This window comes from Callorhinus ursinus, unplaced genomic scaffold (assembly GCF_003265705.2).
Source record: "Callorhinus ursinus isolate GAN/ISIS: 27379988/994484 unplaced genomic scaffold, GSC_fseal_2.0 scaffold5, whole genome shotgun sequence".
Classification (NCBI taxonomy): Eukaryota; Metazoa; Chordata; class Mammalia; order Carnivora; family Otariidae; genus Callorhinus; species Callorhinus ursinus.
This window is the reverse complement of record NW_027397067.1, coordinates 76,740,705-76,812,793: the sequence shown is the minus strand read 5'-3', so window position 1 is coordinate 76,812,793 and position 72,089 is coordinate 76,740,705. Positions and strand designations below refer to the sequence as shown.

Sequence of the window (72,089 nt, the reverse complement as noted above, 5' to 3'; positions counted from 1 at the left end):
CTTGCACATATATCTTTGTAAATGGCTCTCAAAATAAACACTGAGATAAATAATAAGATGCAAGCCTAGGGATGGAGCAGCGATGTTCCCTTTATTCAATATTATATGCCCATCATCTGGAAGAATTTCAGACCTAGTGTTCATCTTCAATAAATACTTGTGGAATTAATGTCTTGTTTTCCCTTTTCTAGACAAGATGATGTGTTTTTCTCAGCTCATGCGGTTTGTATACAGAAGAATCATTGCTTTAACACAGGTTTTCAAGGTATGTCCTAGACATTGTACCTGTATGCAATCACACCTAATGTTCAGACCCATCAGAAATCACATCAGTTTTTGTTTAGCTCCTCAATTAGACTGTAAGCTCTTATCTCTGTCTCTCACAGCGGAGCCTCAGGACGTAGCTCAGTGCCTTAGACATAGCAGCTGATCAAAACCTAATTGTTGTAAGAATTTCCATTTTAACAGTAAAAAAACTTAGGCAAAAAATTAAGGGACTAAATCAAAGTCATTTAGAGAATGAATGACAGAGGCTTGCCTAGAATCCAATGCTTTCCCCTAAGTCCTGGTAGAACTAACAAAGAGGAAAATTTTAGGAAAAATTAACTGCTAAACATTATGTCAACATGCCCAGTGTTTCAGTTCTGTCTGATGTGGATATTAAGAGAATAGTCCCCAAAGTCACCAGCTGCAAAGTAGTTGCGGGGGAAAAAACTTGAAACAAAGTGCCCAGACAGGCATCATGAGTCAAAACACTATCAATCTGGGGAGATCTATGTTGCCTTTTACAGTGATCTCTGGCCTTATTGAGCCTAATGGATAGTGATTCCAAATGTCAGATTTTCCCTTTTTTCATTTGACCCTTGGATTTCAGAGTGAATTACATTTATCACAGAAAGGTCAGCAAATTCCTTGAAGTGAAATGTGTGCTGAGAATAAGGGAAATTTAATGGTTAATGGGCATTGGCTTTTCAGCATCCTTACCAGTGAGAAGCATGTTGTCAAACTTCTAGCTTTATAAAAGGAAGATAGAGCTAAATTCCTACTAAATAACTATCTGAATCAATGGTGCATTTGTATCTAAGCCTAATCTATCCCATGAATAACCATAAATTCAGCTTCTTCTGGATTTAAACTATGCAACTTTACCCAAGGCACCAGTAGCAGATACTTCCAGTGCTCATACCCTCTTGGCCCCCTTTTGGTTTCAGTCCTGGTGGTTGTAGATGATTCAGGTTCACCTCCAACTGACAGGTCCTACCTCAAACTGGCTCTGCCTGTCTCTCTCTATCATGCCCTGAGGTCTTCTACTACAAGAGCCCACTTAGTCCTCTCAAATACAGCCTGGAAATGAGCAGGAGTGGGGACGTGCATGTCTTTAGTTTAATGAACAGATGTTACACCCTCCCCTCTTCCAGAGGGACCAATCTATGATATGCATGTGTGTGCATGTCATTCAGTTACCAGAATGGGGGTACAAAGCAAATTTCCAGGAACAGTTTTAAAGTCATTAAAGATTAAATCTCTGCAATAACTAGGTCCTGGGTTTACAAAGATGACTGAAGATGGCCCTTGAATTGTCAGAGTTCAGGAATCAACAGGTGAGAGATATCTGGAAATGTGTTTCTCCCTCTGTCATCTTGGCAGACTATTCCTCTATGAAAACTCAGGTCAGAAGTCACCTCTTTCAGAAAGCTTCTGACATTTTCCTTCAGAATTTTCCTCTACAAATGTCCTTACCAGTTGTTTTTGGATATATGTGCTGATATCTGTTCCTCTTGTTAATAGGTGAGCTCCCTTGAGGGCAAGACCCTGTTTTCTTCAGCTCTGTCTTCACAGAATGTCCAACAGTGTATACAGTGGGTCTTCAATAGAGGTTTAACTTAAGGAACCAAATTAAATTATCGATCCTTGGAAAATTTAGCCAAGTGTCTTGTACATAAGTTTGTGATTCTTTCCTTCCTCCCTCCCTTCCTTCCAGTGGATTATCCCTATTGCTATTCCTATGGACAAATTTTGTATCTCTATAATTCTATGAGTGAGCAAAATCTCTAGTCATTTAAAACCAAATGGATTTCCAATGGTCTTGGAGAAGAGTGGGTCAAATTTCTGACTACAGTATCTTGGGTACCTTAGAATTTAAAGCTCCTGTAAAACTGATTTCAGTGCCTGCCATTTTCAGGATAAACCAACTCTCAAAGAAAATATTAACTAGTGGCAGCTATAAAAGAAGAGGATAACAGGTTGATGACCAAATGCTTCTGAGAAGTAAGAGAGAAGAAAGAACAAATAGCTAGCCCCCAGGCTTGTTAGAAAGGTGGAGTGGTATGGTCTGATGGCATTCATTTTGTATTTTTTCTCTCATCTAGAAACATCAGTGCCCTCTTGTCCTAGGCCTGAATCTTCTGGCACCACTAATTTCCTCCTTAACAACCCCCCCCCCGCACCACATACACATACATACCAAATAAATGCATGTAATCAAACACAAACGCAAGCCACCTGGCTCACCAAACATTTGGTATGCACTTCAACTATATTTTTCCCCCATTTTAATGTTGTCACTCAAGCATGGCTGTAAAATGTAGGGGCAAAATCATATTTCCCTTCAGCAACTGGATGTATATGCCATGTTGTGGTGGGCTGGCTGTGGAGTATTTTCTTTTTGAATGAAGGAAGTCATCCTGAACATATACTCATTTCCAGTAATTGCTTTTTCCTCTATATCACAATATGCTGGAGGACATATTTTTTGTTGTTTCCTTTCTGTTGGTTCCATTGCTTATTAATGGGTTTTGAATTCTGTATCTTTAGGTTTATTTCCTGATTTTGGTCAAGGAACTTTATAAAGAGCTCTGCTATGAGAAAAACTATAAGAAGGCAAAGATGGACACCTGGTCAGGACAAAAAAAAAAAAAAAGAACCTAACTTTGCAAAATGCCTTCACAGACAAGATCTAGGTTGCTTCTTTCAAAGACTAGAAGACTGGAAGGTCAGGTTTTATTCTACTGTTTTACAGATTAAGTACTAACTCTGGGAGGTGAAAAAGACTTGGCCAAAGTCATTCATATGGAAGGTTGTGGAGCCTACTTGCAACAAAATCAAGTCTTGGCTCCTGTCAGTTCTTTTTAGTGGACCAATATAAAAGTTACTATAATAAGAATAAATCAGTTATCTAAAAATAATGATATATGAGCCATTAAATAATTAGTGCCACTCACTATATAGTCAATTTCTATTATTTCTGGTACTCATTTTAGTATGGTTTACAAAGGAAGAGAAGCACTTATAAGCAACTTGTTCATGACCCCATTGTTTTTAAATAGTTGTGCTTAAATCATACTTTAGTGCAACAACATTCAAAGCCCGTGTCCTCTCACTCCATCACCTGACTTATAGTCTGAGAGCTAATGGCCAAGTTCAGTGAGGGTATTTGTAGTAAATAGAAACTGGTAATCCTAAAGCCAAGAGGACACAGAAATTAACAAGGGTTGTTTGTTTTAGTTAGTAAATCCCATGGTCAAAACTCAAGCTAGAGGGGTGTCTGGGTGGCTCAGTTGGTTAAGCGGTTGCCTTCGGCTCAGGTCATGATCCCGGGGTCCTGGGATCGAGCCCCACATCTGGCTCCCTGCTCAGTGGAGAGCCTGCTTCTCCTTCTCCCTCTGCCTGCCACTCTGCCTACTTGTGCTATCTCTCTGTGAAATAAATAAAATCTTAAAAAAAAAACTCAAGCTAGAGAAATAGAAGACAGGGAGAAGATTAGTAGAGAGTTAGCAATTAGAAAATAATTTTAAATTGGGACACCACTGTCAACAGGATGTGAATAAGTAGATAGAGGATATTTTAGTAAGCTTGAGCTGCTTTGACAAATACCATAGACTGGGTGGCTTAAAGAACAGACATTTATTTCTCACAGTTCTGGAGGCTGGAAGGCCAAGATCAGGGTGCCAACATGGTTGGGTTCTGGTGAGAGCCCTCTTCCTGGCTTGCAGGTTGCTTCTGTGTGCTCACCTGACCTCCTCTTTGTGCACACATGTATAGCTAACTAGCTAGCTATCATCTATCTATCTATCTATCTATCTATCTATCTACCTACCTACCTACCTACATATATACATTCAGGGGCTCTAATCTCTTCAGGAGCACTTACCATGACCTAATTACCTCCCAAAGATTCATCTCCAAATAACATTACACTGGGAATTAGAGCTTTAACATATGAAGTCTGAGGGACACGATTCATTCCGCATTAAAGGAAATAATATAGAGACTTAGTGGAGATGCATTGTCTCTTAATGAAGAACTTGCTTCAGAAAGTACTGAATTCAGGCATTAAAGGCTGAGTGGAAAAAACTCACTCTCTTTCTCATCCTTCCTAAACTCCACCTCTTGGCTCTGCTTATCTTATTTGTGGCCTCATTGCCCCCAAGTACAACCAAGTTCTCACCTTATTCCAAAGAAAATGTACTTCCTCCTTTCATCTTTGTTACCTAAAGGGTAAATACTTCCTACCTCCAAACTGAAGAGCCCAAAGAAGAGCTCTCTTGGTTCACTTAGGCACTGCCCTGGACTATGTGCTAAGACAGGAGGACTGAGTGCCTCAGGTTCTGGGTTACACACCCTCTGGGGCCAGAGCATGGGGTCCTATGACTGGTCACCACACATAGGAGATGAGCAGTTGCCTAAGGAAATGGAGTAGTTGGCAGACAAAAATATCTAATGTGAAGTGCAGGAATGTCCTGGCATGGTAACTGGTGGGTGACGAGAAATGTAGTAAGTATGAAAATGTAACGGTATGGAAAAGGTTGGGTTGGGAATCAGGTAATCTGGACTCTGTTCTATTACTCTCTGCATGTGAACAATGAGTTTCACTTCTCTGGGCTTCAACTTAACTATCAGTAATATGAGGACTCCCCAAATTGGCTGTGTATAGGAACCATTTTAGAGAGTTTTGAACATATATTGCTAGAATGTCCTAACACGAGAAAACTATATATAAAGATAAAGGTTAGAAAAATAATTATCTCTTGGCCAGTGTTCAGGGACCACTGTACTGTGTGACCTCTCTGGACCTTTACTGTTCTAATATTGATGATTATAATTGAGAGGGAGAGACAGAGACAGAGAGAGACAGAGAGAGAGAGACAGAGAGAGAGAAATATCTTTGGATGAGGAATAAGAACATGCAGACTTTCATGGCTGACCCAAGATAGCTGTGTCATGTGTCACTCAATACTCCCATTACAGTATATGCTTGCTGATAAACAGTGAAAGCCTACCACATGCTTTCAAGCAAAGAAGATTCTCAAGACTTTCCAAATAAAGATCAACGGGCTCATTCTGCACGCAGACAATTTCATCAACGGAAACACACACCATAGAAATAGACTACTCCCCATGGTTTCCTGCCCTCCAGCTTTCGTAAAGTCGTAACAGATGTTCGACAGCTTTACAGAGCCCCAGACTGCTAGCAGCTGTGCATTGACTCCTGCTAATTAAGCCACCTATCACCTGACCAACAGTGCATTCCACATTGGGATTGCTCTAGGAGAGGCAACAGTCACACTAATCATTCACCTTGAGTGGAAAAGATTTCAGACACGAAACAAGCTTCTTCCAGCACTACCTGCTCCTACCGGGAAGACAATAAACTCCACACTGAAAGGGAGAACACAATTTACTGGGGATTAGCGTCACAGCTTCTTTTGAGTGTGAAAATAAATTGTTTAGGGATCATTTTGTTATGGAGTTCTTAACCAAGGTATAAATCTGGATCACTTCTGGGTCTTTTGGATTCCAGATCCCTGGACCCCAGCCTGGACATGTGTATCAGAATCTCAGATGGATGGAAATGCTGATGTCTAGCCCACCAAAGGGTTAATTTGAGACTAGAACTCAGGCTTTTTGAAAATTAAAAAAGAAAAATGAAGGATGAAGATTTAAGGGCTGAGGCTATCATCCTGCATTTATTTATTAATTAATTAATTTTTATTTAAATTCAGTCAGCCAACATATAGTACATCATTAGTTTCAGATGTAGTGTTCAGTAATTCATCAGTTGCGTATAACACCCAGTGTTCATCACATCATGTACCCTCCTTAATGCCCATATCACCCAATTACCCCATCCCCCACCCACCCTGCACCCCTCCCTCAACCCTCAGTTTGTTTCCTATAGTTAAGAGTCTCTCATGGTTTTTCTCCCTCTCTGATGACTTCCCATTCGGTTTTCCCTCCCTTCCCCTACGGTCCTCTGTGCTGTTTCTTATGTTCCATGTATGAGTAAAGCCATATGCTAATTGTCTTTCTCTGACTGACTTATTTCACTCAGCATAATACCCTCTAGTTCCATCTGCATCAATGTAAATGGTAAGTATTCATCCTTTCTGATGACTAATATTTCATTGTATATATATCACATCTTCTTTTTCCATTCATCTGTCAGTGGACATCTAGTCTCTTTCCACAGTTTGGTTCTTGTGCACATGGCTGCTATAAACACTGGGGTGCAGGTGACCCTTCAGATCACTATATTTGTATCTTTGGGGTAAATACCTAGTAGTGCAATTGCTGGGTCATTGGATAGCTCTATTTTTAACTTCTTGAGGAACCTCCATACTGTTTTCCAGAGTGGCTGCACCAGCTTGCATTCCCACCAACAGTGTAAGAGGGTTCCTCTTTCTCTGCATCCTTGCCACCATCTGTTGTTCCCTGTGTTAGTTTTAGCTATTGTGACTGGTGTAAAGTGGTATCTCATTGTGGTTTTGATTTGTATTTCCTTGATTCCGAGTAATGTTGAGCACTTCTTCATGTATCTGTTGGCCATTTGTATGTTTTCTTTGGAGAAATATCTGTTCATGTCTTCTGCCCATTTCATGACTGGATTATTTGTTTTGTGGGTGTTGAGTTTGATAAGTTCTTTATAGATCTTGGATATTAGCTCTTTATCTGATATGACATTTGCAAATATCTTTTCCAATTCTGTAGGCTGCCTTTTAGTTTGTTGACTGTTTCCCTTGTTGTGCAGAAGCTTTTTATCTTGATAAAAGTCCCAGTAGTTCATTTTTGCTTTTATTTCCCATGCCTTTGCAGACATGTGTAGCAAGAAGTTGCTGCGGCCTGGGTTGAAGAGGTTGCTCCCTATGTTCTCCTCTAGGATTTTGATGGATTCCTGGCTCACATTTAGGTCTTTCATCAATTTTGAGTTTATCTTTGTGTATGGTGTAAGAAAATGATCTGTACTCTAAAAACTACAGAACACTTATGAAAGAAATTGAGGAGGACACAAAGAAATTGGAACACATTCTATGCTCATGGATTGGAAGAATAAGTATTGTTAAAATGTCTATGCTACCCAGAGCAATCTATACATTCAAGCCTTATCAAAATACCATCAACATTTTTCACAGAGCTGGAACAATCCTAAAATTTGTATGGAACCAGAAAAGACCCTGAATAGCCAGAGAAATGTTGAAAAAGAAAACCAAAGCTGATGGCATCACAATACTGGACTTCAAGCTCTATTACAAAGCTGTAATCATTAAGACAGAATGGTACTGGCACAAAAACAGACACATACATCAATGGAACAGAATAGAGAACCCAGAAATAGACCCTCAACTCTATGGCCAACTAATCTTTGACAAAGCAGGAAAGAATATCCAGTGGAAAAAAGGCAGTCCCTACATTATTTTTTTAAAAGCTAATTTAAAAATATATATGTTTGTATACCTTCTTAGGGTAGGGATGCAGCAAAAGTAAAGAACATCAGTTTGGAGTCACATAAGTGATTTATATCCTGACCATGTCTACATATTTGGCACAATATTATGAAAACACAAACACACACACACACTTGATAGTTAAAAGTATTTGTCTGAGAAAACAATCTTGCTTTCTGGATTCAAATTTCAACCCCATGACTTTTTGTAAAACCTCATACGAGATAGTTAATGTCAGAGTCCTCAAATACGCATTGGGATAATAGTAGTGCCTACTTCATAGAATTGTTGGAAGATTTAATTTTTTAAAGATCATAAATGTAAAGCACTTTGTTCAATTTTTTGCATATAAATTCTTGGTAAGTATGAGTTATGATTATTATTCAAAGCCTGAGAAACCTGTTTCTACTTAGTGTGGATACCAAAGTCTGAGGTTAAATCTTGATCATAACATTTACTAACTGCCACGATCCACTTGCTGACTCTGGTCAAAGTGGGGAATGGACCAATGTGAGTCTGTAGGAGGTGAATAGAGTGGAAACAGGAAGCCAGGAGATAGCAGTTTTAATGCTTTCTACTCAATGTGGACCATGGAGTATCAGCAGCATTGACATCACCTGGGAGCTTGTTAAAAAACAAGAATCTCAAGCCCTACCCCAGACATACTGAATCTAAATATGCATTTTAACAAGATCTCTAGGTGATACATATTACATTAAATTTTAAGAAATACTGCTTTAGTGGGTCAGGTCCAGGCAAGGCAAATACTGGAACAAAAGCATAACTCAGCGCAAAACTACAAAACAAAAATAGAATTTCCCAACAGTGGGTAAAGACAGTTACAGAGTAAATCCATTGACAGGTAACTGACAGGTAATTTTACAGGGACAGAGCCAGTAAATGGAATTCTGGAATAGAAGGTTTTGCTATCTAGGACTGTTCTTTAGGGTCAGTTCACTTAAGGGGGTCTGTAATCCTGATGAGAGAGGTCAAAATACTGAGCAAATTTAGAAAACATAGCTGACTTCACACATCAGAGGCAAGATGAGAAGGTTGGGCAAGATTTTGGATCTGGAGGTGGGTCTGAGCAAGAGCAAAGCTGAGGGTTGAGAGGGGGAACAGTCAAGTGAGCTGGGGAAGGAGCGAGGAGCAAAAGTGAGGGGCTCCAGAGCAATGTGAGACCCCAGCTCTTCTGCAGACAGACTATGAAGCACTTATAATGTGAGAGCCAGCCCTTAAGATGGTAGCCACTCTGTGAGAAGCAGGAGTTGCGAAACAAACAAGAGAAATTCCATGCTTCTCAGCCCCAGAAGCAGGTCACCATTGTCAGAGGACATTTACAGAGGGAAAGTGTCTGCTCCCACGCTCTGAAATTGTGCTTAATGATCAATCGGGAGTGAGACGCTGGTATTTCTGCTTTCCTGAAGTTCCCCCAGATTTGCTGATGCCCAGCCAGAGCAAGAAAGCCACCACTGGGAGCAGGGGAAGCAAATTCCAAACAAATCCTGTGCAAACATGGATTGCAAACAAGCACCCCCCCCATGCCACAGTCATCCACAGAGATGGGTCAGAGAGAAGCCCATTAGAGAGACTAGTGGTGTGAAGAGCAAGCCTGTGGCAAAGGCTGGAGAAACTCCACGGGGTCATGTTCTCTTCTGAGGGGTTTCTTCTTTCCTGGACTTAAAAATAATAGTATGGGGGGGAGGGGTGAAAATTAAAATTGCCTCGAATTGTGCAAAATAAAAGTAAATACTCCACTCTTTCAGGCACCTCCTCAAAAATATTCACTGCTTACAGTTTCCTGTAATGGCCTTTAAAAAATATTTCAGTACTTTATTCCATGAGGAGATATATATATATATGTATATATATATATATGTGCATTTTGTATAGTGTCATCCACCTTGCTTTTTTTTCCCCATTTAATAACATACTGTGGTTATCTTTCCATATAAGCTCATACTTATTTATCTCAATCCTTCCAAATGTCACACAGTATTTCATCATTTGGATATGCCATAATTTATATAGCCAGCCCCGTCTTGAAGGACACTTTTTGCCAGGTCTTCTCTTTCCCTTATTACAAAGCTGAAATAAACATTATTATGTATCTTGCTTAACTTTTCCCAAAATATCTATACAGGGTGTCCATGTACCTGTAGCAAGATACCTCAATCACAGGATACGCATATCTTGATTTTTATAGACATTTTCTGTACACTTTCCACAAAAGTTGAGCATTCACACCTTTAATGACAGTGCTTATTTTCCCAACACCCTCCCTGGCAATGGGTATGATATTCTCAAAATTTAACATTTTTACCAATCTGCATGGTAAACTATGCCATCTCATTCTGGTTTGGATTTGCATTATTTAAAGATGAGTTGCCTTGGACTTTAAATCTATTAGGAAACTGTCCTGATACTTGGGTATGTGTCTGATTTCCCAGCTATATCATAAGTCATTCCTCATCTACCTTCTCCATTCTCACCCAGTCTCCCAGTGCCTAGCACAATGCTCTGGCACAAAGAGGTTATACATAGCTGCTGAACTGATTGATTGGAATGAATTACCAACTGTCCAGAAGTGGTTTCACTGCCATTGTTTTGTGTGTGTGATTGTTGGGGGTGGGTACTCAAACCCTAAGCCAATAGTAGCTAATATTTATTGAGCATATGGTGTATGCTGTTCCAAGTACCTCTCATATATTATCTCAATTAACCTTTATAATCACCTATAAGGTGAGTACTATGATTTTTTTCCATTTTATTCATCAAAATTGAGGCCAAGGGAGGTTAAATATCTTTTCTGGGTCCATGAGACTGCAGAGTTAAGATGCAACAAATCTAGGGTTCAGCTATCTTAGGCTTGTCATGTCTGTGCTACACAGCACCTCTCTATTAGTGAACAGCTCTTTTTCTTGTTTCCCAGGCAGGTAACACCAGAAACTCATACTGCTTTAGAATTCTAGGAAACACCCCTCAGAATCTCATGATAAGCTTGGTGTTGCATTACAGATGGGTGCACAGGAGCGAAGCCACAATATTTTGAAGCACCACAGATGCACTCCTCTGATCCCTATTGTGATCTGTTCACTCCTCTGACTTCTACTGTGAATCTGTTCACAGCAGGATATTAAATGTAACCCTTCCTGTAGACAGGATTCTACAAAAGTCACAAATGCAGAGAACAAAATAGTTGATTCTAAGTACACCACTGTACTGCAGATCTTGCGAATGAATGGCGCACAGGTGGTGGTTATATCAGAATTAGCCTATCATGTAGGCAGAGGAGGTCATAGGCTACAGGATGGAAGACCCACTTTGGTGAAGGTTGAAGATATGCAGTAAATTCTTTTTTGGGGGAAGATTTTACTTATTTATTTGAGAGAGAGAGAGTGAGAGAGATCACAGAGGGAGAGGGAGAGATATGCAGTAAATTCTTGCTTACCGGGGTGAGGAAGGCTTTCTGACCTTTCCTCTTTAAGCAAGTGAGGGGCTTCCAGGGAAATAATCAGAGATATGTGTTCCTTGCATGTCAGGAGACTTAAGGACTGATACCTGAGAAGCTTAAAACATCTGAAGGCAAAAGGTAGCTGCTGGGGTGAGCAGGGTAGCAACACAAAGAAGTGACAGGAGTAGACAGAGCAGCCAGGGGAGCACCCCCCATGCCCCAGGGAGGAACCAGAACTTCTTACCTGGGACATTCCCACTTGAAGAGGTTTCCACCTGTGGAGGCTCCAAGGAGCCCTCAAAGGCACTCCAAGGAGGAATAATTCAGCTCGTGAACATCTGCAGAGCACAACCCTATTGACCATGAAACATCATTTCCATGTCTCTGCCTGTTACCTCTCCTCTGTCCCTGCTCTGTCCCTAGAGGCTCAGGGACAGCACGGGGGAGAAGGATGAGGGTGAAGATGAAGAAAAATGTAATGAGCACACAGAGAGGCCCTTCTTGGCCTCTATCCAAATTCAGGTGTTCTGGTCTGAGGCAGAACAGGTTGGTGATAGAGAGAACCTTTAAATTGGAAGACAGATTGCACTGATGGCACTGGACATTTTCACACAGGAAGTTGACCAGAAACACTATGGGACCTAGCCCAGATTCCACCCACAAACTAGAAGAGGTTCAGCAGGATTTTACTAATGCGATGCTGTACAGTGGGTTTGCTTGTCTCCCTGTAAGTCCAGCTCACATTTGGCAATTTAAGAATTCGTCAGGACTCAGCTCAATTCCTGGCTCTGGGTTTTGTGAAGCCTCTATGAATCCCCAGCTCATTGAGGTGCCACCACGTGCTTGCCCGATCCTTTCAGATGGCACGCTGTGGCCACATGCCTCTGTTCTGTCCTTTCTCTTATTTTTCAGGTTATTGCAGAAAGAGATGAAAAAAAGAGTAGAAATAAGACAGCAACGTCCTGTTATTATATCCACAGCTCCATTTGAAGGCATGTAAACACGCACTAGTGTTCTGTATAATCACACATTTGTATGTATTATCATTTGCTATTAGTTTTATTTCTCCTATTTTAAACATTATTATCCAAACAGGCTGGGCACAAGCTTTCTGTACTTGTTCCACCATAAATAAACAAAAATGCCTAAACACAATTTGTAAAATGTCATCTCCAAACCACAGCTAGGATGCTGCATAAGTAGGAAACCAAAATTAAATCAAACTGGGCACAATGCCCAGACCACAGGCTTTGGGCAAACAGACGTGGAGGGAAAACACAAGAAAAGACACTAAATTGCAGAAAACTGGTAGAATAACAGGGAAACCACAGTAATTAACCCTAGGACCAGTTTGTCTGTTCCAGGACCCACCTTCTTGATAGCTTTGGAAAATGAATGTTGAAAATTAACCATCTTTATTTGAAGTGAATCTCCATTTTTGGCACTAATTTTCTTATAAGTCAAGCTAGGGGAAATGATAACAGTCTTTGTTATTCTTCAGGCATGGGTCATTTCCTTTATTCACTTAATTCTTGCTTAAGAAGTAAAATAGTGATGGGGTGCCTGGTGGCTCAGTCAGTTAAGCACCGACTTCATTTTGGCTCAGGTCATGATTTCAGGGTTGTGAGAGGGAGCCCTGCGTTGGGCTCCATACTGGGTGTGGAGCCCACTTAAGACTCTCTCTCTCCCCCTTTCCGTTTGTCCTCCCCTGATCCCTGTTCTCATGCTCTCTCTCACTCTTAAAAAAAAAAAAAAACAACTAAAATAGTGACAAAAGTAGTGCTAATAATTAAAAATCATGACAAAAACAGTTGTAGCAGTAACTACAGTAACAAGAGCTACTCTCTTTTCTTAGCCAATGTGACAGATGTCCCTCACCCATACCCCTCAGCACATCTGCATCTACCTAGAGCTTTGGTCCCTGTCAGGCTGTCACCTTCCAGCCTCAAGCATCTGCATCTTTCATCTCTCTTCTCTGCACAAGGTCTTTCTCCAAGCCCAATAAGAGCTGGCAGTTTCTCCACCACCACAAGTCACAAACCATGAAAGGGGTGGAGGTGACATCCCAGGGGACAGCCTTTAATTAGTGTGGAATGCTTCAATCTCATTGGTCTTTAAGTGGACAATTTGAAGTTTCTTAGCAGGTCTTGGTAGGTTTGAACCCTACTGGTCCAGAATGGAATCCCACTCACTGGTGTGCCTTGGCTTTTCTTCCTGTGTCATTTTCCCTACTTCTAAGATTACCTCCCCAAACTCTACTTGCATCAAAGTCCTCATTTCAGAGTCTTTGGACAATCCAAAATAACACAATCACCTATTATGAGTCAGTACTTTATTTTTTTTAATTTTTTAATTTTTTTGTTCTTTTTAATATATTTGTTTCTTTTTTTTATTATGTTAGTCACCATACAGCATATCATTAGTTTTTGATGTAGTGTTCCATGATTCATTGTTTGCATATAACACCCAGTGCTCCATGCCATACATGCCCTCCTTAATACCCATCACCAGGCTAACCCATTCCCCCACCCCTCTCCCCTCTAGAACCCTCAGTTTGTTTCTTGGAGTCCATAGTCTCTCATGGTTCATCTCCCCCCAACCCGATCGCTCCCCCTTCATTTTTCCCTTCCTTCTCCTAGTGTCCTCCATGTTATTCCTTATGTTCCACAAATAAGTGAAACCATATGATAATTGACTTTCTCTGCTTGACTTATTTCACTTAGCATCATCTCCTCCAGTCCCATCCATGTTGACGTAAAACCTGGGTATTCATCCTTTCTGATGGCTGAGTAATTTTCCATTGTATATATGGACCACATCTTCTTTATCCATTCATCTGTTGAAGGGCATCTCACCTCTTTCCACAGTTTGGCTATTGCGGACATTGCTGCTATGGACATTGGGGTGCATATGGCCCTTCTTTTCACTACATCTGTGTCTTTGGGGTAAATATCCACGAGGGCAATTGCTGGGTCATAGGGTAGCTCTATTTTTAACTTCTTGAGGAAACTCCACACTGTTTTCTAAAGTGGCTGTACCAACTTGCATTCCCACCAACAGTGTAAGAGGGTTACACTTTCTCCATAACCTCTCCAACATTTGTTGTTTCTTGCCTTTTCAATTTTTACCGTTCTAACTGGTATAAGGTGGTATCTCAATGTGGTTTTGATTTGAATTTCCTTGATGGCTAATGGTGATGAACATTTTTTCATGTGTCTGTTAGCCATTTGTGTGTCTTCTTTGGAGAAGTGTCTGTTCATGTCTTCTGCCCATGTTTTTGACTTGATTATTTGTTTTTTGGGTGTTGAGTTTGAGAAGTTTTTTATAGATCTTGGATATCAGTGCTTTGTCTATAGTGTTATTTGCAAAACTCTTCTCCCACTCTGTGGGTTGCCTCTTTGTTTTGTTGACTGTTTCCTTTGCTGTGCAGAGCTTTTATCTTGATTAAGTCCCAAAAGTTAATTTTTGCTTTTGTTTCCCTTGCCTTTGGGGACATGTCTTGAAAGAAGTTGCTCTTGCCGATGTCCAAGAGGTTACTGCCTATGTTCTCCTCCAGAATTTTGATGGATTCTTGTCTCACATTTAGATCTTTCATCCATTTTGAGTTTATCTTTGTGTATGGTGTTAGAGAATGGTTGAGTTTCATTCTTCCGTATATAGCTGTCCAATTTTCCCAGCACCATTTATTGAAGAGATCCTCTTTTTTCCATTGCATATTTTTTCCTGCTTTGTCGAAGATTATTTGACCATAGAGTTGAGGGTCCATATCTAGGCTTCCTATTCTATTCTTGTGGTCTATGTGTCTGTGTTTGTGTCAGTACCATGCTGTCTTGGTGATCACAGCTTTGTCATATAGCTTGAAATCAGGCAATGTGATGCCCCAGCTTTGTTTTTCTTTTTCAACATTTCCTTCGTGATTTGGGGTCTTTTCTGATGTCTGTCTGCCCAAAGCAATCTATAACTTCAACGCCATCCCGATCAAAATTCTAATGGCATTATTCAAAGTGCTGGAAGAAACAATCCTAAAATTTGTATGGAATCAGAAAAGTCAGTTACTTTAATTTGCTATCTGTAATGCTCAGAAAAGCTTCAGTATTTTATTTATAATATCTCTAATCCTCAGGATAAATATGCATATTAAAAATTATAATCCTTATTGAAGAAATGAAAAAAACTGAGAGTGAAGCTAAATAACTTCCCTGAAGTTTTGTAACTTGAAAATGGCAGACATGATATTACAATTGAGCTTCAAAACCAGTACCATAATTTTTAGGTCATCTTGTCATTCCTTCTTACCATAACTCCATTCTGATAAAAGCCATACTTAGCTTATCATTGCAATATTTACCACATCTAGTATTCTGCCTGACATAAATATTTTCTCCAGTAGATATTGGGGAATAAGTCTATGAATTTAATGTACTCAACAATCATGTATTGAGCAGCATCTAAACCAAACACTGTGGTTGGCTGGAAGATACAAAGGTGACTAAAATAAAAATTTTCCCTTCAAAAATATCATGGCATACCAAGAAAAACAAGATAGGTCAGCAGATGAAGCAGGGTGAGCATGACAACAAAGAATGAACAGAGTGCTTTTTGGTAGACATGAAGATGTGGAGATGTACCACTCAAACACTTCAAGAAGTGACTTGTTGCCCAACAGTGAAGAGTGACATCAGCAGAGATCTGGCTATCACCTCCTTGAGTGTGCCTCAGCTGCAGAGGGATGCCTTGTTCTTGCCCCCTCCAAGGCCAACCCATGTCCACCAACTAAATGGAGTGGGTAGTAAAGCCCAGCCCACCCTCACTTGTGGGATAACTTAGATGTAAAAATTCTCTTCAGAGTTCTGTTCTAGGCTAACTAAGGTTTTGTCAATCCTACACTGAAGCTGGACTTCTCCTCTGATTAATCTTGCTTCCTTTCTCCCTTTTCACAGGTACTGATCTCTAATAAACATTTTATACTCCAAACACCATCTCAGCATTTTCTTCCAGTGAACTCAACCTGTAACTGTTGGTACCAGTAGTGATCTAAGCAGGTGGTGAGGTAGAATTTTGAAGCAGGATCGTTCACTGTCTAAGGAGCAAAGAGAGCCCAACACTAGCAGAAGGTGAAGTACAAACAGTCCCTGACATAAGGTTGTGATCAAAGTGTTAACAATTTTACTGGTGAATCAAGTTGCATAAGAGAAAGAACTCAACTAAGGTGTATAATGTATTAGGCATTTGAGAAAGCCATATGGAAGAAGTAATACCTATCTCCTTTATTTAAAAATCAACCAATTATAGATATCAACCACATCTATAAGATATTTTCACAGCAGTACATAGATTAGTACCTGATTAAATAACTGGGTCCTATTGCCTAGTCAAACTGAAACATAAAACTATCACAATGGTCCCTTTGTTAGAGCAGGGTCACACAGGGGTCAGGTAATATCCTGAAGTACTGGCCAACACCAAGCTAACAGTGATTCAAGGTGTCCAGCAGACCTCCCAGTGGTCAACTCTCTGGTCCCAGAAATTGGGATAGACATATTTGGCAGTTGACACAATCTATAAACAGAGGACCTTGGTCTCTGAGGTAAAAGCTATAATCATAGGAAAAGCCAAGTGGAAATTTCTGAACCTACCAATGTCCTCTTTCTCCCATGCAAGATAGTTAATTAAAAACAGCATCATATCCTAGGAGGAAGGCAATACTATTACCACTCTTAAGAATTGAAAAGATGTGGGAGCAGGATGATTGCTATGATCTTTTCCTTTAATAAACCACAATGGGCAATATAGGAACTGGGAGAATCCTGGAGGATTACTGCAGACTACTGTAGCTCAACCAAGTTGTAGTCCCAAGTAGCACCACCATGAGAGATGTGGTATCTTTAACATGAAAACTCAATATCTCCTCAAGTACCTGGCATGCAGATTTTGATATTGTGTTCTTTCCTATCCTTATTAGAAAAGATATCAAAACAGCTTGCTTTTGCATAAAACAACAACAACAATACACACACACAACAGGGTTTTGCCTGGGACTATGTTAACTCTTCTACTTGCTGTCATAATAATAAAGTTCAAAGTGATCTGGACTTTCTGGATATTCTGACAAACATCACATTGATTGATTACATTGATGATGTCAGATTGATTGTGCTGGATGAACAAATGGTGGCTAACAAGCTGGAAGCCTGGGTAAGATGCTTGGGCTTCAGGGGGTGGGAACTAAACCCAGCAAATATTTGGAGGCTAGACATATTTGTACAATCTTAGGAGTCAAATCATCAGAAGGTCAGGAGGTCATATTCTAGGAACATGGTCTTCAAAGTAAAAGAATGTTACTGTGCTTCACATCTCTCACCATGAAAAAGAAATCTCCAAAGTGTAGTGGGCCTCTTTGGGTTCTGGAGATGACATGGTCCACAGGTAGGAATATTCCTTTGGTCCATCTTCTGGGTGACTCAGAAAACCCAGCTTTAAGATGGGACCTAGAGAAGGGAAGGGTGTGGCAGCAAGTCTAAGCTGCTAGATAAGTAATCCTGTTGCTTGGGTCCTATGAACTGGAATACCCTATGGCGTTGGAGATATCAGTGGTGGGAAAAAATGCCATGGAGTATTTTTGGGAAAAAATCCAATAAAAAAATACAACACAGCTATTGAAGTTCAGGAACAAATCCAAGCCACCTGCAGCAAATAATTATAAGCTTTTGGAAAACAACCCCATGTAGAGACAAAACATCTGACCATAGCACATTAAATGACAATGTGACCCAAACTGCCAATTATGAACTGGATTCTGTCAGATACACCAGAAAATTAAGTCAGGTAAGCTCAACAACCATTCATTATAGGATGCAAGTATCCTATTCAGGACTGAGCCTGAGTGAGTCACAGAGCACAACAAACTACATAAAAATTAGCCCAGACACCATGATATCCAACTCTCCTGAAAAGAGTGTCACTCCATAAGCTCACACTATGGCTGTATGGTGGAATCCTGTTCAGCCTCATAAAGGAGGAGTTAAAATCCAAAGCATGGTTTAGGGATTTGTTGGTGCAGAATGGAAACAGAACCTAAAATGAATGGAAATTTCACTGTAGTCTCATGCAAGGGTTTCAATGAAAACCCAGAGCAAGGAGTAATCCTCCCAATGAGCAAAGTTTTGAGCAGTGCACCCATCATTTACTGTGAGTAGAAGGACACATGGTTTGAAATTAGAATACATATAGTGAATTACCACAGTGGTAAATCTGATCAGAAATATATTAAAAGATCAGGGACAAGGAGGACTACAAAGTAAGCACAAAATTTGAAGACTTTTTATCACATGTTAACACCCACCAGAGAGCATCAACCACTAACAAAATACTAAATAAGCAAGGGCACAATAATTCCATCTTTGATAGAGTCTAGCCTCTGATGTCAGCACTTCATTGTTGTCACATTGGGTACATGAGTGAAGTGACCATAGTTAAAGAGATGAAGGCTATCCATGGGTTCAACATTATGGACTCCCACTTACCAAGGCTGAGCTAGCTGCTATCCCCATTGATTATCCAATGTGCCAGCAAGAGAGGCAAAATTTCAGCCAGTATAGGACAATTCCTTTAGGAGACCCCCTACTTGGTGAAAAATTGACTACATTGGACCCTTTCTCTCCTGGAAGGGCCAATAGTTTGTCCACATTAAGATATACACCTATTTTAGGTATTTTCAGGACCTTTCCTTTGCTTCCTGCAGGGCCTCCCACTACCTGAGAACTTGTGGTCCATCAGCATGAAATCCCACGTAACATTGCTAAGCAATTCATCTTACACAAAAGGAGTTAGGAAGTGGGAACATAACAGTAGAATCCACTGGTCACATCACATATTGTTCTACCCAGAAGATGCCAGCCTGGAAGAGGATTAAAATGTCCTGCTCAAGGCAAAGCTGAAGTGACAGCTTGAGGGCAATACACTGTGATGACTCGCATCCATCTTCTAGAAATCACTGCATCCACTGAATCAAAATTTTTATATGGTAGTGCATGTGTCTGGGAACCCAAGAGTGGAAGCAAGAGTGACTCCAGTTGCTATCATGCCAAATTATTCACTTGAGGATTTTTCTCACGTTCACAAGCTGGGGTATACAGAATAGGAAGTCTTGGTCTCCAGAAGGGGTACACTTTTGCCAGGAGACACCACAAAAATTTTGTTCAATTATGAGCTATAGCGGCTATCTGAGAAGTTTCAGTGGTTCCTTGTGTCCAGAGACCAGCAGGCAAGAGGTAATTGACCCTGATAATCAGGTGGATACTGGGTTTCTGTTACAGAATATGGACAAAGGAATATTCGTGGAACCCACATGATCTACTTGGATGCTTCTCGGCATTCCATTGCTAATTGTGATTCAAAATTGACGGGAATAGCAACTCTGGCCTCAGTGGGGCATTGTGACAGAAGTTCTGACCTTGGTGGTGAGATCTAGGTCATACCACCAGGTGGCCTTGATAATAGCGGAGGTGGAAAAGAATCTATAGTAGATCAAGGGCAAAGAAAGACACTACCATCTATCGTGAAATGGAAACTTATTGCAGTGTCAGGGGCTGTTATTTCATCTTATACAATTTTTCACAGAACTAGAACAAAAAAATCCTAAAATTTATATGGAAACACAAAAGACCCCAAACAGCCAAAGCAATTTTGAAAAAGAAAAGCAAAGCTGGAGGTATCATAATTCTAGGCTTTGAATTATATTACAAAGCTGTAGTAATCAAAACAGCATGGCAATACAGAGGGCACATACTACATGGAGCACTGGGTGTTATATGCAAACAATGAATCATGGAACACTACATCAAAAACTAATGATGTAATGTATGGTGATTAGCATAACATAATATAACGTAATAAAACAAAACAAAACGGCATGGTACTGGCACAAAAATAGGCACATAGATCAATGGAACAGAATAGAAAACCCAGAAATAAAACCACAATTATATGGCAAATTAACCTTAAACAAAGCAGAAAACAATATCCAATAGGGAAAAGACAGTCTTTTCAAAAAATGGTGTTGAGAAAACTGGTTAGCTACATGTAGAAGAATGAAACTGGACCACATTCTTACACCATACACAAAAATATAGTCAAAATGGATTAAAGACCTAAATGTGAGATATGAAACCATAAAAATTCTAGAAGAGAGCACAGGAGTGATTTCTCTGACATTGGCAGTAATAATATATATTTTTTTAAGTATGTTTCTTGAGGCAAGGGAAACAAAAGCAAAAATAAGCTTGGGACTACATCAAAATAAAAAGCTTCTGCACAGTGAAGTAAACAATCAACAAAACTAAACATCAGTCTACTGAGTGGGAGAAGGTATTTGCAAATGGCATATCCAATAAAGGGTTAGTATCCGAAATATATAAAGAACCTATACAACACACTCAGCAACCTTTTACATTTCCTGTTAGGAAGATTAGTCCACTGGAATTCGGGAGGAGTCATATCCTGATTATATTTGGACAAGTGAATTTGAACATCCCAATGGGTAGACTATGGGAGACCCAAAGATATGCTGTCAGCTCTCCCTTCAAGAAGACCTTCGTGCACAGCTTCAAGGAGCATGGGCAGCAGTCTCCAGCTGCAGACACCTTCAGAGCTACTTTGCCTGAGACCATGTCCTCTGGCAGCCCATGTCAGGGACTGAGTGAGGGAGGGATATAAAGATCTGACTATTTTGGTTCTACTTGAGATGATTCTGACTAGCATTTCACCATTTAGCCACCTCTGTCTGGCTGCATCACAGTTCAACTTCTTTCTCTGCACAGTCCTGCTTTCTCTCCCTTCCCTTTCAGGAAATTGAACCCTAATTAATATTTACCCCACCCAAATCCTATTTTAGCAACTGCTTCTAGAGAGTCTGGCCTGTGACATACTCCTAGAACTCAAATGTGTGAATGACTAACTTCACTTAAAGGAATTGGGAGAAGGCTTTGCAGAGGTTTTCCTGTGTCTGACATGCGGTAGTTATTCCATAAACACTAACTGGCTTGAACTGAACTGACACTGAAGTTGGGGGGTTTAAATAGGTGGGCATTTCCCAAGACTGAGGGTGTTCAGAGCTATAAGGGAAGCTGGCACATGTTGGGGGACAGGCACAGAAGGATGAACAGTCTGGATTTGTCACAGAAAACTTCTCCAAGTGGATGTCTTGACCTAAGCAATAGCAAAGGGCTGAGTGTGACTGTAAGGTGAAACAAGTATGCTGTCAGAGAAGTTCAATGTAAGAAGAGCAGCGATGATAAAAGTCAGTAAATGGTGTAGCCATTGAAGGCAAAGTCCAGTACAAAGCACTTGTCATATATTATCTTTTTATTTCTAATAACAATGCAATAAAAGAAGTACCATTATTTTAGTACTTTACATATGAGACTCTAACACTTGAAAAGAGTTAGCAACTTACTCTTTGTGAAACCACTTGAGAGGTGGAGCTATCAATCTAGAAAGTAGAGGAATGGACAGAAATAAAAATGTGAAATTTCCTTGACACCACTGTTAAATCACTGCTGGCAACTGACTCTCCCCAGACTTTTGTTCATATGGCTATTATAACCCCCATTTGTTCAAGGCATTTTAGTGAGCTTTTCGGTTACTTGCAACTGAAATCATTTATCACTGACTAATTAGGGGGTAATTGAAGCCTGGGTGGCTTAGTTGGTTAAGTGTCTGCCTTCAGCTTAGGTTATGATCTTACGGTCCTGGAATCAAGCCCCAAATTGGGCTCCCTCTCCCTCTGCCCCTTCTCCTGCTCGTGCTCTCTCTCTCTCTCACTCATTGTCTCTCTCAAATAAATAAAATCTTTTAAAAAATAATAATAATTAGGAGTAATTGCATATTTAATATAAATTGAAATCAAAGACGCTGTTAAAACCTCCTCTTTGAGCATAAGACTTTTGTAAACAAGATCATAAATTATTTCTAGAATTATCTTATGATTTGTATGTCTTTAGTGGAAAATAATAAAGTATGATTAACAAGTCTGCCTACTTTCTTGTCTTTGTCCCATAAAGCAGCATTTTATAGACAAAATGCCCCTTTAGAGTCATAGGTTCCACAAGTGAGAAAGTAAGATAGAAGCTGCCTTGGTACAACCACGTGCAGGATACAGGCACCCTTGTTACTTGAGGATGCATGTCTATCCCTTCCTTGAACATTTCACCAATCATTAACTAACCACTGTGTGGGATGGTCTGTTTGCTGCATGCAGAGTTGTGGTGCTTTATAAAGTTCTTTCTTTGGGGAGAATTAAATTCTATTACCTCTCTAGAACCTCATTCACCAAACCTGTTTCTGACCCTAGAGGGTAAGTATAAGTTTATTAATTCTCCTATATTTCACAAAGACAACTATTTGCCTTTTCCCCCTGTAGCAAATATATTTTTTTCATTCACACGGTAAATATTTGTCATCTCTTATGCACTGGGTATTGTGCAGATACTGAGGATATGATAGTGTATAAAATGGGCAATGTGCCTGCTCTCCTGGAATGAGATTCTGGCAGGGAAAGGCAGACCACAAATGAATAAACAGGATAGAAATGTGTGTTCTGAAGACCAAAACCAAAAAGAGAGAGTGTTATAATATGCACTGGTGTCCAGGGGGAGGGTCTTTAGATGAGGTGGGCAAGCAAGTCCGGTCCAAGGAGGTAATGTGTAAGCTGAGCTCTGAGAATGGTAAGAAGTAGCCAAACACATGGGGATCTTAAGGAAGAATTTTTCAGGGAGAGGAAAAATAAAGTGTTAATTTCTTGAGGCACTTTGGTCTCTGTAGAAACTGCAATAAAACTAATGTGTCCAGTGAGTAGGGAATGAGAAAGAAGTGAAAAGAGATGTTACTGAAAGAAACAGAAGAGCTTGATCAGGAAGTAGTTATGAGTCAAGGTGAGTTCTGATTTGATGAATACGGGCAATGGTATGATCTAACAACTAACACTAGATTATCAAATACCTGTGTCAAGACACTGGCTTTCCTAATTTCCTGGGCCTATCACTGTGCAGATGTCACCAAGCTCAAGTTTCAGTTTTCTCATTTGTAAAAATAGGAGACTTGATTAAATTATAAATTCTTTAGAAGGGTAAATGAGGAGATGGGGGTGTGTGATTTGTAAATTTCAGGGTGTTATTTACACGGGTACTATTTCTAGAATTACATTTTCCTTTTCCAAACTAAATGTTCTCAATTCCTCTACTGTCTCCATATTACATGTTACATGGTTTGCTGTTTCCTCTTCATCCTGGTGCCCTACTCTAAAACCTAAATTTTTTAGGGTAACTACCTAATAGTGTAATCCCAAGTAATCACTTTGTGTTGTTTCAAATTTCTCTCAGACTTCTACAAAGAGCATGGTGGGACAGCCTATGGTGCCAGAGACAAAAGTTAAAGTCACCTGGATCCCATATAGGGTAGCAACATCACCTGTTAGTGGGACCTGACACATTCTCCTGATCTTATAGGCTAGTTTATCTGCTTGTATAATGGAAAGAATAGCTATCTAGATTAATTGGATGAAATGCATGTGAGGAGAATTCCTGAGCTCCAGGTATACAAGGTAATGCCAATGTTATCCTTGACCCATCTTCCTGTAGAGTTACTAAATTGTCTCTTAATGGATTTGAAGCTACTATGATGCCATTCAGTGTACCCTTGGCAGTAATTTATTAAATGGAAGCTGGCATAGTGACCATGACATTTGAATGAGGCACCTGACCCACAGGAAAGCTTGCTCTCCTCTCTCACCAGTTAATCTCAGGAACATGGTATGAGGCAAATGAAATGGAAAACAAACTCCAAATGCACATATGCCTTATAAAAAAGAACTTCCCTTCTAATAAGGTAGGGTTCTTTTTTTCAGGGGCATAATTATGACAGCTTCAGAGGGCTCTTCTCAGCTGTGTCTTTTCCTGGTTCTCTCTGTTTGTCTTCAACTGATCAATAATTTCTTTGTTGCTATGAGATTTTGTAAACCAGTCTCTTCCCAATTGCTTATTACCAAGATCTCCATTGCTTTTGGCAATGCCCTTAGGTGTGATCTTCCCTACACTGTTTCAAAGAAAGTCCGCATCACTAGGCAGAGGTGTCTATCTTAGTTTCTATTGCCACTATAGCAAGTTACCACAAACTCAGTAGCTAAAAGCAACACAGATTTATTCTATTATAGTCTGGAGATAAGTCTAAAACCCAGGTGTTGGCAGGGCTGCATTCCTATGGAGGCTTCATGGGATAAATTGCTTGTTTTTCAGTTTCTAGAGGCTGCCTGCATTCCTTGGCTTGGAGGTCCTTCTAATCATTCCAACCTCTTGTTTCCCTCCTTACATCTGCTTCTGTCTCTCCCTCTGATCTTCATGCCTCCATCTTATGAAGACCATTAGGTTTTTTAATTTAAATTCAATTAGTCAACTTATACTACTACATCATTAGTTTCAGATATAGCGTCAATAATTTATCAGTTTCATAGAACACCCAGTGCTCCCATTTGATTTTTTTTTTTGGACCCACCCAGATAACCCAGGATAATGTTCCCATCTCAAAATCCTTCATCACATTTGCAAAACTCTTTTTTCTGTGTAACATAACATATTCACAGGTTCTAGGGATTAGGATGTGGACATCTTTGGAGAGCCACTATTCAGTCTACCACAGTGGTGGAACCCTTTACTCTTAAGGCATGCTTCTCCTCATGGGAAGAAGCTCCGTGCTATTCTATCAGACAGCAACCCACTTCTCCCAGAGTGGCAATGCTGCTCTGCGTAGGGATGACAGACCCTGATCTTCTATGCTTGCACCTGCTGGTATGGAAACTTAGCTTTATGGGTTAGTGGAGGCAGGTGCACTCAGAGCCTAATATATTCTTAGCATGTTTCACTTTGAGCAGAGCCTTCATCCTACAAGCAGATGCTGTATCAGGGAAGGGTCCAGGAGTATAGTTTCTGCAATACGGAGCTGAGGGGGTGAGATATGCTAGAAGCCCCCCCTCCCTGGTAAAGCCACAGTCCTAGATGGTGTTAGGTGGAAAGGAAAACCCATCCCCTTGCTATACATACCTGGAATAGAGCTTCCATCACATTAAGCTGGGGCAAAGGAGGAGTTATGAGTGGGTCATGGCTCAGTGCCACAAACTGCCACAGTTCTTACTGAGATTTAGCAGATTTTCTTCAATAAATGTGCCTCCATTTTCTATTTGTTCTTAGGATAATTTCTAGAGTCTAAATTGTGTGTGTGTGTATGTGTGTGTGTTTCTTCATAATTTTCATCAGGTTAATGGTTGTGTCAGTAGTAAGAGGGTCCACTGTGTTCCACAGACCACCAGTCCAGCCATTGTTCTACCCTTTTTTACTGTGACAAACTGCTATCCCTCTGACTTATGGCCCCCATTAACCCCAGTATAATGGAACCACCCCAAAGTATCAGGATTATACTGATTATTATATTGATTATAAATGCAATATAATCAATAGATTTTTGTTTGATTAAGACCTCCTTCCATTAGTTCATTGACAGATGGTAGCAAATCCATGTCCAAGATATCTAAGCCAAAACTACTAAAGAGAAACCCACTGATCCATCCCATATGCTGCCTACCCCAAATCACTGCTTCCTGATGCTTACCCTGGATGATCTCATTGCCCTATGCATATTTCTTCTCTGGGAATCCAGGCACATACTTTTCTTTGCTTCTTTTATTCACCTTAAGCCTGTCTTGGATTGTCTCCATTGTGTTTCTTCTTCCTTTACACTTCCTTTCTCTGCTCCCTTCTGTAAGATGAAACACCAATTCTTTCATTAATCCACCTCTTGCCTATTTCTCCTGTTCAAGGAATTCCACATTTTTATGTAGCTATTATTCTCGGGTAATCATAAATGTAGAAGCTCTGATGGCTGTGTAATACCAAGGGATTCTGAGGTCTCAGGAGGGACCAGAGCCTCTGAGACTTACTCCAGTTGTATCCATTGTTGCTGTCCCCTGGAAGACCCTTGACTTGTAATTTCCTGCATCACTTATTATTTTCTGCACCAATTCTTTCATGCCAACATTTAAGAGGGGTTTTAAAAAGCTGCACCCATCAGGGTGGATTCTGACTTGAGTGAGAACGAAAGAGGAAGTAGAGTGAGTGTATGAGCTTAAGCAACAGTTTTTCTAAGGGAGGTTAAATTGAAAAGCAAAATAAGAAAAGACTAGTAGACAGACCATGCTGAATTTAGAACCTGCAAATGGTTGCAACAAAGTGGATGAAATAGGAGAAAATTCAGGGAAGGTTAGTGCCTTGCATATTAGGTGATGAGATTCCAAATTTACACTGTCAACAATGACTTTTTATCACATTCCTCTCTTACTCTTCTCTCCCAAAACACACATTATGGAAAAAATAACAAAAGTGGATAAAAATTAAATGTTAAACCTAGTATCAGCATTTCCCTTATGGAGAAAACTATCTTTCATTTAGCAAGATGGCTGCAGGTGTCTGTCCAGTCCTTGTCTGGCTGACGCTGCAGACCTGGACCCAGTGGCAAGCTTTGCAGGGGAGACTCAGGGAATGGCAAAGAACACATATTGATGAGCAAATCAGAGTTGGTTGAGCAACCCTAAGTGTCTTTCTTTCTCATGTGTGTGTAAAAGCAATGCTGAAATGGAAGAGAGGGAGAGAAATAGTCATACCTACTCTAGACCACAACAACATGCATTATCCTTTCAACATCCCTGAAACCTCTCCTTCTGGAGAACAGGGTTCAGTCACTGTCCTAAAGTCTGACCAGCCTGGTTTGTGACTCATTCCCCCTAGAGATGGGAAAAAGAAGCATGGTGGGACACCTTGTTCTCTCCATGGTGGCCATAGGAATACATACAGAGAGCATTGGGCAGGAAGAACAAGAGAGGCCTATGACCCTTAACATAGTAGAGGGGAAAGTCACAAAGGGACAGAAGTAATGTTGAGGCTTGCAGAATGAGAAGAGGCTCCCTGGAAAGAGTCCCTTTCATAGTTGTCTTCTTGGGATCCTAAAGTTTATATAAACAAACAAACAAACAAACAACAACAACAAATCCTCAAGTTGCTTAAGCCAAAAGAAGGCAGTTTCTATTAATTTTAGCCCCAAATTTTAAACTAACATAAATGCTTGCCTTTTATAATCCAGTGCTAGTGGGTTGGGTGAAAAAAATGAATCAGCACACCACTGCCTCTAATGATAAATGAATGGGGGAAATGGGCATTTAATGTAGTAATTGTCATGTCAACCCACTGAGGGGCTACCTTTCAGATGAGGGAATTTAGAGGCAGAGTAGTACTTTGTCATGCCTCTGCATAAGAGACTCACAGCATTGACCTTCACACTCAGGACTTGCTAATCCTAAAGTGCAAGCTGATCCCAGAAGAACCAGAGGCAATTACAAAGGGAGGTGCCACTTTAGCACAACTGGGGAGTTTCTCTAGTCTTTGGACCATGGATTCCAACATCCTTCCTGGACTCAAATATCTTTATCTTGATGATGCATTTGATATTGGAGGATCAAAAAGAAGTTTCTCAGAGGCATAGTTAATGAACAAATTGGGTTGTCTAGTATCTTTTAGGGTGAAATAAGCACTACGGATACTATGGAAAGGGTTTCATGTCTGTCTTAGGAAATTGCTCTGGAAGCATTGTTATCAGAGAGTTCAATGTGTATAAATCTGTAATACCATTGGAATAATCTAGGGCAATTAGGCATCAACTAGATATAGGTGAAAATCTCCTAGATATGGAAATATGGAGACCTCAATATTGTCCCACACTAAGTTTATGGGAGGATGATGGCCACGCTGTTTATTCTTCCTAGAACTCAGTTTCTCATGTGAAAGTAGAAAGATCAGGCTGGATAAACAGTGGCTCCTGGTGGATATACTAATTTGTAAGGCTTTAGGTTTATAATCTGGTAAAAAATTGGGATGAATTCAATGTTGGTATCATGCATTTTTCCCTCTCTCGTCTCTAGAGAAAAGAACAGCAATCAGACAATCATCAGGATTGAGGAGGGAGTCAAAGATGCAGAGAGGGGCACAATGTGGCTTCCCTTGTGATGACCAAGAGACGATAACACTTCTTCCTGTTTGTGATTTTTCTTCTTCCCCACATAGCTGCAGGGGTAAATGAGGCCCATTAGGTCCTTCTATTGATTAAGTGTCCTTGCCCTTGGAAGGTCATTTGAGACTAAAATAAGTTTGTGGAGCCAGAAAACAGAGTGGGTGACTCAGGCTAGCTCTACACTATTATAGAATTTGGGGACCATTCTATATGCCACCTGAAGTTGCAAGTGACAAAGTAAGTGACATGGGAAGACAGGACTTACTGGAAATGATGGTAAAGAAATAAAGAGTCTGTGGTTGCTTTGCCTGTCCCCTGCCTTATGCCAAATGCACCCAGCATGAGGAGCCTGAACGAACATGGAATTATTTAGCAGGTCCTGGAAATTTAGCTTGTATGGAGGCTTGGGTTTAACTGGAATTATCTGCATTAAGCCTGCTGAGAATATAGACCCTTGGTTTCAAAATGGGTCCAAGAATAACCACATTCAAGCATTACAATTCTTTCCATTATGAATACAACACCCCAGAGTGGGTTTCTAAGGACACTGACAAGCTGAATTACTGTCTTTTCCTCCTCAGCTGCTTGCAACTGAGCTTACAATGAAATGGCTTTAAACAATGTCATGCCTCTTTACCCACAGACGCAGCTTACAGGACCTCGTTCACACCCCAGTGACAACATAAAGAAGGGAGTGTTGGATCCCGAGGCAAAGGGCTCCGGGTTCTTGCTGTAGTTCTGTGGCCGACGAGGCGTGTGACCTTGACAAAGTCACTTCCCAGCTCCTGTACTTGCTTCCCTATCAGAGCATAATGAGGGCATGGACTAAATCAGAGTCTTTATGAAACTTTCCAATTTCTAACTCAATTCAACAAACATTTACAGAGTTTATACTATGATGCCACCACTGTGCTAGACAGCACCCAGCTGTATAATTTATTTTTTATTCCATTGAAAACTAGAGTCAGGTAATTTTCATGCAGTTTTTAGCACAAAATCACTGGACTGGGAGCCACAAGCCTCAGGTTCTACTTACAGCTTCGTCATTAAATATTTGTGTGATCTTTACAAAGTTACATCAGCCATCTGGGTTTTAGTTTCTTCATCTGTAAAACGAGAAAGAAGAATGAGGGTAATGTTGAGAGCTCACGGTCAGCCTGAAAGTAATCTGTCCCCACAAATCTTATAATAACCATGTGCTGAGTGAATGCATATTCTGTGCCAGACAGCACATAAGACAATAGGATGAGAAGTTAAATTATTCCCTTTTGACATTGCCTTGTTCAGAAACTCTCCCCTGACATGTAGTCAGAATTTTTGATCCTCTCTCTGTTCCTTGGAATCCTGAGCATTTTCTTACTAGGAAGCCATTAACCAAGCATAGAAATGGTTGACTGTGTGTCCATCTTCCTTCCAGGTGGGGAGTCGTGAAGACGGAGCCCCTCTCTTTGCAGCTCCTATGCAGGTTCTGAAACCTAGCAGGAGCCCAGTAAAACTGTCTCACAGCTATCTTCCCTTGTGTATTCTTCTATTCCAGGTAAATTTGTCCCCAGCAGACCAGATAGAGAGCAATCCTCACCAGGGACGATCTCGGTGTGTTTTATTCTAGATCCTACAATTAATAAATGCTAAATCAATGCATTTCTATTTTTTTAGTTGGTCACTTTGGGACATTATAAAATAAATATTTACTCCCCTCTTCCTTCTCTTGTTGATAGGCACAATGTACATTCCAGCCCTCATTGGTCTTCAGTTTGGGGCCATGTAACTTGCTTTTGCCAGTGGGATGTTACCAAACACAATATGATCAAAGACTTGAACTATGATTTCTCTCTTGAGCTTCTGCAGTTATTGGGGAAAGAACATGGCATGGCATGTTCCCAAAAGAATGAGAGACACAAGGAACAGACTTGAAGTAATCTTGCAGTTTGGAGCCAGGCCCAGCCTAGATCAACCAACACCTAGATTCATGAACAAGAGTAAATTTTGTTATTTTGTTATTCAATCTTGTTACTTCAAACCATTGGGTTTTTTCTTTTTTTTTTTTTATTATGTTATGTTCGTCACCATACAGTACATCATTAGTTTTTGATGTAGTACAAACCATTGTTTTTTGAGATAGTTTGTTATGCAGCATCATAGTAGCAGAAGATGACTGACACACTTCAAAAGCCACAAGTGAATCATTTTTCACACACCTGTGGCTCCTGCCTCTTTTATGTCTCCAATTTCTAGAGATTGTATTTACTCAGGAAAAATTAATGGAGAAAGCACAGAAAAGTTCAGAGCTCTGGGTACAGAAATTAAGAACAATCACTGCTTTGAAGGAACTCATACAGTCTAGTAGGGGAGGCAGGTGAGTAAACAGATACATACAACAAAATGTGATATTGCTTTGAAAGACTGGGGCTACACACAGAGGCGCATCAAAATAGACCTAGGCTTTAAGTGGACTTGAGGAAAAGCCGTCAGGAGGCACTGGTATCTAAGCTGAGTTGTGGTAGAGTAAAAGTGAGACTTTTTAGAGACTAAAAGTGATTACATCAGAAGGAACCACATAAGTGGAGTCCTCGCATATGAAAAATGGCATGACTGTATACAGAAAATATCTCAGGCTTTGGGACCATAAAGGTAGTGAGTTCATATCCTGATTCTACCATTTACTAAGTACCACTAGTTGGCATGTACTTAACTTCTCTAAGACTCATTTTCTTTAACTATAAAATGGGGATGATATGCATTCCTTGCAAAGTTTTTGTGAAGATTAGATACAAAACAAAGAAAATAAACAGTTCAGAGGTAGCTAGTGATAGAAGAAAAAGAAGAGAAAGAAGAGGAAAATAATAGAGCGTGTTTTCCCAGTATGTTTCAAAGGAAAAAAGAGGACTTTACTGAAGCTTTGGCCACAAGCTTAACAGATTTTCCTGGTAAGATGAACAACCAGCAAGCCTCATTTCTGGGTCTGACTTCTCCAGGAATAAGCAGTCTTGCCTCCCAGAGTTGCCCCATGCCCATGCAGAAGCAACTTAACCACCATCTGCCTTGCTTCTTTGCAAGGGCAGCCCTAAGTCCCCTTTGATTGGGACCTCCAAAGCTTTGGAGCATTTTCATGTGAGAGGGAAATTCTATTGTTCAGTCTATTCAGGAGATCAGAGTGGCTGCAGTTTGCATTCCCACCAACAGTGTAAGAGGGTTCCCGATTCTCCACATCCTTGCCAACATCTATTGTTTCTTGAGTTGTTAATTTTAGCCATTCTGACTGTTGTGATGTGATATCTCCTTGTAGTTTTGATGTGCACTTCCCTGATGATAAGTCCCATTGAGCATCTTTTCATGTGTCTCTTAGCCATCTGTATGTCTTCTTTGGAAAAATGTCTATTCATGTCTTCTACCCATTTTTTAATTGGATTATTTGGGGTTTTGGGGGTGTTCAATTTTATAAGGAAAACAGTATAGAGGTTCCTCAAAGTTGAAAATAGAACTACCCTACAATGCAGCAATTGCTATACTAAGTATTTACCCAAAGGATGCAAAAATACTGATTTGAAGGGATACACACACCCAATGTTTATAGCAGCATTATCAACGATAGCCAAATCATAGAAAGAACCTAAATGTTCATTGACTGATGAATATATAAAGAAGATGTGGTACACACACACACACACACACACACACACACACACACACACACTGGAATATTACTCAGCCATAAAAAAGAGTGAAATCTTGCCATTTGCAATGGCAAGGATGGAGCTAGAGAGTATGATGCTAAGTGAAATAAGTCAGAGAAAGACAGATGCCATATGATTTCACTTAATATGTACAATTTAAGAAACAAAACAGATGAACATATGGGGAAAAAATGGCAACCCAGGAAGCAGATTCTTAACTATAGAGAACAAACTGAGGGTTACTGGAGGGGAGGTGGGTGGGGGTGGGCTAAATGGGTGATGGGGATTAGGGAGGGCACTTGTAAGTGACGAGCACTCCGTGTTGTGTGTAAGTGACGACTCACTAAATTCTACTCCTTAAGCTAATATTATGCTGTATGTTAACTAACTAGAATTTAAATTAAAACTGGGGAAAAAACCCATAATTCAGGAGATCAGAAGTTAAATCTCATTGCTCACACAGGTGGTAATGCCCCTGGCCCCCCTCTCTGAATGCTCCCATCCTCCTTCACTCCCTTCAGGCACAGTGACCTTCCTTGGTGTTTCCCAGACACTATGCTTTGTTCTGCCTTAGAGTAATCACCTTTGTGGTTCTCTCTACTTAGAATTCTTTCTACAGAAGTTGTTTTCTATTTTTTCTTTCTTTTTCTCCCTTCCTTCCTTCCTTCCTTCCCTTCCCCCAACTTTCTTAAGTGTGCTAAATCAGTAATCAACCCTTCCTTCCTTCCTTCCTTCCTTCCTTCCTTCCTTCCTTCCTTCCTTCCTTCCTTCCTTCCTTCCTTCCTTTTTAATGGCTGATCCTTGGCCAAAACTCAGGTTCTAACTCCCAACATTTCCTTCTCAGAGAAATGTTTTCCTGATAGCTCATGTGTAATGATATATTTCAAAGATAATTATATAAAATTATGCATTTCAAACGTGCATGTTGATTTTCTCTTCCCCATTCATATTTAACCTAATTGTAAGCTCCATGACATTCTGTAAACCTAAAGCCTAATACATGACTGGAAAATAAGTGTCCAATAATGATTTCTTACACACATACACACAGAGAACTAATAAAGTCTGAGGACAGAGTCAGTGCAATAAAAGTCAAATTTATCTAAACCAAATATTCCTCAAAATGGAATGGGGATATTCATGAAACTCTGAGTCAGAATGTGAAATGGAAGGTCAAGGGGTGGGCAGGGGTGAGAGACGAGGCAGGAGATGTCCCAGGGGCTAAATCATGGAGACGCTTGGCTGTCACATTAATATATCACATTTTATTGTGTAGATAATATAGAGCCTTTGAAGGGTATATTAATCAGGGTCCTTGTTTAAAAAACAAACTCAATCTAGCTATCTTAAGCAGGCAAAGAAATATTTATTATATTACAGCCCTCAGAATCTCTGAGGGGATCAGATTCCCCAGGAACGGAGCTACACAGCCATAAATACAGCAGCCAGTACATCACAAGACCCGTCTAGCAGAAGCACCATTGCCATCACTGCCCATCCTGGACAGCTATGACTCCGTAACTGGATGCTAGAAACATCACCACGGCTACCTCAGTGGGGGTGATCAAGTGACTCATGTCAGCCTCTAGGTCTCAGAAAAGCACATATGTTTTACAGGGTCTTGGACCTATCTGAAACTCCACCTGCAAGAGTGTCTCGGAAATGCAGCTTGCATCATCTTAACCTCTCCAGTGCAGACAGGTCAGGAGACTTTGAGTAGGTGCTAAATGACCAGCCCCTCTACCGGCCACCCAGAGTTGTACTTCAGGAACATGAGTCCATCTAGGGGAAAATGCCAGACAGTCTGGAGAGGATACCAGAGAAGGGGTTTCTCCCCTAGGTGGGACTAGCTACTTTCCAGAGTACCTTCCAGCACTGGTCTTCTTTGACTATTCTGGGAACAGCTTCTTTAAGAGAATATGAATTCAGAGAACAGAATTATTTTTTACTGAACAACCACCATGATCCCAACACTGTGCTGAGTGTCTTGCCTGTGTTGATTTATAAAACCCTCCTCTGTGACACTCCATGAGGTAAGGCATGAAGAGAATTCTCTTCTCCTTCACTCTCCCTCTGCCCTTCCCTCCACACATCTTTCCTGGGCTACCACTCTGTCCCAAAGGAGACGTTGATTTTGAAAGCTTGAAATAATTTTTAGGCCACACAATTGCTTCCAGGGAGGAGAATTATTGGCCTTTAAATGTCAGCATCTGTTCCTTTCTTATATTTTTTACTCTGCTAATGAATGCCTGCCTACAGGATGCTTCTGTATGTGTGCTCTGGACATTAAAGGGGTCAGCTATTTGAGACAGTGCATGCTTCCTGAGGGTAAATCCATCCACATGTCTAACACTTGTGTGCTGTACCACTTTGGTACATGCATGGGTATCAAAGAGAAGGAAGGGAAATGGAGTTTTACTTAGACCTCAAGCCTCAACAGTATTCTAATATCCAGTTTTTACCCAAGATCCCATCATTTGTCCAGATACTAATAGATAGATCCTGTGTCTCTATGTATGATTTCCTCAGATGGGAATTCTAGCAAGGAAAAGTGAATGGTAGAATATGGGCACTCAACTGTCACTCAAAATTCCTAATAGTTGATAATTTTTATTATTACACCAATGCCTTTTCCCTGGTTGTGATGTTGCCATCCATATATAAAATGCCATCATTTAAGGAAAGGAGATGAAAGGTATATAGAACCTCTCTGTAATTTTTTTACTTCTGGTAATTTCTGAGTCTACAATTAGTTCAAAATAAAAAAAATTAAGGATGGTATCAATATCATCAGGAACTAGGGTGTCATAATCACTGGCTTCCAGGGCATAGGGAGCTCAGACTTCAAAAAAACACAATGGCCTGTTTCTCACTTTTTTTAAAAAAGATTTTATTTATTTGAGAGAGAAAAAGAAACAAGCAGACTCTGTGCTGAGTGTCAAGTTGGACACGGGGCCCAACCCCAGGACCCTGAGATCTCTACCTGAGCAGAAACCAAGAGTTGGGCACTTAACTGACTGAGCCACCCAGGTGCCCCTGTTTCCCACTTCTTGAGGGAAGAGAAGATGTTCCCATTAGTTCCTGAGCACATGCACCAAAGACAAGATAAAAGAGTTATTTTTAAATTAAAACAGATTGAACTTAGAAAAAAAAAAGAAAAAGAAAAAAATAGGTATTCTATGTCTACTTTACATTTGTAGAAACAGAAGCTCAGAGAATTAAATAACTTGCTCAAAGTCATAGTTAGGAAGTAACTGTGCTTGGATTCAAACTTAGATATTTCTGTCTCTTACGCAAGCACTCTGACTTGGGAGGGTACAGAATGCAACGAGAGCTCTCCCCTATCCCTCCAAAAGGATGCTCTGATAATATTGTCCCTGACATTCAGGAAAGCATTATGTCCATCAAAACCAACTGCACAGCTTCCAAGGGGACTGCTCATCGCCAGGGAGTCTTTGATCCCTGAGAACATCTGGACCAAAGCATCATGAGCATTTTTCTCTGTCAGAGCTATTTCCTAAAAGTATTTATGAGCCACATCTTGCCAAGAATAAACCAGTGTGAATACCTGTAGATTGTAAATGTGAGCCCAACAACCACCGCCATGGTTGTGATAATGCCATCAACTTGCAGACACTGCTGTTCCACAGAGGGCTTTGACACAGTGTAGAAGAAGGTGGCCAATGGTAGGATGTGGTAGAGGAACTTGAAAAAAATCTTTGATCCATTAAAAACTAAAACATCCTATAATCAAGACACTTTTTAATAAAATTTGCCCTGAGGGTGTCTGTTCAAAGGGAAACACATTGCATGTCTGGAAGGGAGGGCTTACAACCATATGAAATCCAAGTTAACATCTAGTTTATGGGTACACTGTCTTTTGATAGTTTCAGGATTTAAACACAGGAGAGGGAAGACCTTGGATAGGAGATTTTGATTGAAAAATGTGAACAGAAGGCAAAGCGGGGAGTTTGGTTATTACATCAAGAATGAGCAGATGACTTAGGAAATGTGGTCTCACGTCCTTCCTCCATCACCTACTAGCTATGAGACCTGGAACAAACACTTTTTCAGTCTCTTACACAACAGCATCTTGGAATTAGTGTGAAGATCAGTAAAACAATATACATGAAGGTTATTTATGAGAGGTAAAAATTTTCCAAATATAAGCAATCTGCATTTTGGGCATATATTGAGTATCTCTTGTATGTTAGTTTGCTGTCACTTACATGTCCCTTAAGCTCACCAGCTAGTCTTCTTTCTTGCTCATTGTCTCCTGGCTACTCTTCCCTCTGTCTGGAATGTTCTTCCCCTTTTAACTTTTTTTTCTTGCTCTCTCCTTTTATTCATTCATTTATTCAAAAAACACCCCCTCAGTGAAGTCTTTTCTGACCATCATGTAGAAAAATGGAGCCTCTGAAACTCTCCCACTTTCCAGCTTTATTTTGTTTCATATTTATAATTATAATTATATTTTACCAATTTAATTTTACTGAGAAGGAAGCTGAAGCCTGGAGGCATTTCCCCTATACAATAATATAGCTAACATTTCCTGAGTATGGGTTGTGTGCCAGGCTCTGATACAGGTGCTTTGAATATCTTAACTCACTAACCTATGTCTGGTTAACTTGCAAGTATGTTGTCTTAATCTTTAAGGGGTTATACTAATAAAGTAGGAAGTGATCAAAGACAAATCACTTGTTTTGTAAATTTGGCTGAGGATAACTATAGTGGGTGGTGATGAGATAAGCCTGTTTACTTGTCTGAGTTCCCCACTTGACTGTGCCTTGTTCACAGTTGCACTCATGCACCAGCACATTGGTCAGCACATCGTAACAGGTTACCGCATGGCCATGAATGTAAGTGATCCTGTGCCGTGACTAGAAGTAGTAGCTAAATATCACCACGGGCATTTTTATTACGCGCCGCTCTGAACCTGGCGTTGCATTTTCCACTTGCCGATGTGTGATTTCATTACATCATCAGGAATGGTCATCCATGTTTCATTTCGAGAATACATCATCAGGAATGGTCATCCATGTTTCATTTCGAGAATACATCATCAGGAATGGTCATCCATGTTTCATTTCGAGAATTCTGATATTCTTTTTTTTTTTTTTAAAGAAAGAATTTTTTTTTTTTTAAAGATTTTATTTATTTATTTGAGAGAGAGAGAGAACGAGAGATAGAAAGCACGAGAGGGAAGAGGGTCAGAGGGAGAAGCAGACTCCCTGCTGAGCCAGGAGCCCGATGTGGGACTCGATCCCGGGACTCCAGGATCATGACCTGAGCCGAAGGCAGTCGCTTAACCAACTGAGCCACCCAGGCGCCCGAGAATTCTGATACTCTTAAGGGTTAAGTCCCAAGCTGGGGGGCATCAAAGTATTTTAAACCAGCACCATCCCCGTATTTAACTTTTTCCAATCTATATACATCCCTCCTCTGGGAAAACAGGTTCAGTAAGACTCTGAAACAGTGTGTTTCATGGATCTAAGAGTTTGTTTGTTTGTTTGTTTGTTTGTTTGTTTTCCCGAGGTGGAGGGTCAGAGGGGGAGAGAGAATCTTAAGCAGGCTCTATGCCCAGTGCTGATCCTCACAGCTCGGTCTCACAACGCTGAGATCACAACCTGAACCAAAGTGAGAGTCGGACACTTAAACAAATGAGCCACCCAGGCGCCCCGAAGGGGCTGTGTGTCTCTGAGTGGGATGTGCTCTGTCAGAGAAAACCCGTCTCACGTTTTCATTCTTGGCAATCACCTCAACATTCACTCAGCAGAAAGCACAGAGTGTGTCCTCTGTGCCAGATAGTGTGCTAGGTCCTGGGAAGGACGGACGACTGGAGGTCACCTTTAAGGGGGCTTCAATCTACTGAGAGATCATCACACAAAATAAAATTTTGATGCCATGTGGTTGCTGTGTTTTGTGAGAATGTCCCAGGCAGGAGTGTAGCACTGAAAAGGAGATGAAGTGGCTCCCTAAGCCCCTTCGGATCCGATATTCTGTGACTTCTCTTCCAGTCACCTAGCTCCCTCCCTCCATCTACTTTAGAAAAATTCATGACTTAATAGTGCATGAGGGAACATTACTTTAAGAGATAATTATGCTTTTCCACAAATGACCTATGCAATTACACCAGAGTGGTGGACAGCAATTGCAGAGGGAAGTTGGAACAAGTGCACAGGAATATAATGCTACAAAATGATCCCTGCTTCAATTTCCCTTCTCATAACTACATAAAAATTACATTTGCTTCTATCACAGAGATGTGAAGTAAAAAATGATAAAGGCCCATTAGATTATCTGCCCCCATCTCCTCCTGGGAAGTTTTGTGTTTGTTTTTGTTTGGCTGATTTTTGGGTTTTGTCTTGTTTTTCACTGTGATGAGCTTTCTAGGGAATTTGGGCTGCTCAGTTCCTTCAAGGTAATGAAGATAAAGATTAGGGAGGAAAGGGATCTCACTGCTCAGTGTTTATACTTTGTAAACCTATATATACATTGGCACCCAGGGGCCCACTATCTTGGCCAGAGCATGTTTGGACGGAGCTCAGGAGAAAGGTGGGAAATTGAGCCAGGAGAGCCAAGGCCAGGCCGGGAGTATAAAATTGGAGCCACTGTCAAAGTTAGGATAAATAATCATAGTTAGCTCAAAGAAGGGTGCTAGTTAGTAGTCTGATGGGCAGTTTCAGATTTGGGACACCGGAGGTTTGAGAGAGGCATGTGTGAAATAAACATAAGCATGGATATGATATTAATGTAGTTTATTATGTAGATATAAATATTTTATGGTTTCAGTCACACTGTGATGTTTACTGATTCTGTCCCCTTAATATTAAATCCGAATCCTGATCACAGTCTTTGAAAAGCATCTCAAAACAATTGCTTTAATGCCTTCATCATTATCTTATAGATGTATAATAATTAATAGTTACTTTATAAGTGGACATTAAAATTGATTCTAGTTTTAAAGCAAAGAGCTTTAAAAGTGTTTATCCATTTTAATCCAGTAAATTATCTCCTAGATGTATAATTTAAAGAGAAAATCAGAAATGAAGTCAAAGATGTATGTGTTGTTTGAATCCAAGTGTTTGTGTGTGTGTATGAGTTTTCAGAGTGTTTCCCAGTTTCAGAGCTAAAGCCACTTACCTGCCATGTCACTTTTCTGTATGCAGAAATATTTGTTTATAAATAAATAAATAAATAAATAAGAGATAAAAGATGCTGACATATGTGTATATTCTTTTTTTTTTAAGATTTTATTTCTTTATTTGAGAGGAGAGAGAGAGTGTGAGAAAGCATGAGAGGGGGGAGGGTCAGAGGGAGAAGCAGACTCCCCGCTGAGCAGGGAGCCCGATGCGGGACTCGATCCCGGGACTCCAGGATCATGACCTGAGCCTAAGGCAGTCGCTTGACCAACTGAGCCACCCAGGCGCCCCATATGTGTATATTCTTGCTTAAAGCAAAAAGCTAGTTTTGGATCAGTGATACTTTGAAAAGAGCATAGATTCAGGAGCAGATGAGCTGGGGCATACCAGGCCTGGTACGAAATGTTTCTCCTTTGTCTCTGAATATTTCTAGGCTGTTCTCATTCTCTTCACTTCTCATTGTTTCACTAAGACATGCCTAGGTGTGTTTTTCTTTTTATTTATCCTCATTGGGCTTCTCTGAGCTTCTTGGATCTGTGGGATATTCTTTCCAATTTCAGAAAACTCTTGGCCATTATATTTTGTATGTTTTCTATTGACCCATTCTCTTCTTCAACTCCATTTGGGACTGCAGCCCCCATATTTTGGAGAATTTAATATTTCCCCACAGAAATGGGGAATGTTCTGTCATATTTCTCTTTTCTTTTTCTTTTGTTTTTTTGTTTGTTTGTTCATATAATTTATTTTAACTGGTCTTCAAGTTAACAGATTATTTACATCACTTTATCCAGTATGCTAGGAAGTCCATCAAAATAATTCTGTATCACAGATATCAGGCACTTCATATCTAGCAATTCTATTGGGCTTTTTTTTTTAAATATGTTTTATGTCTTTCTGCTGAAATTCCCCATCTGTTCAAATACCTCTTCTACCTTATGATTTTTAATCACAGTCATTTTAAATTCTTTTACTAGAAACTCCAATTTCTGTGCTATTTTTGAGTCTGGTTCTTTTGAATTTTAAATCTCTTGGTGATGTTTCTTATTTTATTAACTTTTTTTGTTTAATTGAAAGAAATTAAACATTGTGTATAAAGAACAGTAAGACTTGGGAAATATTTCCTCACAGAAAAGAAAATGTCTGTTTTTGCTTCAGACATTAGCAAAAGGTATTGAGCCAACGGTACACAGATGAGCTGGATTTATTATTCGCAGGCTTCAGATGACCCCAGGGGTGAATCACCACTGCCTGGTAATCATTGTAAACTCTGCAGCCCAGGAGGGATTTTCTGTTTCCCTGCTTTACATTTTAACAGATCCTAAGGTCCCTGGGGAGGATTCCTTCTCAGGGCTCCCTCTTTCCTCTTAGTAGTAAGATTTCAGGTGCTGATACTCATGAAATTCATTATTAACTTATATTTACTTTTGTAATGACCTTTTTCAGTTCTTTTCATTTCTTCCTACAGTACCATGCTTCATTCGGGATTGTATACCTTCAGTCAGATCTTCTGTTAGCATTTCCAGTGTTAATGAGTTTTTTCAACTTTTCATTCTGTGAATATCTTTTTTTTTCCCCCTAACCTTTATTTTCTTTTAACCTTCATTTCTTTCTGTGGGTATAATTTACATAAAATGAAATTCACCCATTGAAAGTTTACATTTTGATGAGTTTCCACAATTGTATGCAATAGTATGCCCCCTCCACAATCAAGAATCAGGAAATTCTCCTCACCTCAAAATATCCTGTTCCCTCTCCTAAGCAATTCTGCACTGCCCACTCCAGCCCTAAGATGTCTACCACTATGGTCTTGCCATTTTAGGATTTCATGCACGGGGCATCATATAGCATGTAGTCTTTTGAGTCTGACTTCCTTCACTTAGCAAAATGTTTCAAAAATTATCCATGCTATTGTGAGGGCAAATAGCTTACTCCATTTTATGGATACACTGCATACAGTGTGTTTTATTAATTCACAATTCAGATATATGAGGATTGTTTTCAATTAAGGGCTACTATGAATAAAGCTACTATACACATATAGTATACAGGATTGTGTTGACTTTTGTTTACATTTCTCTAGGGTAGATATCTGATTGAGGGATTGTGGGTCTTATGGTAAAAATAAGTGTATGATTAATGTGACAGAAATTTCCACATGAGTTTCCAAAGTGGCTATAATATTTTATATCCTTATAAGTGAAATATGAGTCGGTACCTCCATATCTTTGACAACACTTGAAATTATCAGTCTTTTAAAGCCATAGCCATGGTAGTGTCCATATAGTGGTAATAACATTGTGATTTTAATTTGCATTTCTGTAATAAATATATAGATAATAAGTATCTTTGTTGTTTGTCATTAATATATCTTCTTCATTGATATGTTTTTTAAATATTTTACCTATTTGTGAAATTCATATAAATTTATGAGATATTTATAAATACAAGTTGCTTATGAATTTAAATATTTATAAATATTAGCCTTTATATTGTTAATTATAAGTTTATAATATATATTAAATATTAATACTCTATCAGATATAGCCATTGTGAATATTTTCTCCTAGTTTCTGTTTTCTCTTTTAATTTTCTGATCATGTATTTTATTTTATTTTATTTTATTTTACTAATTAATTTAATTTAATTTAATTTTATATGTTATGTTAAACACCATACATTATAGTGTTCCATGATTCATTGTTTGTGTATAACACCCAGTGCTCCATGCAGTACGTGCCTTTTTTAATACCCATCACCAGGCTAACCCACCCCCACCCCCCTTCCCTCTAGAACCCTCAGTTTGTTTCTCAGAATCCATAGTCTCTCATGGTTCATCTCCCCCTCTGATTTGCCCTCCTTCATTTTTCCCTTCCTGATATCTTCTTCTTTTTTTTTTAACATATACTGTATTATTTTTTCAGAGATACAAGTCTGTGATTCAACAGTCTTACACAATTCACAGTGCTCACCATAGCACATACCGTCCCCAATGTCTATCACCCAGCCACCCCATCCCTCCCACCCCCCACCACTCCAGCAACCCTCAGTTTGTTTCCTGAGATTAAGAATTCCTCATATCAGTGAGATCATATGATACATGTCTTTCTCTGATTGACTTATTTCACTCAGCATAACACCCTCCAGTTCCATCCACGTCGTTGCAAACGGCAAGCTTCCATTCCTTTTGATAGCTGCATAATATTCCATTGTATATATATATACCACTTCTTCTTTATCCATTCATCTGTCAATGGACATCTTGGCTCTTTCCATAGTTTGGCTATTGTGGACATTGCTGCTATAAACATCGGGGACCACGTACCCCTTCAGATCCCTACATTTGTATCTTTGGGGTAAATACCGAGTAGGGCGATGACTGGGTCATATGGTAGCTCTATTTTCAACTTTTTGAGGAACCTCCATAGTGTGTTCCAGAGTGGCTGCACCAGCTTGTATTCCCACCAACAGTGTAGGAGGGTTCTCCTTTCTCTGCATCCCTGCCAACATGTTTTTCCTGACTTGTTAATTTTAGCCATTCTGATTGGTGTGAGGAGGTATCTCATTGAGGTTTTGATTTGGATTTCCCTGATGCCGAGCGATGCTGAGAACTTTTTCATGCTGAGAACTGTTGGCCATTTGGATGTCTTCTTTGGGAAAATGTCTGTTCATGTCTTCTGCCCATTTCTTGATTGGATCATTTGTTCTTTGGGTGTTGAGTTTAAGAAGTGCTTTATAGATTTTGGATACTAGCCCTTCATCTGATATGTCATTTGCAAGTATCTTTTCCCATTCTGTCAGTTGTCTTTTGGTTTTGTGGACTGTTTCTTTTGCTGTGCAAAAGCTTTTTATCTTGATGAAGTCCAATAGTTCATTTTTGCCCTTGCTTCCCTTGCCTTTGGTGATGTTTCTAGGAAGAAGTTGCTGCGGCTGAGGTCGAAGAGGTTGCTGCCTGTGTTCTCCTTTAGGATTTTGATGGACTCTTGTCACACATGTAGGTCTTTCAATTATTTTGAGTCTACTCTTGTGTGTGGTGTAAGGAAATGGTCCAGTTTCATTCTTCTGCATGTGGCAGTCCAATTTTTCCAACACCATTTGTTGAAGAGACTGTCTTTTTTCCATTGGACATTCTTTCCTGCTTTGTTGAAGGTTAGTTGACCATAGAGTTGAGGGTCTGTTTCTGTGCTCTCTATTTTGTTCCATTGATCTATGTGTCGGTTTCTGTACCAGTACCATACTGTCTTGATGATGACAGCTTTGTAAAAGAGCTTGAAGTCTGGAATTGTGATGCCACCAGGTTTGCTTTTCTTTTTCAACATTCCTCTGGTTATTTGGGGTCTTTCTGGTTCCATACAAATTTTAGGATCATTTGTTCCATTTCTTTGCAAAAAGTAGATGGTATTTTGATAGGGATTGCATTAAATGTGTAGATTGCTCTAGGTAGCATTGACATTTTCCCAATATTTGTTCTTCCAATCCATGAGCATGGAAAATTTTTCCATTTCTTTGTGTCTTCCTCAATTTCTTTCATGAGTATTTTATAGTTTTCTGAGTACAGATCCTTTGCCTCTTTGGTTAGATTTATTCCTAGGTATCTTATGGTTTTGGGTGCAATTATTTCTCTTTCTTCTATCTTCTTGTTGGTGTATAGGAATGCCACTGCTTTCTGTGCATTGATTTTATATCCTGGCACTTTACTGAATTCCTGTATGAGTTCTAGCAGTTTTGGGGTGGAGTCTTTTGGGTTTTCCACATAAAGTATCATATCATCTGCAAACAGTGAGAGTTTGATTTCTTTTTTGCTGATTTGGATGCCTTTGATTTCTTTTTGTTATCTGATTGCTGTGGCTAGGAGTTCTAATACTATGTTGAATAGCAGTGGTGAGAGTGGACATCCCTGCCATGTTCCTGACCTTAGGGGGAAAGCTCTCAGCTTTTCCCCATTGAGAATGATATTCACTGTGGGTTTTTCATAGATGGCTTTTATGATATTGAGGTATATACCCTCTATCCCTATACTCTGAAGAGATTTGATCAAGAAAAGATGCTGTACTTTGTCAAATGTTTTTTCCACACCTATTGAGAGGATCATATGTTTCTTGTCCTTTCTTTTATTAATGTAGTGTATCACATTGATTCGTTTGCAGATGTTGAACCACCCTTGCTTGAGGTGAATAATCCTTTTAATGTACTGTTGGATCCTATTGGCTAATGTTTTGGTGAGAATTTTTGCATCCATGTTCATCAAGGATATTCATCTGTAATTCTCCCTTTTGATGGGGTCTTTGGTTTGGGGATCAAGGTAATGGTGGCCTCATAAAATGAGTTTGGAAGTTTTCCTTCCATTTTTATCTTTTGGAACAGTTTCAGAAGAATAGGTATTAATTCTTCTTTAAATGTTTGGAAGAACTCCCCTGGAAAGCCATCTGGCCCTGGGCTTTTGTTTGTTGGGAGATTTTTGATGACTGCTTCAATTTCCTTTAGTGGTTATAGGTCTGTTCAGGTTTTCTATATCTTCCTGGTTCAGTTTTGGTAGTTGATACATCTCTAGGAATGCATCCATTTCTTCCAGATTATCTCATTTGCTGGCATAGAGTTGCTCATAATATGTTCTTATAATTGTTTGTATTTCTTTGGTATTAGTTGTGATCTCTCCTCTTTCATTCATGATATTATTTACTTGGGTCCTTTCTCTTTTCTTTTGGATAAGTCTGGCCAGGGGTTTATCAATCTTGTTAATTCTTTCAAAGAACCAGCTCCTAGTTTTGTTGATCTGTTCTACTGTTCTTTTGGTTTCTATTACATTGATCTTTGCTCTGATCTTTATTATTTCTCTTCTCCTGCTGGGTTTAGGCTTTATTTGCTGTTCTTTCTCCAGCTTCTTTAGGTATATGGTTGTGTATTTGAGACCTTTCTTATTTCTTGAGAAAGGCTTGTATTGCTATATACTTTCCTCTTAGGACCGCCTTTGCTGCATCCCAAAGATTTTGAATAGTTGTGTTTTCATTTTCATTTGCTTCCAGGAATTTTTTTAATTTTTCTTTAATATCCTGGTTGACCCATTCATTCTTTAGTAGGATGCTCTTTAGCCTCCATGTATTGGAGTTCTTTCTGACTTTCCTCTTGTGATTGAGTTCTAGTTTCAAAGCCTTGTGGTCTGAAAATATGCAGGGAATGATCCCAAACTTTTGGTACCAGTTGAGACCTGATTTGTGACCCAGGATGTGATCTATTCTGGAGAATATTTCATGGGCACTAGAGAAGAATGTGTATTCCGTTGCTTTGGGATGGAATGTTTTGAATATATCTGCGAAGTCCATTTGGTCCAGTGTATCATTTAAAGTCTTTATTTCCTTGTTGATCTTTTGCTTAGATGATCTGTCCATTTCAGTGAGGGGGTGTTAAAGTCCCCCACTATTATTGTATTGTTGTCAATGTGTTTCTTTGCCTTTGTTGTTAATTGGCTTATATAATTGGTTGCTCGTATGTTAGGGGCATAGATATTTACATTTGTTAGATCTTCTTGTTGGATAGACACTTTAAGTATGATATGTGTCCTTCCTCATCTCTTAATATAGATTTTGATCTAAAATCTAATTTGTCTGATAGAAGGATTGCCACCCCAGCTTTCTTTTGGTGTCCATTAGCATGGTAAATCATTTTCCACCCCCCACTTTCAATCTGGGGGTGTCTTTGGGTCTAAAATGAGTCTCTTGCAGACAGCATATTGATGGGTCTTGTTTTTTGATCCAATCTGATAGTCTGTGTCTTTTGATTGGGGCATTTAGTCCATTTACATTCAGGGTAACTATTGAAAGATATGAATTTAGTGCCATTGTATTGCCTGTAAGGTGACTGTGACTGTATATTGTCTGTGTTCCTTTCTGGTCTATGCTGCTTTTAGGCTCTCTCTTTGCTTAGAGGACCCCTTTCAATATTTCTTGTGGGGCTGGTTTTGTATTTGCAAATTCCTTTAGTTTTTGTTTGTCCTGGAAGTTTTTATCTCTCCTTCTATTTTCAATGACAGCCTCGCTGGATATAGTATTCTTGGCTGCATATTTTTCTCATTTAGTCCTCTGAAGATATCATGCCAGTCCTTTCTGGCCTGCAAGGTCTCTATGAATAGGTCTGTTGCCAATCTAATATTTCTACCATTGTAGGTTGCAGATCTTTTCTCCTGAGCTGCTTTCAAGATTTTCTCTTTGTCTCTGAGACTCATAAGCTTTACTATTAGATGTCGGGGTGTTGACCTATTATTATTGATTTTGAGAGGGGTTCTCTGTGCCTTCCGGATTTTGACGCCTGTTTCCTTCCCCACATTAGGGAAGTTCTCTGCTATTATTTGCTCCAATATACCTTCTGCCCCTCTCTCTCTTTCTTCTTCTTCTGGGATCCCAATTATTCTAATATTGTTTCATCTGATGGTATCACTTATCTTTCGAATTCTGCCCTCTTGATCCAGTAGTTGTTTATCTCTCTCTTTCTCAGGTTCTTTATTTTCCATCATTTGGTCTTCTATATCACTAATTCTCTCTTCTGCCTCATTTATCCTATCCGTTAGAGCCTCCATTTTTGATTGCACCTCATTAATAATCTTTTTGATTTTGACTTGGTTAGATTTTAGTTCTTTTATTTCTCCAGAAAGGGTTTCTCTAATATCTTCCATGCTTTTTTCAAGCCCAGATAGTATCTTTAAAATAGTCACTCTGAACTCTAGTTCCAATATCTTACTAATGTCCATATTGATTAGTTCCCTGGCAGTCGGTACTCCCTCTTGTTCTTTTTTTTAATTGATTTTTTCCATGTTGTCATTTTGTCCAGAGGAGAATAGATAAATGAGAGAACAAAATGTTAACAGGGTAACAGGGACCCCAGAAAAATATGCACTAAACAATCTGAAGAGACCTGAAACAGGGGGAAAAGAATGGGAAAGAAAGAAAGAAGAAAAAAGAAAAAGAAAATGATAAAAACAAATAAATAAAAAAACAGAATATGATCAAATATGATATGCATATCAATATGCATAGATCAGCACCACAAACTAGATTTTGGGTGTATTTTGGTCTGTTAGAAGAAAATGCCTTCCAAAATTTTAAAGAAATTAAAACTTATATATGTGCAAAAATAAGGGTAAATACAATGAAGGATGGAATATGACTCTAAAGATGAAAATTATAAAAGATTTTATAAAAGGAATTCATAAGATAAGAAGTTGGTTGAAAAAAGAAAGAAGAGGATTTAAAAAAGAAAAAGGGAGAGAATGTGAATAGGCAGGAGACTATAACAAAGCCAGGGATTTAGGGTATATTTTGGTCTGTTAGAAGAAACTGTATCCCAAAATTTTAAAGAGAGAACAACTTTATATATATATATATCTATACCAAAAACAAAGTTAACTACTATGAAGGGATAGAATATGACTCTAAAAATGAAAAATAAAAAAGTTTTTTTAAAAAGGGATTGATAAGATGTTGGTTGAAAAAGGGAAAAAGAAAAATTAAAAAAAAAGAATGAAGAAGAAAAAAAAGAAAATTAAAAAAATTAACTTTGAAAGACTAAAGATTCATGGGAAAAAAGCCATGAATTCTATGTGCAGTATTCCCCTAATGCTGGAGTTCTGCTGTTCTCATTGATCAGTAAACTTGATCTTGGCTGGCTGTTCTTCCTGATCTTCTGGGGGAGGGGCCTGTTGCCATGGTTCCCAAATGTCTTTGCTGGAGGTGGAATTGCCCGGCCCTTGCCGGCTACATAACCTGCTCGGGTTTGCTCTTGGGAGCTTTCGTTCCCTGCAAGCTTTCTGAACAGCTTTGGAGGACGAGAGTGAAAATGGTGGCCTCCCAGTCTCTGCCCCGGAGGACCCAAGAACTCGGGGCCCTGCTCCTCACTGCACCCTCAGAGAAAAGCAGTCAGTCACTCCTGTCTCCCTGGTCTCCGGCCGCACTCCGTGCTCACCCGGCCTGTGACCGAACATTTCTATCTCTGGCACCCGACCCTGTGTGGAGTCTCCAAACCCAGCACATCCCTGCAGTGTGCTCCCAGGGGAAGAAGGGGAGTCTCCCCGGATCTGCTGCTTATTGGGTCCCTGCTGGAGGAGCAGTGGCCCGACTGTCCCGCGGATCACAGTTTATGGCAACCCTGAGCTGAGAGCCCACTCCTCACCTCCGTTTCTGCAGCCGGCTTCCCTGCTTTGATACCTGGGAGCTCTGCTGCACTCAGGCACCCCCGGTCTTTCTGTGACCCCGAGGGTCCTGAGACCACACTGTCCCAGTGAGGGTTCCACCCCCCGCTTAGCCACTGGAGCGACATCCCTCAGCAGAATCAACTTCTAAGCGGCCGACGGAGGCCCCCTTCCCCGCTGTCTATCTTCCCTAATATCACCTTGGATTCATTTCTCCGAATGTCCTACTTTCCAGAAAGTGGTTGCTTTTCTGTTCAGAGAGTTGCTGCTATTCTTTTCTTGATCTCTTGAGTTCGTAGGTGTTCAGAATGGTTTGATCCCTATCTAGCTGAATTCCTGATGCCAGACAAAATCCAAGTCTCCTAATCCTCTGCCATCTTGCCCCAGGGCTACCTGATCATGTAATTTAAATACCAGATGTTTTTAAGCTGTATGCAGTCAAATTTATAGTTTTTGTTTTATGGTATTTGCTTCTTGTGTCCTATTTAGAAATCTTTGCCAATCAGATGATCATAGTGATTCCTCCTGTGTTTTCCTCAAGAAGTTTTGTATTTTCAGCAAGTACATGTGGATCTATAATCTGTTTTAAGTTATTTTCTACACACAGTTTATGATAAGGGGTGGTTTTATATCTTCTTTATGAATATACAATAGTTCCATCACCATTTGATGAAGGGAGAAATGTAGGAAATCAAGTCCAGAATGACTGGGGAGACAAGCAGAAGTATGTATTACCCAAAGTTGTTAATATTATTATGCCAACTCTGCCGTGATTCATGCTTATTACAGCTCCAGAAGTTTTTAAAAGGAGAAACTAAGGACCTACAACAAGAAAGAAGGACAGAGAGTGCTGGAAGTATAAAATGTCACCACTTGAATTCATTGTTGTAGAAGTTAAGACGGCACATCGGGGTAAATAAAGCTCAGTTCACTGTAGTTTACTTGTGTCAAATTTAATATCTAAAGATGTTATTATTCAAATCTGATGACCTTCACCTCTGCAGTACTTTATTACTTCAAGTCTACTTTGTGTAACAGTAGCCTGGAGTAGCAGGATGATTTCTGTCATACTTTTTTCTTGGTTTCACAAGGACACATGATTGCTTCTCATTATCCACCCCCACTAATAACTAAATCATCATTGAAGACTGTAGTCCCCAGCAGACATATGGGAATGTCAGCAGACATAGGCGGAAGCATCTTGTGGGAGCTCCTGGGGACTGTTAATCAGAGCTGTTGGCTGCCATTGCCCTTCTCTGCCCTTGTGCTCCCCTGTTCCACGGTTGGATGTGTCAGCTGGAACGCCATCAGATGTCCTGATAACTAGGATTCTCACTAGAGGTTGAGAAAGGAAACAACGGAGGTATCCTTTTTTCCAGAGGAATTTTAAGCCACATAAAAGTTCTGAGAACCCAATGATGCATTAATTTATGTGAGATTGAAATAAAGTTTTATGTTACATAAACCACCTCAGATGAGATATCTGTTAGTTGCATATGAACACTGTTCTTACCTGCTGTATCTTTTTCAATCCATTTACTTTCAATCTGTTTCTGTTTTGCTCTCCTGTATCTGTTATAAGAGTATATAGCTGAAATCTATTTTTTCATCCAATCTGTCAATCTTTTAACTCTTCCTAATCTCTTTTAACTGAACAGACTATTTGCATTGATTGTGCTTACTATTTGAATCTACCTCTAACTATTTATTTATTGCTTTCTATTTGATTTTTATCATGATACTGTTTTTTAAGTTTTCCTTTCTTTTGCATCTTTGGTATTGTAATCTACTTTTAATCTCATTAAAATTTTAATTCTCCAACTAATTTTGAATATATAATATAATATGGTATAATATTTGTATTAATTTGTTGATTACTCTAAAGTTTTTACTTGTACATTTAACCTAAAAATCTAAATTTAAGCAATATTTTAACTATTGTTCTAGAAAATATGTGGTTTTTAAGACTGTAAATACTATTAACCTCCTTACAAAGCAAATGTTAATCTTATCACAGAACTTCAAATTTCTTTCATGATTTTTACAACACTACATATTAGGCATTATTGTGATTACCTTATAATGTCAATGCATGAGTAATTTTATTTATAGGCTTAACATTTTGTTTGTTCACCATTCATTCTTTTTTAAAATAGCTTTATTGAGATATAATTTGCACACCAGACACTTCATCCTTTTATTTTTATTTTATTTCTTATTTAAATTCAATTAGCCAACTTATAGCACATCATTAGTTTCAGATGTAGTGTCACTTCATCCATTTAAAGTGTACAATTCAATGGTGTTTAATATATTCATAGTAGTGTAGTCATTCCTGAAATTTAACTTTAAGACATAGCAATCCACTCTGCATGAAACCAGGGACCTAGTAGAAGTCACACCACATTTCCCACCATAAACTTGCCTGTTCTTGACATTACACATAAGTAGAATCATATAATATATCATCTTTTATGATTAGTTTCTTTCATTAATCCTAATGTTCAGTGTTTATTTCCCTTACATTATCAATTTTTTTCTCCACTCAATAATTTCCCATCAGTATACAAATATGCTATAGTGTCTCCCACCTAAAAAGTAAAGCTGTATTGACAACCATATCCTCAGACTCTTCTGCCATATTTTTCTGCTCCTCTTTAAAGCAAAATTTCTCAAATAAATGTTCTTCTCTTGCTCACCTCTCATTCTCTCTTACTGCTACACCATTTCTTGTCTCCCCAACTGCATTGAAAGGATTCTTGTCAATAGCATCAATAAATTCCATTTTTCTATATATACATGGGAAACTTCAACCTCCATGATCCTTATTGTTGTCAATCACTCCTTCATTCCTGAAATAACTTGCTTTTCACTTAGTTTCTGGAATTCATCTCCACACTTTGGGGCATTCTTCTATGGAAAATCCTTCTATAAACAACAACAGCCCTTCAGATCAAAATCCCACATGACAGGCACCCAGCACAGAACTAAATCTTAAGTTACTTGACTTAGCCATGGCAGAATTCTGTATCACAGAGCTTATTTTACTTCTCTAACTTCTACCTCTTGCCTTTTCCTCAATATTATTCATGCAACACACCAGACATTAGGATTTTAGAAGGCTAATAAATAATACACCTTCCCAGTCTGAGTTCTGAAGCAGTTTGAGTGAATATAAAAGATTAAGTGGATGAGACTCAGTGTATTTAGTGTCTCTACCAGTAAGTTTACAATACAGCTGAGACAAATTGAGAGCACATAATTTCTTTGGATAGGCAAGCTCACAGGGAAGGCTAACAGAAAGGATAAAAACATTCATGCCCTATCCCCAAATTGTTAATCATGCAATTGGCTTCATTCCCTCATATTCTACTCAGGAAGGAATTGGTACAGTGATGGGGAGAAAACAGGACCATTATGCTGTTGGGTGGTCCCTACCTGTTGGTAAGCATCATAAGTGATAAACCTTCCACTCTTCCCATATGAGCAGATCTTAGATTTGAACTTTAACTTGAATTTGAGCCTTTAAATATCTTTAGAAAAAAATACCTTCTACCTGGTATTAATTGGAAATAAGCTATGTACATTTTTTCAAGAAAACTAGAATATAAACCAGAAAGTGGCATTTTAAACATTTCTGGTAGTTTAGTAGCAGTCATTATAAAAGCCAAATGACCCCCTGCCTTTTCCTTAAACAAAAGTTCCTGAGCACTGAATAATACTTGCATAATGACATATAATCATGAGCACATCAGTCATTGCATGTTGTTATAATATGCTCTCAGGATGGACATTAGAACTAAACACCCTGTCACTAACTGATCCCAAATTATTTTACCTTTAACTTCCCACAGCACCATCAGGCTTTTCAATATTATTTATTACTATCATCTCTAAATTCACATTTGATATGCTTTTACTCAAAACACACACACATATACACACGCACACACACACACCTTACTTTAAGTGCCAAAGCGATGGGCACTCTGGTCATGATGGCTTTAGGTTTAAACCTGTAATAATAACAAATGGGTAGTGAATTTGAGACAGGAGGGTTCAGAATCAAGTTCGTGACATCCTTTATGCAATCTTTTAAGAAACCTCTCCCCTCATCTCCATTCTTGTGTCTTTCTTGTTCTTTTAGCTCTTCCAGATTTTGAAGATATTTATTTAATAGTAGCTATATCTCTTTAGCATTTACTGGTTAGTAAGTGCTGTTCTGAGAAGTGAATGTAGCTTGTCTTACATAATTCTCTCAAGAATTGATGGGGTAGCCACAATACTGTATCCATTTCACTAATGAGGAAACTAAGCTTCGAAAATAAACATGGCTCGCCCAGGGTCACACTGCGAGTAACCCACAGAGGCTGGGCCTGTACCCCTCTCTCTCCTGCCTCTCCCTCACACCATCTCCCTATGTCTAAAGGGCTTGCAAGCAAGTTCAGGGCTGCTCGGAGGGGAGAAGCCAAGGATATTGCAAAAGATATTCTCTATGACCCACCAAAATTCTCTTTAATTCAATAGATTATGGCATAAAATAATGAAATGGACCCAGCCTTTGAGTTAACAAGTTTGTGGGTATTCCTTACGCTTATCTGATTGATTCATTGCTATTCCTATAGGTCAGTGATAGAGCTTTTGGAAATGTCTTGGTTTAATTAACACAATGAGATTCAAATGTTCATTAGTTAGGACAAAAGTAGAAACTTCATTTTTTCCAAAGATGGTGTTTACTACATTGATATTTTAGTCCTGATAGTTCAGAAGCCAATATTGCTAATGGCTAGACATTGTGCTCCAGCATAGGTCCAAATATGGCTAGGTTAACATCTGTCAAGGCAATAAAAACACATATTTTCAGTGCAACTATGTGCTAAGCACTCTGTCAATTGCTTTACAGGGAATACCTTATTTAAGCCTCTTCATGGTTTATTGAGGCAGGTAGTATTACTAACCACATTTCATAGATAAATATAGTATGCCCTAGGGAAGTTATACAATTTGTCTACTCTAAGAGATGGCATTTGATGATGCTTGTATTAAAATTCAGGACGCTGGATTCCAGTTTTTGTGTACATAATCACCATATAAGACCACTTCTCAGTAAGCATGTGTGTATTCACATGTGCATATAAACAGTCTGGTGAAATAATAAGCATTTAGATTCAAACAATGTGCTTTTTGAATTTAAAAAAGGGCCAATCATTAAAATTGTGGAACCCATCTATATTTGCTAACTTCTATGTCTTTGTTTTCCTCTCTATAAATGAGAACAATTCTTATAATGATGCATGAATGCTTTTTTTTTTAAGTGCCATGTACAATTAAGAAGCCTAAAGGGTATAAATTCCAGTTTTGTAACCTCAATGCTACTGACATTTTGTACTGGAAAATTCTTTGTTGAGAGAATGGCCTGTGCATAATAGGATGTTAGCAACATCCCTGGTTTATACCCGTTGCATGGCAGTTGTACCTCCCCAGTGGTGACAACCAAAACTGTTTTTACACATTGTCAAAATGTCCCCTGAGGAGCAAAATCATATCAGGTTGAGAACTGGCTTAAGTAATAGAGAAATTCTTTTGAAATTCTTGATATATTATAGTCTCTTTGCTTATCCAGTGTTTATTTCTTTTTTTAAAAAACCATTGATGTCTTCCTCCTTTAAAACTATACCCTATGGTCTTTCATATCTCAGGAAAAGATTATGAGAAATCTATCCAGACAAATCCTTATCCAGAAGTCAATAAAACAGCGGTTACCCAGAAGTGTCACCTGCAGGTAGGTCTAAGATCTGACATACAGGTAAGTTCGTATCATAAGTTTTTTGCACATTTTAAAATTTCTGATTATACTTACACCATAGTTATTAGGAACAATACTTTCAAAGCAGTGATCTTCAAAGCACAGTCTTTAGAACAGAGACATCCAAAGCATCTGAGGACATTTCAAACACTCATATCCCAAGGCAACATGCCAGGATTCTGATTCATTAGGTCTTACTGTCTGTATATTTAGCATGAACTTTGGGCAATTTTCCCAATGTTTGGGTACTTCCAAGACCACTTTTTGAAAAATAGCCCTCTAGATAGACTGATCTAAAAATCCCAAACCATGGAAAGAGCACAAAAGTCTATTGACTGATGAATGGATAAAGAAGGTGTGGTGTATATATACAAAAAGAATGGCATCTTGCCATTTACAACGTGTATGGAGCTAGAGTATATTATGCTAAACAAAATAAGTCAGTCAGAGAAAGACAGATGCCATATGATTTCACTCATATTTGCAATTTAAGAAACAAAACAGAAACATATGGTAAGGGAACAAAAAGAGTGAGGGAAGCAAACCATAAGAGACTCTTAACTATAGAGAACAAACTGAAGATTGATGGAGGAGGGTTGGTGGGGATGGGCTAAATGGGTGATGGGTATTAAGAAAGGCACTTGTGATGAGCACTGGGTGTTGTATCTAAGTGATGAATCACTAAATTCTGTACCTGAAACCAATTTTACCATATGTGTTAACTAAAAAGAATTCAAATAAAAGCTTGAGTTAGGGTCGCTTAGGTGGCACAGTTGATTAAGTGACCAACTCTTGGTTTCAGCTCAGGTCATGATCTCAGGGTCATGAGATCCAGCCCTATGTCAGGTTCTATGCTCAGCATAAAGTCTGCTTGAGAATCTCTTTGCCCCTCCTGCTCATGATCTCTCTCTCTCTCTCTAAAATAAATAAATATATCTTAAAAAAACTTGAAATAAAAAAAATCCCAGTCTTACCGTCTTTACTCTTTAAGGACTCTTTATGTCTTTGGATATACATTTTTTATCACTAATAGAGGGTGACTCAAAATCAAGTACATACTTACCCTTAGGGTCTTGGTTCTAAATCCCAGACATCTTGACATTATTATTGTGCATTTTAGCTAAATCACATTCTTTACAATCTAATTATAACCAAGCACTGATGACTATAATGAGGAACCTCTACCCATTTATCCATATCCATCTCTGTCTGGTTAGAAGAGTGTTACTAACTCCTGGTGGAATCATCTATCAACATGTTTCTTTACTTTTCTTTCAGATAATCTGTAAGGGTGACTTATTTTCATCTAGGAGCAAATAATGAATCTACAGGACAAATGAGATCAAAAGAAGTTCCGCACCTGTGCTTCCTTCCACAAATCCAATCTCAGTAGAAATAGACATAGTAATTAATAAATTTGGAATTATTTCAAAATAAATCTCAATATTAAATAAGCCATCTACCTCCTTGAAAGAAATCAGCTTGGTCTTAGAGTTAAAACCCTCTGAGAAGAAAGGAATCTGCAGTGTGCCAGTCCTATCCGTCTTCTCCCTCATTATTGTCTTCTACTCCCTCTTTTTATTCCTTCCCTTATTGTGACATAGCATATCATCATAAATGCCACATTCACCTCCCATAGGAAACTTACATCATTTGCAACCAAACATTGTGGTTGAGAAAACCAAACCTCATAGGGGGCAAATGTCTTTGCCAAGTTAATGCAGCTAGGGAAAGGCAGAAAAGATACTTAAAGCAAAGTCATTTGTTTCCAAAGCCATTGCTCATCTATCTTGTAAGCAGGATTTTAATCTTTTGGAAAATCTTATAATAAAAGTGAAATATCCAGTGACATGGTATAAAATCCAGCTTGTTTGCTGGAAGAACGAGTAGTGATGATTCTTGATGTCCAGGGAGAGGGGGAGGGTACTAGATTATACCCTTTCATAGCCCCAAATGATGTCAGATGATGTCAGATGATGGATGCTTCAGACTGAGTGGATGTGAAGATCACCCAAGGTTGGCACGATAAACAATGACCAACGTAAAGAAGTAACCCAAATCACTGCCACTGACAACTCCATAATTTTTCCCATGGGCTCCCAGCAAGACATCCTAAGTCAGCCATTACTCACTGTTCAGCTGTGTCAGAGGTGAATATGATTGTGCTTTTGACCTCTGAAATCATCCAAGACTACTCTAAACTAGGGCCTTGCATCTTCCATGAATGTTGATATAGATTCTAAACTCTTCTTATTATCAAGGAGTGATGCAAGTATCTCTGAGTCATTGGAAATGCTTAAAAATAAAACAAGGGCACCTGGGTGGCTCAGATGGTTAAGCATCTGCCTTCGGCTCAGGTCATGATCCCAGGGTCCTGGGATCGAGTACCGCATCGGGCTCCCTGCTCCTTGGGAGCCTGCTTCTCCCTCTGCTTCTCTCTCTCTCTCTCCCTCTGTCTCTCATGAATAAATAAATAAAATCTTTAAAAAATAAAAAAAATAAAACGAAACTCAAGAGTGATATTCCAAAAACTTCAGACACATGACCGATAGCTCCTAATTACTGAATGTTCAACACATATTGACAAAAACATGTAAAATGTATCCTTTATTTTAAAAATGCACTTTGGAGTCATTGATGCTGTCTCAGTTGTTGTTTTTTTTTTTAAGATTTTATTTATTTATTTGAGAGATAGAGTGAGCCCAAGTGGGGGGAGGGCAGAGGGAGAAGGACAAGCAGGCCCCAACGTGGGGCTCGATCCCAGGACCCCGAGATCATGAGCTGAGCTGAAGTCAGACACTTAACCGACTGATCCACCCAGGTAACCTGATGCTGCCTTACATAAAGCAATTAGGGATCAGAAAGTGTGAGTTATTCGCTCAAGTTTGAATAGCTGATGAGGGCAATTGATAGGATGTGAGCCCAGGTCTGACTACAAAACTCATGTCTTTACCACCTTGCCATAATGCCTCTCAGAACAAGATAATTAGTATCATCAGAATAGGCACATGACCTCAGGCAGAGAAGAGGTCAGGGAAATACACACTAGAAAGAAAAGATGGTAATACTTAACCTGTGACCCAGACCAAATCATCAAGACAAGGGCCATAGTAAGCCCTCCATCCAGAGGAAATATATTTGGATTCCAGTCTGGAGGTAAGGTTTGCATAATTTTTTTATCCTCAACAGAGCTTTTACATCTGGCCAAAGTGATATTTGGAGAATGAGAATCAGGTTCAAATTTCCCAACAAAGGGCTAGGAGGGACTAGAGAACAGGGTAGTTTCCCCATCAGTAAGTCACAGGACCAGACCTGCAAATAGTCCTAAGGAGAGCAGAATTGGGAAAGGAAGTCTTTGCCCTAGGCATGGGTGAGGCTGTACACACAAGAGGAAGGTAGCCAAAGAATCTGTTATTAGCAGGCTTCTTTGAGGTCCCTCAAATTAGAGCCAGCCTGGAGTAACTGACCCTGGGAGGACAGCAAACACTTCTAAAATCATGACCATGTGCATGAAAAGGGCTTCTGACACAAGTACACACTGGTAGAGAGCTCAAATCTGGAACCAAGCAGCGCCAAGCTTATGGATGACAGGCTTTTGATTCATAAAATGAGCAAAGGTGAGTGTGTTGATGGTAAAGGGGGCAGGTAGGGAAGAAAGGACAAGCACCAACAACTAAAAATCAGGCAGGTGTTTTGACTCAGGTTTTCCCAGAAACAGATCCTGAGATGAGAATTTGATTACAAGTAGTATATGTGTGTGAGGGGGGTGGGCATTCTAAGAAACACTGACAACAAATGGAAAAGTGAGATGGGGAATGGAAGCAAATCATTATAGGGTGCATTATCAAGCAATTGAAGAAATGTGGGATACAGTGTAGAACGAGCTGCAGATTTACCCCAACTAAGGAGGGAGGAAGCTGGGGTATCTATATAGCACCTATGGGATAATTGTTGAGAACAGATCTTGAAACATGAACTCTGCAGCACATGCAAGCTTACCACTGCTTTAATGGCCAGATAGAATCCCCACAAGTATATGGAATAAATAGCCTTATGTTTAGAGGTCAATGCTCAAGGGATGTAGGCAAGACATCATGAGCATCTGCTATAGTGGATGCATTTGAGTCATTTCCATTATTCTGCTTATTCAGCAGAGTGGTATGGGAAAAATCTGTGGGCTTTGGAGTAAAATAGACCTGACTTTGAATCCCAGTTTGGCCATAACACCTTTGCAGCCAAACTTCTTTCAAAGAAGAATTAGTCTACATGATCCCCTAAATCAATAATACCAAGGTCAACTCACATTCTCTATCATAAGCGCAGCTGATGCTATAAGGTCAGTATCTAATTGCATGCAGGTCAGGTCTATAGTTAGGGAGAGGAACCAAAGACTATTTCAGAGAGAAATGCTCCACTCTTTCCAATAAACTCCACACTGCCTACTTTCTATGAAGATTAATTTTTTATTAAAAAACTGGAAAGATAACAGGTACCATATCAGGTTGTTGTGAAAGTGAGGATTATATATTTGAAGTACACTGTACAATGCTAGGCACATAGTACATTTCAAAGGATTATCTAGTATTGATTCATTTTGTTAATAATTCTTTAAATAATAATGAATATTTGGGGGATATGCCATGTTTCAGGAACCATGTCTGTGGAAATATGCAAATTGAGTTTATGATTTTCCTTTCCAGGAACTTCCTCTTCAAAATGTAGAGATAAGATAAACATACAATTTGGTGATAGAGGAAGTGCTTAAAATTTTTAGTAGGAGGAAAGAATACTTCCAGTTGAACAAACTATAGGAAGCACCCTAATGAGGAAATTTGAGGATATTTTAAAAATTAGAATAGATTTCTTTATAAGCTCCAAGAGAATAGGGACCTGAGCATTCTTATTAATTTTTGTATCCCTGTTGGATGGAGCAGGACCAGACCCTTAGCTCATTACTCAGTAAATATTTACCAGCTAAATGACTTTGAAGAGGATGGAAAGTGTTTTCCAGACAGAAGGAAGGACATGAGCCAGGAAAGGAAGCAGATGAGAATAAGATGCAGAAGCAGATATTGAGTGATCCAGGTCGGGTGTAACTTGGAATTTGTGCAGGTGAGAGGTGAGGAGTAAGCCTGGAAAGGTATCAGGGCAAGACTAGCAGAAAGCATTGAATATCAGTCCGAGGTGCTTGGGTTTTATTTTGCAGACAAAATGAAGCCATTGAAGGCTACAAATAACCTGATAAAGATGGTGATTCGGGAAGTTGAATCTGGTGGTACAATGAAGAAGGAATTAGATTAAGAAGGCAGGAGGCAAGGAGTAGGTTAGAGGCGATTCCAGTTGCCCAGGCCCAGGTAGGTCTGAATAATTGCTCTTCATGTGGTTAGCTCCAAATTACCACAAGGACTGACTGCTGCAAGCTGATTCTTTCTGACATCAAGGACAGAGAGGTAGGGATATTTATCTCTGGCTATAGCCCCCACATGGGACAACCTGTGAATAAAGCAATCTGTTCACCCATATGGACCCCACAAATTTTATAAATGTGAGTAAATTCACTCTCAACTTGGGTTTCATAAAATTAAATTTAGCAGAGATTCATCATGAAAATTACACTAATTGCAATTCCCCATTGTAGGGCATGCTTATCAATTAAGTAGAAACACACACGTCCACATACACACACATACCAATGGCAATGGCAACAAAATTCTGTCTCCAAATTATCTAACCATTCTATATTCTATATGGCACCTTTAATCAGTAAAGCTACAGTTAGCCTAACACTCAATAGCATAAACATGGCTGACTCAATAGATCAGTATCTGATCACTGGCTAGTTTTTAGTTAAAGAGAATAGATGGGTACTATCTGAGACGGAAATGTCCCTCTCTCTCTCTCTCTGAATAACTTTATTCCTGTCAACCTAACATATGTACATCAGAAATATATTTCTTTATAAACTTCCCTCAGTCATTTACCAAGTACATGTTTAATGCCAGATTGTATATTTGTGACAAATGTGATAGGATGATCTAGGTTATGAGGAAATAAATATGAATATAACAAAATTTTTGTCTTTGAGGAATTCAGAGTCTATTGTGACATGTTGTCAAATGCTATGGGAGATAAAAGGTTAAAACATATTTGACTCTAGAAAATCAGTAAGTATGAATTAAATGTCTGCTATGAATAAGATCTTGGGTGACTTACCATTATTTGTAAATAATTGGAAGATAAAAGTTAGCAATTTTTCAAAACTTAGACTTATCTATGGGTTTGTAAACTAAGGCAATAATAGATATATTAATTTTACTTGTCACGCAACAGTGTTTTTATTGAGTACCTACGATATTCTAGGCACTAAGGTAGGTAATATGGATTTAATGATAATTAAAACATGGTCCGCATCCTAAGTAGCTCATTACCCAGTGGGATGTATCTATCAGGCTAAACTGTGCTGCCCAAACAACTTCAAAATAAACAAAGGTTTATTTCTCAGTCATGCTATATACACATTATAGTTCAGCCTCATCTCTGCTTCATGTAGTCCTCCATATAGGACAAAGCTGACAAGAAGGTGTTCATCACAGCTGCTTTTATGGCAGGGAAAGGAGAGATATTCCCAAAAGGGACACATATCACTTCTGTTCACATTTCATTGGCCAATGCGCATCTCATAGCCACCATGACACCAAGAGGATGGGGAAGGAGAATTATCCCACAAGAAAAGTCATCCTAGGGAAAGAACTAGGATATTTTGTAGACAGTGCGTCTACCACAGTGAGTCCACTAGAACCAGAAACCCTCCCAGTAGTAATTCACCTGGTTCTTAAAATATAATCAGTGTGGACACGCTTATTGGTTGGCAAAATCCTCACACTGGTCGTTTGACCAAGAGCTGTTACAGTAGGAAAGACCAAGTGCAAATTCATGAAATTACCTCCACCCTCTAACGCCACGAACAAAATAAAATAGTCATTCACAAGCTCAATGAGATTAGGAAAATTTGTTATTCTTGACTGTATAATTTTAGGTTCCATCTTTCTGGAGGTCCTGGTTACCAGAGCAGGAAAAATTACATTAGGGGTCACAATATTCTGCTGAACTTAAAATTAATTGACATTAGCCAAATCTTCCCTCAATACATCAGCTTCCATACCTTTGAAATATTGACTATTGCTTCTGCTGCTACTGTTATCACGACTACCAACATCATCACTGTCGTCACAACTATCACCACCACCACTACCATCATCTCCACCACCACAATCACCCCCACTCCTGCCACCAGCATCACCACCACCATCAGTACCATCACTAACACTATCACCACCACCATCATCACCAACACTACCAACACCATAACCACCACCTCTACCACGACCACCACCACCACCACCACCATCATCACCACCACCACCATAACCACCCACCTCCACCACCACCACCACCATCAGCATCACCACCACCATAACCACCACCTCCACCACCACCACCACCACCATCAGCACCACCATAGTCAACATCACCAACACCACCGTTACCACCAACACTCACTACCACGTCCACCACTATCACCACTACTACCACAGTCACCAACATCACCAACATCACCATCACCACCAATATATCACCATCATCACAACTGTCACTACCACCATCACAATCACCCCTACCATCACCAATGTCACCAATATCACCACCACTACCAATGTCACCTTTTTCTAAAGACTTTGGGTGTCTTATATGTATTCTTATTTCATTTAATGTAGACTAATCATATGAGGTAAGTACTATGGTTAGCCCCATTTTATGGCTCAGATAAATGAGGATTAGTATTTTTTTTAATTGCTCAAGTTGCCATAGCTAATGACTAATAAAATTCTGAATTTAAATTCAAGAATTCTGATGTCAAAGCTCAAGAATCTAATGAGTGTATAAATTGCCTCTAAGTGATATTGGTCTAGTTAGAAAATGTCTAACCTCTCTTTCTCCTTGATAGCAAAAATAAAACAATAGGGTGCCTGGGTGGCTCAGTCGTTAAGCATCTGTCTTCGGCTCAGGTCATTAACCTAGGGTCCTGGGATCGAGTTCCTCATCAGGCTCCCTCCTTGGAGGAAGCCTGCTCTCCCTCTCCCACTCCCGCTGCTTGTGTTCCTGCTCTTGCTATCTCTGTCTCTGTCAAATAAATAAATAAAATCTTAAAAAAAAAACAATAGTAACAACAAAAGAGTGTTCTTCTTGTTTCATTATTATTGGGAGATAGTGGAAAAATCACAGGGGTTGGAACCAGAAGATTTTTTTTTTTTCTGTTCTAGTTTCACTGCCAATTGACTGTGGGACCTCACAGAACTCTGTTAACCTCTCTGAGGTGTAGCTGTAAAATTGAGACAATAATGCTGGATTGCCTTAACCAGTACTGGTAAGAAAGATCAAGAAGTATATGTCACATCATGGTGTGAACTATAATTCCTGTAGAGGTGTAAATTACTATTATTTCTGCTTGATTTTTCTCTCTCTGAAAAGCTAGACTCCCCTTACATCACAAAGACTTAGATTTTGGTCTCTAGTCTGTGGCTGGAGGGATATTTACAATATTTACTACAAAGGATTATGATAAATATTTGAAGTTACTTGCCTTTAATAATAGAACAATTACCATTTTTCATCCTGATGTCTACAAAATGTGTCTTTGATTGGTCAAGGACCAACGAGGGAGCAAGGCATCAGGGAACTTCGCAAACGTTCCTGATTCAGGCGCCTGGGTGGCTCAGCTGGTTAAGCGACTGCCTTCAGCTCGGGTCATGATCCCAGGGTCCTGGGATCGAGGCCCACATCAGGCTCCCCCTGCTCTGCGGGGAGCCTGTTTCTCCCTCTGCCTCTGCCTGCCACTCCCCCTGCTTGTGCGCTCTCTCTCTCTCCCTCTCTGTCAAATAAATAAATAAAATCTTAAAAAAAAAATGTTCCTGATTCAATGGGAGGACAGGTGATGAGGGAGAAGTGAAAGCCCTTATTGTTCGTTCTAAAGAATTGTTTCTTTTTTTTCTTTTTCTTTTTATTTATTATGTTAGTCACCATACAATACATCATTAGTTCTTGATGTGGTGATCCACGATCCATTGTTTTTATATATCACCCAGTGCTCCGTGCAGTACGTGCCCTCCTTAATACCCATCACCGGGCTGACCCGTCCCCCCCTCCCCCCTCCCCTCTAGAACCCTGTTTGTTTCTCAGAGTCCATCGTCTCTCATGGTTCGTCTCTGCCTCCCCCCCTTCATTTGAATTGTTTCTAAAGGGAGGTTTTCTGCCTCCTGAGCTGCCAGCTCTTCAATCATTCAGGCCACAAATTGGCAATCCCTTCATTTCATCCAGAAAGAAAGCAAAGGGAAGATCTTGGAACACCACAGGACTCCTTCTCATTGAGAGTTGAATGGGGTAGACAGAATAACTAAGGTCCTACACAGAAGAAAGACCTCAGGAGATATCCTGCCTCATGGGTATTCACAAAAGACTAGAGAGGACCCACTGGATATGTGACATTGGCTTTTCTGAATAGGTGCTATGCTACTCATGCCCTCTAAGTCACTTACTTGTTAACTTACTTGCAGAACTTCACTGAGGACAAACCACTGCTCTGGACTTTGGAGAATACATGCAATTTTACAGAACTTTGTCCTATCTCCTTGACTTAAGAACTGCTAATTCTCAAAAGTAAAGAACCTTCTCGAAAGTAGAAACGACTCCCTTCTCTGGATACAGCCTCATTTTTATTTTTTTAAATGCAGCGATCATGGGATACTAAGATATGGGAAGCCATCAAAAGGTGTTTACTGTTTATTTTCAACACTCTGTTGAGCAATGCTCACTATTTTCCTGCATTCAGCTGAGGACCCTGGCAAAGAGGAAATTGTTTCAAACATGGGAGTGGTACTAGGTCCTGGGCTGCCTTAACCTACTTGTACAAATGGGTGAACATTGAAGAGTTTGCCTGTAAGACTCAGCCAAACTCCACAGGTTCAAATAAGCCACTGCTTACAAAGGGGAACATGTTCTCATCTCTTTTTTTTCCACACGTGAAGCAGAAATGAGGTGCCATGGAAATCTCTATTCATAAGCCTTTTACCTTTTTGAACACTAAGAGATAGATTTCTCTATATATTCTAATTGAAACAGGCAAATCTAATTTCTGGCACAGAGAGGATATTCATAGGCATGTTGCAAACTTTGCCTGTTATCTTCCCTTATTGCAAAGTGTATGATTTATCTTCTGGGCAATGGCACCCATATCTTAATATGAGTTATGTAAGAAAAAATAGCCCACGGTTACAGAATATAAATTGTTTCTGTTTTGCCCAAAAGTAAAGAGAAAAAAAGTAATATGCCTTGCAAGAGTAGGTCCAATGTTATGTTCTTAAAGGGGAACTTAACTCAATTTCCTATAATATCTCTCCAATAAATGGTGGTGGTTAAATTTGGTACTCCATCACCTCTGTATAAAGGGCCCTCTTCTTTAGAGAGTTGGGAGCTTTTCTTTCTTTTGCCTGATTGTTTTAACTAACCACTTATTTCAGCTGCCTGAATCTATACCTTTGGAGAAAGTTACAATCTTGTGTTACTCTTGGGTTTATTTTCAAGATACTGCTATAAGTTTTAAAATAAGGGACAGAATTTGTGGCTTTTAGAAACAACATGTATTATGATCTAGTTAAAGTTAGTGGAAAGCTATTCTCAAGGCCCTGGATTGATAAAAGTCACTGTGCACAGAGAACAATGTTTATGTTCCCAACAGTGGTGGTCATCCACGTGAGTAAAACACTGCCTGCTTTTTTTTCTTGTTGCTTGTGGCTCCCTCTTATGTTATCATGAGCTAAATCATTCCACAAGCATCTCAACACCTGCAACAAAGTTTTTGCTGATCCTTATCTCTGGATAGTTTATTTACACTTATGGATTTCCATAGTACTTTCTTCTGTTACTGAATACCTCCTTTTAATATGCAACTGTTATATTTATTGTTTTTGCAAATGTATAATCTCTATGCCCAAACTGTGAGCTTCCTGGGGGTGAGAAGGATGCCATATGCAGTTTAATGCTCCCTATAGGGCTTAGCACATTGCTTGACACTGAGTAGGTCCCGTAAAATCATTACTGAATAAATATTTTGAGAATGTGGTACCAGATGATGAGACTAATTCGGCAAAGCAAGAGACTGTTGGCTTCTTGTGAGCAGAGAGTTAACATCTCCCCAAGGTGTTGGAAGACCAAGGAAGAGAGGTATGTAGGGAGTGAGGTCTTTTTTTTTTTTTTAAGATTTTATTTATTTATTCTACAGGGAGAGACACAGCGAGAGAGGGAACACAAGCAGGGGAGTGGGAGAGGGAGAAGCGGGCTCCCCGCTGAGCAGGGAGCCCGATGTGGGGCTTGATCCCAGGATCCTGGGATCATGACCTGAGCCGAAGGCAGACGCTTAATGACTGAGCCACCCAGGCGCCCTGAGAGTGAGGTCTTGGGAGCCAGACTTGGTTGTGAAGCAGAAAGCATCTACGGTGCTGCATTCACTACGTTATTTCTTATGTCCTGCCATCGGTTTGAATGTCTAACACCATTTCTAACAAAATGTCAAACAAATGTCGAACATCATTTTGGGTGACCCTGGGTCCCTGGCATAGCACAATCCTGGCTTCCCCAGTGTGAGAAGGGTGTTGTGTCCCAAAGACTTTAGTAGTACGAAGTAGGCACTTTTCTCCCACCAAGAATACACATATTGGTAGAAATGCCATTTCCAGAACTGAGTGATATTAGAAGAATATTGGGTGCTGGAACACTAAAAATGAGAAATGTTTATTAAACCTCAGTTTGCTTCATAAATGGCATATAGAAGATACTCAGTATACATGCTTGTGAAGTGATAAATAGACCACCAGGATTTCTTTGGAGTTATTTAAACCCAAAGCTTGAAGAAAGACATTACTCCCAGTTTTGTGTGCGTATTTTTGTACCCATAAATAAGGTGTCACCCAGCCTCACTAGACCCTGAGAACAAATGATGTTATACTGCAGTTAAACACAGTTTTAGCCAGGTCAAATTCACACTATTCAGAGTGAAGCACAGCCCATCTCACAGCGTCCTTATGATTCTTTCCTCTCTCTTTCTTTCATTCTCCAGAGAGCCCGGAGCAGCATGCCCCATTCCCTACTGATTCCCGACAGCACTGAGGCGGCTGTCCCCTTCTGAGGGCGCACTGTGTCTTGGCTTTGCTGCTGATATTCCAGGGGTTTTACTGTGTGAATTCTCTTCTGAGTTAGAGGTGAAGTTGCTGAATCCAAAGCTGCATGCTCATTTGTCCCTTTTCAAGCTAAGACCTCCCCTGTACTTCCCTAGGCCGCTGGTGCCTTTACTCCTCAGGTGTCGAGACCAATAAATAGAAGCAAACCAGGGGTGCCTGGGTGGCTCCGTCAGTTAAGCGTCTGCCTTTGGCTCAGGGCATGATCCCAGGGGCCTGGGATGGAGACCCACACTGGGCTCCTTACTCAGTAGGGAGCCTGCTTCTCCCTCTCCCTCTGCCTGCCACTCCCCCTGCTTGTGCTCTGTCTCTCTCTGTCAAACAAATAAATAAAATCTTAAAAAAATAAAAAAAAGAAGCAAACCAACTGCAAGAGGGAGGGGAATGCTCTCCCCTCAGAGGAGAGCTCCTTCAACTGTCCCAGGGCAGGTTTGGTGGCTCCCCAACATGTCCCTGAGTCTAGGTGTGTCTTTAATTGACCATCCTTATCTTGGACTATTGTAAAGAGATATTTGATCGTCCCTTAAAGCCTGTATGGAAAAGTATGTGCTCGTGGCAAAAAATATTCTGTCATTCCATAGCCCTGAATGATGAGGCAATATCTCAAGGTCTGACATCTCATAAATGTTTGATTACGTTTCTTAAAACTTCAGCCCACCCCTATGCTCCATAAGCTGTTTTATTTCTAAATCGTTTTCCCATATTACCACCAGGTAGTAAATAATTTATCTAATTGTTATATATATTATCTACGTTCTGTCTTTCTTTGCTAGAAAGTAAGTTCCACAAGGGGAAGACCTTTTTTAGAGTAAGACAGGTAATATCTTCTTTCTTTCTTTGGGATGTGTGTTTTATTTTTCCCCCACCTTTTTCATTTCTTTAAATTTTTAGTTTTAATTCCAGTGTAGTTAGCATACAGTGTTATATTAGTTTCAGGTGTGCAATAGAGTGAGTCAACAGTTCTGTACATGACTCAGTCTAATCATGATAAATGTACTCTTAATCCCCTTCCCTTATTTCACCATCCCCTCCCACCTCCCCTCTGGTAGCAACCAGTTTGTTTTCTGTAATTGAGTCTGTTTCTTAGTTTCTCTCTCTCTCTTTTTCCCCCTTTGTTCATTTGTTTTGTTTCTTAATTGCACATATGAGTGAAATCATATGGTATTTGTCTTTCTCTGACTTTTTTCACTTACCATAATACACTCTAGCTCCATCCACATCATTGCAAATGGCAAGATTTCATTCTTTTTATGACTGAATAATGTGTGTGTGTGTGTGTGTGTGTGTGTGTGTGACATTTTCTTTATCCATTCATCTATTGATGAACACTTCGGCTACTTCCATAATTTGGCTATCATAAGTAATGCTGCAATAAACATAGGGATGCATATATCATTTTGAATTAGTGTTTTTGTATTCTTTGGGTAAATATTCAGGAGTGCAATTACTAGATCATAGGATAGTTCTATTTTTAAATTTTTGAGGAATATCCATACTGTTTTCCACAGTAACTGCACCAGTTTTCATTCCTGGCAACAGTGCAAGAGGGTTTCTTTTTCTCCACATCTTCACCAACACTTGTTTCTTGTGGTTTGTTTTTTTTTTTATTTCAGCCATTCTGACAGGTGTGAGGGGATATCTCATTGTGGTTTTGATTTGTATTTGCTTGATGATGAGTGATGTTGAGCATCTTTTCAGAGGTCTGTTGGCCATCTGGATGTTTTCTTAGGAGAACTCTCTGGTCATGTCTACTGCCCATTTTTAATTGGATTATTTATTTTTGGTGTTGAATTGTGTAAGTTCTTTATATATTGTAGTTCTTTATATATTTTGGATACTAATTCTTTATCAGATATGTCATTTGCAAATACTTCTTCCATTTAGTAGGTTGCCTTTTAGTTTTGTTGATGGTTTCCTTTGATGTGCAGAAGCTTTTTATTTTGCTGTAGTCCCAATAGTTTATTTTTCCTTAATTTCCCTTGCCTCAGGAGACATATCTAGAAAAATGTTGCTACAGCCAATGCCAGAGGAGTTACTGCTTGTGCTCTCTTCTAGGATTTTTATGGTTTCAGGTCTCACAGTTAAATCTTTAATCCATTTTGAGTTTATTTTTGTGTATGGTGTAAGAAAGTGGACCAATTTCATTCTTTTGCATATAGCTGTCCAGTTTTCCCAACACCATTTGTTGAAGAGACTATCTTTTTCCCATCGCATACTCTTGCTTCTTTTGTTGGAGATTAATTGACCAAATAATCACGGGTGTGTTTCTGGGCTTACTATCCTGCTCCATTGATCTGTGTGTCTATTTTTATGCCAATACCATAATGTTTCCATTACTATAGCTTTGCAATATAACTTGAAATCTGAAATTGTGATACCTCCAGCTTCGTTTTTCTTTTTGAAGATTGTTCTGGCAGGAAAGACTTTTATTTGTTTTATTTCTTGACATATTCCAAGCATACTTTGCAATACTAAATTTCTAATATGTATCTGTTGAGTGAATAAATGAGTGAATGACTTTGATTTACATAGTCGTCGTCTTCTTCTTCTTCTTCTTCGTCTTCTTCTTCTTCTTCTTCTTCTTTTATGTCTCCTCAGGGACAATCAACTTCTTTTGTGAGAAGACAGTATCACTGTCAACTCTGCTCTGGGCCCCAGTTTTCCCCCCCAAACCTCTGGCGCCAAACATAAATCTGTATGCTTCAGTGATCAATTCCTTCTCAGTGTGTCCCATCCACTCCCAGCCTGTCTGACAGATTTCTGTGTGTCTGAAATGCCATTGTGGAAGTGGGTTGAGTTTTCTGCCACTGTCTGCACCACTCACACAAGAACATTCCACTGCTGCTACATAAAGCAATATATTAAAGTAGGCATTTGGAAAGAAGAAGGTGGCCTAAATGCTTCTAAAGCTGATTTGTGTTTCCTTTAATAAAGGAATATCTGTTTCAAAGGATGAATCCATAGATGTCTGTGGGAAAAATCTTATCTCCTTCCTAACCCTGTACCTTGGCCCATAACCCAGCAATTTTTACCCTTATGAACCTATTACAAAGACCATCAATGTCTGTCTTATAGGATGGGCCATTCAGCATTTGAAAAGAATACGTGAAAATTTGGACCGAATATAAGACAAAGGAGTGTTAGAAAAGGGTCCAAGCACCATGTGGAGCTGTGTGTGACATGTTTGGGATCACGTAATGGGAGAGGAGGAAATAGATGGTCAGTGGTGACAGAACTGGATGATGAAATGGAAGGAAATCCAAGAAGGTGTATTTCAGAAACCAAATGTAAAAAAATTCATATAGAAGGAAGACTTATGAGGTCAAATGCAACTGAGACCATCTGATTATCTAAGGACTAGAGCCAGAGAACTGGTGGGACAGAAATCTTTAGAGGTCTTTGGAGTATAATCACAGAAATTAGACTTAAATGCTGGTCTGAGTAAGGAAAGAACAGGAGGTATAAAGTAATCGGATATTTAAAACGTTTTCAGTAGTTTTGCTATAAAAGGAAGCTGAAAATGAGTAGGGGTCCAGGAAGATTTATTTTAAAATTTCTTTAAAGACAGGGGCACCTAGGTGGCTGAGCCTTTGGCTCAGGTCATGATCCCAGGGTCCTGCGTTTGAGCCCCATGTTGGTCTCCCTGCTCAGTGGGAAGCCTATTTCTCCCTCTTCCTCTGCCCCTCCCCTTTTACACACTCTTGCTCTCTCTCTCACTCTCTCTCTTTTAAATAAATAAAATCTTAAAAATTTTCTTTTAAAAATAAAAAGGCAGGAAAAAAGACAAAAGATATCACAGTATATTTGTATGCAGGAAGAATTGCCCCAGAAGGAAAAGAAAAAGAATTTGCTGTTTTGAAAGAAGATGGGATAATCACATATGCAGTGTCTGAGTGGGGAAAGCAGACAACATAAGGACATACCGTCCTTGCAACAAGAGGGGAGGCAGAGTGTGCAGATACAAGGTATAGGTTTGGTGGAGAAAAGATGAAATAGTTCTTTTTAGATGGATCCAACTCTCTCAGTGAAGTAAAAGTTCATGCTGAAAGAAAATATTCATGAGAAAAGTAAAGGCAGGTGGGCTAATTGGCAGCTCGAAAATAAAGGAAGCTGAGAAATAGCTATTTGGTAATGTATATTCAGTAGAAAAATTTAAAGGTCACTTGAATAAGTAGTTCCCAAAATTAGGCAAACATCCACATCATCTAGAGAGCATGTTACAAACATTCTTGGGCCCAACTCATACTTGAAGAATTATATTTACAATTATGGGACATAGGTCCTGAAAATATTCACTTTAAGAAAATGTTATTCTCAAACAATTTGGATTTGTTTGATCACTAGATTTGGAGACTGCTGTTATTGTAACATTGTAGCCCCGCTTATAAAATACTAGAGAGGCACCTTTACAATGAAAAGAAACAAATCCCCCATTTACAAAATACAGGAAATGACCGTCCCATATTCTGAACTCTCCAAGACTTGTATTTGGATATTCTTCATGGCACTCAGCCCTGATTCACAGTATTTTCAGTTATATATCTATTTTCCTCAGTATTAGAGACAGTTTCACTTGAGTAATTTTAATGTTAACACAGGGACTGGACATAGAAAGCACTTGATACAGGGGATGTTATTTGGGGTGATTAATTTATACCTGAGAACATAAGGACAGGTGGGCTCAGAGAGTCTAGGTACTTCATCCACTGTCATGTAACTGGTGTAGAACAATAACTGGAAACCAAAATCCCTGATTCAACCTCTCTGGGTGAATCCCAAGGGGTCCAAAGTATGGAAAATATAGCTCATACAGTGCTAGGATTACTGAAATCATGTACACAACCAAAACATTCAGAGAAATCTCCTTTCCATTCAATGCAATGGAAAGATTTAATGAGTTCCCAGTATTATGGATCTATTCTGTGAATAGGCACTTCATACTGGCTCTCAAGGCACTGACTCACATTTTAAAAATAAATCTTCATTACTTATCTCTTTCTCAGAATATCTTCTCATCAAATTTTCCTGATCAGCTCTTGCTCGTCACTTGGCTTGCCAAGCATGGTAATGTGATGATTTAGACTGCCATGTTCTCATTAGTACCAACAGAGATAGGTAAATAAAGATCTTTCATTGACCTGTGAATCTGACTTTTATTTATTTTTTTAAAGATTTTATTTATTGATGGGTATTAAAGAAGGCACATTCTGCGTGGAGCACTGGGTGTTATGCACAAACAATGAATCATGGAACACTACATCAAGAACTAATGATGTAATGTATGGTGATTAACATAACAATAAAAATTTAAAAAAAGATTTTATTTATTTATTTGAGAGAGAGAGAATGAGAGACAGAGAGCACAAGAGGGAAGAGGGTCAGAGGGAGAAGCAGACTCCCCGCTGAGCAGGGAGCCAGATATGGGACTCGATCCCGGGACTCCAGGATCATGACCCGAGTCGAAGGCGTCGCTTAACCAACTGAGCCACCCAGGCACCCCTGAATCGGACTTTTAAACTGACCTTGAACACTATCATCCCAGATCTTCAGCCTCTCTTAATATGAAGATGCACACTTTCTGGCTGCTGGCCCTTAACTACAGCTTGCTTTTAACCTGTTTTGTGATCATAAGCATTTACATAGGTGCATAATTTACAAACGAGCAGGAAGGAGTATTCTACCATCTAGTCATTTGATGCCCTTTACTTGGGAAATTCTGAAATGTGT

General features: G+C 39.4%; 1 long non-coding RNA gene across 2 annotated transcripts; it reads right to left on the bottom strand.

Annotated features, from left to right (window-relative positions):
- Positions 1 to 29,326: 29,326 nt before the first annotated feature.
- Positions 29,327 to 55,616, bottom strand: LOC141372774 (uncharacterized). 2 transcript variants are annotated; one of them, XR_012378178.1, is made up of 3 exons: positions 55,539 to 55,616; positions 52,234 to 52,285; positions 29,327 to 29,384 (listed from the first exon to the last, which is right to left on the bottom strand). It is a non-coding gene; the product is annotated as an uncharacterized lncRNA (long non-coding RNA). The 2 variants fall into 2 exon arrangements; XR_012378179.1 differs by lacking the exon at positions 29,327 to 29,384 and adding an exon at positions 49,394 to 49,604 and having other exon boundaries at positions 55,539 to 55,610.
- Positions 55,617 to 72,089: the final 16,473 nt, after the last annotated feature.